The sequence below is a fragment of the Sinohyriopsis cumingii genome, chromosome 8, assembly GCF_028554795.1.
Source record: "Sinohyriopsis cumingii isolate HCF-2022 chromosome 8, ASM2855479v2, whole genome shotgun sequence".
NCBI lineage: Eukaryota > Metazoa > Mollusca > Bivalvia > Unionida > Unionidae > Sinohyriopsis > Sinohyriopsis cumingii.
In genome coordinates, this window is record NC_142968.1 from 72,617,713 (window position 1) to 72,689,801 (window position 72,089).

At 36.7% G+C, this 72,089-nt stretch overlaps 1 protein-coding gene across 3 annotated transcripts; it reads right to left on the bottom strand.

Moving 5' to 3' along the window:
* Positions 1–1,830: 1,830 nt before the first annotated feature.
* Positions 1,831–52,743, bottom strand: LOC149793802 (uncharacterized). Of its 3 annotated transcripts, XM_089967800.1 has the most exons (10): positions 52,495–52,743; positions 36,482–36,858; positions 35,755–35,874; positions 31,146–31,324; positions 21,329–22,255; positions 18,123–19,598; positions 17,457–17,608; positions 15,227–15,339; positions 11,493–11,587; positions 8,759–8,897 (listed from the first exon to the last, which is right to left on the bottom strand). In XM_089967800.1, exons 2-9 carry the CDS (start codon positions 36,732–36,734, stop codon positions 11,523–11,525), a joined length of 3,285 nt encoding a protein of 1,094 aa, XP_089823926.1. In that variant the 5' UTR covers positions 36,735–36,858; positions 52,495–52,743; the 3' UTR covers positions 8,759–8,897; positions 11,493–11,522. The 3 variants fall into 3 exon arrangements, with proteins under 3 accessions (XP_089823925.1, XP_089823924.1, XP_089823926.1); XM_089967799.1 differs by lacking the exon at positions 11,493–11,587 and having other exon boundaries at positions 1,831–8,897; positions 36,482–36,847; positions 52,495–52,742; XM_089967798.1 differs by lacking the exon at positions 11,493–11,587 and having other exon boundaries at positions 1,831–8,897; positions 52,495–52,741.
* Positions 52,744–72,089: the final 19,346 nt, after the last annotated feature.

Consider the following 72,089-nt stretch of genomic DNA (forward strand, 5'->3'; position numbering starts at 1 on the left):
ATGATAATGACAGTGTAAGAACGGTTATTTGTATAATAATAATAATAATAATAATAATAATAGTAATAATAATAATAATGATAATAATGAGAACTTTGTATAGCGCCTAATCTTTAGAAGCTCTAAGCGCTTTACATCATTAGACAATACCTATAAGATAAGAAACATAATAATATTATTACAAAAACAAACAACACGAAATTAGAAAAACATTAAAAAATTATAATAAAAAAAACATGCTAAGAATATTTCAGGTAATATCAGATTTGCGCATCACCAGTGTCATTAGATGGGGTACTTCTATACAGTAGAAGCAAGATAATGCTTCAACATGACATCCTAAAAGTTAGCACTGTAACGGAAAAGTTGAACTGTTCCATTACTATCGTTCATTCTTTGTATCGAAGTCATCGGAGTGCATTGGAAGTTAAAAAAATATTTTTAACCCTAAACATCTGATAATAGATAATGAAAATTTAAATTTCTCATTCCTAAAATTAGATATGTATAATTATCATTCCTCGTGTTTGATTGAATATAATACATTTTGTATATTTTTATGAACATTCAAATTAAGTCATATGCTAATACACATATGTTATGGTTGTAATAATTAAAGTTTGTTTTAAATACAGTATCGTTGTCGATCAATAGGACTTTAAGACTTCCTTAAATTTGAGGATTTGCTATAATCTGCAAATGACAAGATTTTCATCTGTATAATATTTAACCTAAACTATGTGCGTTATGTTTAACATCTTCATGATTCAATAATGAAATAGGAAGTTATGTTCTGGCCTTATGCAAATTCAAATTATCGATGAGAGGATAAATTTCGAGAAATATATTAAACCCTCGATAATTTTATTTAAATTACGTGCTATGTTTTTATGATAATTGATCAGTTATGATACAGTACGAACCATGCCCGAGAAATAATATGAGCAAGAAAATGAATTATATCATAGTATTGTATACTATAAGGTTATTAAAGTATGTCCCTGTGACATTATTGCTTCATGGGTTTGGTTAAGGCAATATTCATGATTTTTATGGTATTGTTTTTGTGTGCTTTCTTCACGTATATTAAATGATATACAAACTGCAAGAATTTTCAAGCATTGTCGACAATCATTCATTAATATATTACTGCTTCAGTTCCTCAGTAGTCCTCTTCTCTTGACAATAACATGGTCAAACCAAACCAACACAATGAAACGAAACACACAGCGTACATATTTTAAATGTATGACGAATTACTCATGACCTTCCTTCTATTCATTGTGTGCGTTTCGAATTACGTTATCTTCCAGTTTATTACAAAGGATGTTTTGGACATTGACTTGGAAGTTATCACGCATGCAAGGCGTTCAATGTCCATAACAAAATAGCTAGTAAATGTAAAGAAAAATTGTAAAAAGTGAAATGATACGTGGAAGGACTCATTTACAATTTACTCTAGTCCTTTTACCATCTAAAGGCGGCCTTTATATATATATATATATATATATATATATATATATATATATATATATATATATATATATATATATATATATGTGTGTGTGTGTGTGTGTGTGATGTGTTCATGCACATGTATAAGAGGGGTGGAAGTTATTGTCAGAACGAAAGTGAATGAGAACGATGGTTTGTATTATTAACTTGTTTGACGAGATTGTAAAATGAAATATACCTGCACCAGCCTACTCTTTCCGACATCGATAGAGCCAAGAGGAAGATAGAGAGTGAAATGACAGAATACCCTAGGTCAGTCGTGCAAATATTACAAAGTCAAAGTATATGGGTACATAATTAAAACAAAGACAAACGTTGTGTTTGATGCTGGCCACTTTCGTGACTTTGTATTGAACATAAATGATCTTAGTGAACCAAATATTTGCTATGTATTTACAGCATAACATAATTATGTGGACAAAGTCTATAGCGTAAACGTGCTAAGAAATTGAACAATGAGATATAGTATATAATACAGACATTTTTTGAGACTGCAACCGCCGTAAACATGATTGTTACGTACTGAGCAGACTCCATCTAAACTATGTATTTACAGCAATGTAACTTTGAACAAAACATATCAAGTAAAGGTGCTAACAAATGGAACACTGAGACGAGCGGTATTATAATACAAAGATACTGTAGAAGCCGTATAACCTTGGAAGAGATAACTACGGATGCAACAGCCTAAAAACCGAATAAATGGAGAAAGTAAAATATAACAACAAATAAAGAAAGAAAAACAAAACAACAACAATAAACAAGCATATCATAGCAATAATATAGCATATAACAATTATATACAGGGAGGTATTATGGGGTGGACGTGGGGTAAAATTTCTACAGAAAAAAGGAAACACGTCCGCACCCAATAAGGAAATTGGCTCAACTGTCGCCGCAGTCCCTATCAGAGAGAATTCCTCCGCGCGTTGCCAGAGCGAGAGTATTGCGATTGGCTGGGCAGAACACGTGATTAAAAGCTTTAAATATATTGGCCCTTGACAGCGCGTTACACGACAAATCTGGCGGGAAATTGTAGACCCAATCACACATCCCATAACTGTCCATACCCGAGCGTAATTCGTTATATATATATATATATATATATAAAGAAAGAGAGAGAGCGAGTCAGACAGACAGACACACAGACAAAGGCAGGCAGGCAGACAGAGAGAGGGAGACAGAGAGACAGAGAGAGCAGATCGGGATACGTTTCCAATAAAGTTTATCCTTTGGCGTAGTTTGATGTCAATTGTGACAAAAAGGTACAATTCAATGTTACCCTACTTTCTAAACCAACTTTCCAGGTCTTTTAAATTACACATTCGGCAAGTCAACGTACCAGGTAGTATTCCGTGCAAAGCTCACTTATAATGACTCTTTAATTAGTAATGTTTGATACATTTATCGTATACAGACGCAATGATCAACGGTTCCTTGACAAGAGTCAATAAGATATTTAAAAACATTATCGCACACGATTATTTTCGATATTTGTACACTATTTATATTGCAAGTTTCACCGAGAAAAGCATATGATCTAATTGTAGTGGATCCTGATGGTCGCCATTTGTGTACATGACATCATATGTTTTTGTAGGAAACTTCTTTGTGAGAGGAACCTTTTCTGCAATATTCCACATAAAGGAAAATGCAAAGAAACATATTTAAGCCATTTTAATTATATTTCTACGCTCAATCAATATGTTTCTTTAGAACGTAAAATTGCATAAATTCATTAAATAATAAAAGTATGGTTAAACTATTGGAACCTTATAAAATCAATGATGTGATATTCCGAGCAAAGGAGAGCATATATATATATAATATCGCCCTCCTCGAAACCTCTTTTCGATCAAGCGTGTCTTACCAGCCTTTCAACTTACCGTTGGTCGAAGGCAATATATTTTTACATAGCGCCTTTTTATATGTACCATAAAATAGCAGACCTTCAGGATCCGCTGAAATCAGTTTCACGTACTTAGTTCGATTCAAAGTATAACAGATGTCGTGTAAATATCAGTAATCTTTTGCGATGATTTAATAATCTTTTCATATGTACTCATATCAAAATTGCTTGATTCAGGAACGGCCTTAGCAGACGCATGGACCCGATTTGGATAATTTTTAGTGGGGGCTCCCTAGTTTTACGCGCTGTGCCCTTTTGTGAGCACGGCATTTGGAAATAAACTTTAAAACAAGTTTTATATGATTATGATCTTAACATTTTCTTTCGTCGCTTTAAACGTATTTTCTCTCTATAGATATTTTTTCATAATTACTAACAAGCGGGACCTCTTTGAGAACGAGTCCCACTAGGCCTAAGGCCGGCCTAGGCTTGATTGTTCATTAAAAATGCAACACATATATTCAATGAAAATGAGTTTGGTTTGCATTACGATATATACAAATAGTAAATATGGAGGAACAGTGTGCCATCACTAGCTTCATATCATGTAGGACAAGACATTACCAGGTGATATGTATAATACAAATTGGTGGTATATTACAGACAGAAATTTAAATTTAAAATAAGATACGGTTTATACATCTAAGAGCACTAATAAGGTAAAAATGGGTGCAATATAAAATGTCTGACTGGATCTTTTAATGATGTTTTGTATAGATTCAAAGTTTTACGCTATTAAAATGAAACTTGCACTACTGTGTGTGTCTTAAACAGGCCGTCCCAGTACTGTTAATATTTGCCACCATTATTTATATTTAAAAATGGATCGCTATTGCAATATTAGGTTTGTCCTGTAGTGGATTCTGTGTTTACTGGCTATTACTAAACCACAGTTTTGTTTGAAAGACAAAGAAAGTCCACCACTATGATTGCAGAAGGATTGATGTTTGGATTGCTTTTAATTTGTGTTTTGTTGAAATAAGCCTTCCTTCTGAATAAGACCTGTCATGTAATGCATGCTCTGTAAATCAAAGTTAGCTAAACATCAACAATCTGTAAATCAAAGTTAGCTAAACATCAACAATCTGTAAATCAAAGTTAGCTAAACATCAACAATCTGTAAATCAAAGTTAGCTAAACATCAACAAAAACAGACATGTACTAGCAGACGCACATCGAAGGCATGCAGTATTTTGCGATTTGCTTGCACGTATTATCGCATTTGTTGCGATTATGAATTATTCATAGAGCTGTAATTATTTGAGTGTGTAAGGAACGATCAATTTAATGATAATTATTTTACTTCTGTCTATCTAATTATGGATGTTATATGAACGTAATTCTTCATTCGGGCTGTCGGAAATCGATGATATTATAAAAGGATTTGTAGTAAATTGCGAGGCAATTCTCCTGATACGAACAATAATTATGAAACAAAGGTGAATATAGACATGAGAACAATACAAATGTTGCGTAAAATTGGTTATTTGTAGTAGCTTTACATACATGAGACCTCGTTGCAAACAGGCGCATTGACATTACATTGAGATATAAATGCGGAATTTGTTACGACTCTCATAGGAAGTTATACGTTTTATCAAGGGCAATGTCATGTACGTATTTTATATGACGTATGCTAGATGTATTGGTTTATATTAGATATGTGCATTATGGTTGTATCTTGCAGTTCACATCAGTAACATCCGTGTGCGAAATATTAATACAAGACAGTGTCCGTTAATGCACAAACTTCTTGTTGTTTAGATAAATTTTATTGGTATTCAATGTTTGCATCTAAAGTGAAATAATATTTTCGAAACCTGTAACTTAATATTACATATAATTTTGCACATTTTCAACATGACAATCCAGTACATGTGTTTTCCATTGCTTAAAAAGATACATATACACAAAATAAATCATAAAACACGTACCAAGTTTTTAAACCGAGTCCTACCCAAAGTAATGTTTTCCACTGTTCTGACCTACGATTGTTCGTGGAAACAAACTTTGACCCCTTTTTCATCCGAGGAAGTCGTGAGTTTCAGATGTTAAACAAAGGTTTATAATATACATATTTAGTTTTGAGTTTAACACAGAAATTTTTTATTAGTATCTCTTCACCAAGTGATCAAGACATGATATGAACAAGATCTCTTAAGTAAGTTGCTCGTTCATCTCTTCATAGTATCGTCAGAGATTAGGAGAGTACCAATCATTAATGCACTTTCTTTTGGATGCGTACAATCTATTATATCGGAAGGGGAAATTATATATATGTTCACCCTGATACCTACGCACTTACCTACCTATCTACCATCCGCCTTCCTGCTAGCTGCCTACCTACCCACATGGAACATGTATACATATATACCAGTGTCTGAAAGGCTGGCACATTTTAAAGACTGTAACATATGGAGAATATGAATCGGCTTTACTTGACCTAACCAGCAAATCTAGCAATCGTTAATATGTCCTGTGCTGATTTGTTTAATGTTTAGTGCCTGTAAAGGGAACAAGTACAAATTAATGATAGTAAAACTAACTTTGACTGGATAGAATTACAAAATCATCCAATAGAAATAAAAGCAGATACATAATTTATTATTATTCTTTTCAAATTCGAGTTAAAAGTTTTACTTGCCTCTCATTTTCTTCCCCTCACCTTCCCCTTCAAACTTTGGATTTTTGTTATCGTTTTCAAACTTTTACAGAGTGACTGTGCATTTGTACATATAGACCAAATATTATGTTATTAAGAAACACAAAACAGATAAAAAACAACACTATGCAAGTTTAGAAATATATTGGCTGTTGTCAAACTCAAACCGAATATTTCGCTTTATATGTAGCAAAATGAGAAGGAAAGGTAATTGTTTAACTTTCAATAAAAGTGCAACAATCTTGAAGATCAAACTGTACACAAGTTTACAAGTCTGTAAACCTTTCTGAGATGCGAAATAGTGTATTTGTTTTGTTTATGATATAATCGATATTATTTCTTGGGGTTGCAATAATATATCATGGTTCTAAATCTATGACTGAAAACCAATAATCATATTGTAAGAAACTTACTGGAGATACAAACCTGCCTATTAACAACATTAGCATTGCATTACAATATATTCCAATATGTGTATCAAGCAAACAAATATAACAGCCATTTTAGTGAATGAAATTAACCTACGAGTGCGATATTAGTTTGTAAACGCGAAGAGAAAATCGTACTTTCTATGTCTGTAAAATGTTCACTTTTGATACAAACAAAAGATTATGTCACATGCGCATCATCTTTTCTGCCGTTTTCAAATTCAGCTTTAAAACAGCAAGATGTTAATTCATATTACAAAATGAAGATCGACCAATGTAGCACTATGGTAAACCGAGGTCAGCGTCACTATTTATATCAAGCGACAATGGAAAGCTGTTTAGTGAAAACACTAAAACCTACAGGCTGTTTTGAAACAAAGGGAAGGGTACATGAATGGGAATTTTACTTTGTTTAAAAGAGAAAATAATAAATAAGTTAGGGGCCAAAGAAATTAATTTCGTTTGTAAGAAATTCAAATTATATTGTAATACGTATTTCTTTTAATACTATTCTTGCCCTATGCTGATCAGTACATGTTACTGCTGGTCAATCAAAACTTCTAAATGTAAAATATGCATGTGAAGATGTGTATCGTAAATAAAAAAATTTTTCATTTGATTTTATATATATATATAATTTGCATAAAATCACACATTGTGCATTCGAATGAGAAAGCATGGGTACCACTTTAAAAATAAAGTTTGTGAACTTCCTTACTGGACATGATATGATGCATTGTGATCATAATATTACTGCCTTACCTCTACCAGCACAACTGAGTATTAGAATCTATGTTTACTAAGTAAGTACAAATATGATTGGAAATTTCAGAATCACCTTGAATACAACTTTTGTGGAAGAGAAAAAGAACCGTTTGTAGTTACCTTTTAATTATGTAAACAGCGACATCCTTAATTTTAATTTCCATAATTGTCAGAACAACCAACATCTTTGTTGATAAGGCTTCCATGTGACTTTTCTTTACATGTCTTTGTTCCAAAGCATGACAAGACTGTATTAAGTGACAAACTATAAATACGGGGCACCGAGTAGCTGAGTGGTCTAACGCGCTCTCCATTAAGGATCACTGCCATCTCACCTCTGTCTGCGTGGGTTTGAGTCAAGGATTCGGCTAATGTGGGTATGTGAGAAAGCTTGCCATTAGCTTCTCGTGGGTCGGTGGTTCTTTCTAGGGTTTTCCCGGGTTCATCCTCCACCATTAATACTGACCGCCATGCATAGCTTATCGTTTGCTGAAAATGGCGGTAAACCCTACAACAACAACATAACAACAAAAACTTATAAATACTGCTGTGGTGGCCTAAGTTGTTAGAGCGTCCGCCTCGGATGCTTGAGGTTGCGGGTTGGAACCCCGGCCAATCAGTAGTCTTTGCGAAAACTGTACTCGACAGAGTTGCCAAGTAGGAATAAGACGAATCATTTTGTCGGACTGTACCAAAAGTTGGATCTGCCTTTATATCAGACAGCCAATAGCATGGTCTCCCATGACTGACTCCCTTTATAAAGTTTCCGGACGGGCACGTACGTCACGGGAATAGAAATTTTAACAAATTCAGATCATTTCATTAGTTTTTCCTCGTTTGTCGAATACCATTGAACAACGCTATGTACAGCCGGTCACACTGTATTTAAACCCTCAGTACTCCTGGTTTTGAATTTAAAACAATTTTTAATACCATTTTACAATATCTCTCTCTCTCTCTCTCTCTCTCTCTCTCTCTCTGGTTTCGCTCCATTGATCCAGTTGTCAGCTTTTACTTTTACCTGACTTTACATCATTTGTAGGTTGTGAAAAGGTCGTCTTTATATTTATTTTAATGATTAATCAGTGATAACACATTCATGTCATAACGGGGGAAACGCAAATGACGTCAATTTTCTTTCTAACTTATTTATACCATTTTGCTATGTTTTTATTTTTATGACATCCATTACTCCAGAGAAAATATACTGCCGTAGAAAGTACCTTCGGACAGGAAAGTCAAAATACAGAGAACATATGTTTTGGGTAAAATGTCACCTTTTTGGGAAACTGCGACAGAATATCTCGCCACTAAATGTAGAGAATGAAAATATATGTAGGTTTATGAATTCAGAGAATACAAAGAATCCATTTCAAGGCGCCAGTCAACAACATACAATTTGTATGATATCATCAACATTGTCCCCCTGTATCCTGCAGTAATAAGAAGCAAAAGCTGTTGTATGGAGGACTATACTTGTTTGGTTATATCTTGGTCTGTGATTGAGCAACTGAACAAGATCCTGGAGGAGTGAAGCGATCATCAGATGGAAACTCGCTTCCTGAAGGGTTATCAGTCCGTTGAGGAGCCTCATAGGTCGCTGTTAAGTATGTGCCATCTGCAAAGTCAAATTAGTTGATAAGTGTAATGTTCTTAAATTACGAGGCATACTAAAATTAGACAAAAATAACACATTTGCTCATGTCCGATATTTTGAAATTGAGATGGAATAATATATCTATTGACATTAGAAATTTTCATAATTATGAGATTTGACGGATGTAAGCACACCATTAGCTATATACTATAGAATAAATGAGAGCTAACCGAGTTTTTCAAGGACATACCGAACCACCCCACTTGCGAACGCCTTAATTGTTATCCAACCACGACTGTTGGATTTCCACTTCAACTCTCTACCAATGAATTGAACGCGGCGCCTACTGAATTGAGAGCTAATGAGGTGCAGTTAAATTCTAAGCCACAATAACCTCATTATCCCCATATCCGGCTAGCTGATTACAAAATAAGCATAAACGCATCATAAAACCATACACATTTTTCGAGATTTAGCTTTTATTGTATGTCTTTGATATTTTGATTGCTTTGAGTTGTTCGGTCATATAAGTATCTTAGTACTTTGATTGGATCCTTGGTATACGAATGGCACCGTACCGGAATACAATCGCATCCTCTGTTAAGTAATATCTGATGCGTTGTGTGTATTATAGATGCAAACATACACCAACTAATGGTCGTGTTTTTTCCATATTAATTATCCGAGATACACGCACTATTTATAACCTGAGTGAATATCAACTTTAAAATCTCCAAAACAACATCGGACTCTTAGCTGTTATGTATTGATAGTTATTTTGTTCCCTTCATTATGCTATAATTATTCTTACGTATTTCAGAACTAGATCTTCTTCCGGCATTTATATTATCCAGTATCGTTCTTTACGTGCGCGTGCTTGTCCACCTAGGTTAGACTCAATCAGTAACATCACGAGCGACTTGACTGAAAGTCCATTCGAGTTGTAGTGGTTGGCGATTTTCGCTGTTGATTTTGTTGATTATTTATTTGCTTTCTAAAACGAATGGTTTCGTCAACATGTATAATAGCACAGATCTTCAATATCAGAAGAGATATTGTATTATTGGCCTGACATCCTAGCTTCTGACTGATCGTAGTTAACTCCGGTTGTCAAACTTCTGAGACATTTGTTCTCGAGCATACCTTTGCAAAATAAACAATATTCGTCTTTACAGTAGTATTTCCGTAAATTTGTGGTCCAGTAGGAAGTTACTCAGTAATGTACTTTTCAGGAGTTTTCCTCTATCGATGAGTCTTGTTATATTAATAGCCCCCTCAATTCAGCACTTTTTGTATCCTCTCCTTTTAAGATACTCACTGAGCTCTTAAAGTGTGGCAGGATTAGCGTATATGCATTTGGTTCGAAAGCAAATACAGAAAGGGAGTTTTTGTATCCATATGTATCTAGCCATCCATATATATATATATATATATATATATATATATATATATATATGTGTGTGTGTGTGTGTGTGTGTGTGTGTGTGTGTGTGTGATATTATTATATAGTCATATTAACATTATTTTGCAATTATTATCGCTATAATCTATTCATATTTTACGTGTAGTCTGCTGTTATTTCTGCGTGCAATCATATTATTCGAAAACGTAGCGTGTTAATTGTTACTTTTTAATTTTCTTGTTTGCGGTTAATTAAAGACAATTATCAAATATAAACTAAGTTCCATTTCTTCAGTGTCATTTTTTGCACGGAATGACATAAATGGTTACTCGATCTCAATAAGTACATATAATAGATTCTGCATTGCATTACCTATAATTAAGCTGAGTTGTAAAATATTCTGAAAATGTCACAATCATTTGGGGAGCATGTCAATCAGAGACATCGACTCTCTCTCTCTCTCTCTCTCTCTCTCTCTCCAACAGCAATCGTTAGATGCGTGCCACAGTTAGAAGCAAAACAAAGCTCGTCTTGGAGAGGATAGTAGAAGAAACAAACCGAGGTAATTACATCTTGTTAATAAAACTGGCACTTTTTGGGGAAGATTTGAACTTGACCGGGACTCTACTCATGATGCCAATTAATTGTTCAATAGACAATCGACTAGTCCCATTGATATTGCTATACAAACTTAATTGTCCCCGTTTCATTCTAGTCCCTGGGATATTGCTATAAAAACTGAATTGTCCCTGTTTCATTGTCTACTCATTTTTGCTATCATTGTTTTGCGATCTGAACAAAGTAGTTTGGCACTGGGAAATTATACGCTTTGGGGGACGATAGTTTCCTGAAACGGTTTTTAAAAAAGCAGTCATTTCTTTACTTTTCATGGTTTCTGAATACTTAGAGAAATAGTATCAAGAAACGTGCAACTATCTGAAACCTCGTGATAGGACTATTACATTAATATTATTTGTCCTAGGACATTGCAAACTTTGGAGGATAAATGTACCCCTAAAGTGTGTATACATCGTATGTTATCTTTATGTTTAATCCGTATTCGTATCGTCGAGAGCATGCAACCAATCCATTCACACATGTATGCTAATTACTCTTACCAGACACTGCTAGAATATAAAAGAGATTGGGAGATAAGGTTAGAGAGAACAAGCGGAGAGAGGGATGCACGTTTAAAGATAAGTAAACATACATACACATATTTTGCATCAGTGTACATTTTGTCGCTAATTGTCTGTGGTCGGAAGCACATCACACGCTCCAGGAGGAGTGGGGCGTTCCCTGTTCATTCCTATGTTGTCGAAAGGAGTGTTTAAGTAATTTTGGTTTCGTTTTATTTGTGAAGAGTTATTTGCAAATGTTATACGTTACGGAATAGATTAATTTTAGCTCCGACGTATTATTAGCTTAGGAAGACAATTTATATGGTCCGTTTTAAACAGATTCAGAAACATCCACTATTTTCTGAAAGATCTCAGTGATAGACTATATTTGTAAAAGAAAAAAAATCATTGTTTATTTTTAAAACTAAGCAATAAAATAAAATTAAGCAAATATTGAAATATACAAAACAAGTTTTTGATAAAGCGAATAGTATCATTTGCAAAGCATATAAATGGGCTGGGGTTATGCAGGACAGTGCAAAATCTCAGCTGGAGTGTACGTTTCTAGAATTAATTGAAACATATTTACCGTCAATTTAATCAGAATGCCATAGCTTAAAACTACTTCGTCAGTTTTACACTGTGTCAGTAATACGAGCGAAGCACTATGTTCGGGAAAATGTGCTTCTTGAAGACTGGTATAGTTATGATAGTCATTATCCTAAAAGAATTATCCCTAACACGACCTTCGATATATGGGGCCCCGAGTGACCGAGTGGTCTAAAGCGGGTTCGAGTCTCGGATTCGGCTAATGTGGGTACGTGAGAAAGCTGGTCAGTAGCTTCTCGTGGGTCGGTGGTTCTTTCTGGGGATTTCCCGGGTTCTTTCTCCACCATTAATACTGGCTGCCATGTATAGCCTATCGTGGGCTGAAAAATGGCGTTAAACCCAACAAAAACAATAACAGCCTTCGATATAAGAAAGCAACTGTTGAGATTATCATAAATTCGAGCCCTTCTTCAAAACATGTACAAGGATCACAACATAAATCATAAGCAAATTTGTTTGTTCTTTCCATAAAGCAAAAGCTATTATTGTCGCATGCCTATATAAATTCTTCTTCGAGTTTTCAAGTCATTCTTTGTAATTTGAATTTAAGTCAAGTTTTCGAACACACACACACACACACACACACACATATATATATATATATATATATATATATATATATATATATATATATATATATATATATATATATATATATATATATATATATATATGTATATATATATATATATATATATATATATATATATATATATATTGTTCTTGTTGTAGGGTTTAACGGTATTTTTCAGCACACAATAGACTATACATGGTGGGGAGTATGAATGATGGAGGAAGAACCCTGGAAGTCCCCGGAAAGAACCACCGACCATCGAGAAGCTACTGGCAAGCTTTCTCACATACCAGGGGGCCCCGAGAGGCCGATTGGTCTAAAGCGCTGTCCGTTACGGATCACTGCCATCTCACCTCTGTCTGCGTAGGTTCGAGTCTCGGATTCAGCCAATGTTGGTATGTGAAAAAGCTTGCCAGTAGCTTCTCGAGGGTCGGTGGTTCTTTCAGGGGATTTTCCGGGTTCTTCCTCCACCATTAATACTGGCCGCCATGTATAGCCTATCGTGTGCTGAAAAATGGCGTTAAACCCTACAACAACAACAACTTCTCACATACCCACATTGACCGAATCCGAGACTCGAACCTACGCAGACAGAGGTGAGATGGCAATGACCCGTAACGGAGAGCGCTTTAGTTAGACCACTCGGCGACTCGGGGCCCCATATATATATATATATATATATATATATATATATATATATATATATATATATATATATATATATATATATATATATGAAACTTTATCTATTTAGCCGATGTTTAAACAATAGATCTAACAAATAATTGTATTGGCGTTTACAGTGATTGATCCATGGGTATAGTATGAGTGCATCGGGAACCATTTGGAAGAAAATGTCATTTAGAATTTATGAAAGTTCTACCTTTGGCGTCCGAAGATGCTGACATGTTCTGTGTACGCAAATGACAATTACGCAAGGTTTAGTTATAATATAATAGTCAAATTGAAAGTAAGCTAGAGTTGTCGTTTCTAACGTTTCATTTTCTTGCAATAACAAAGTGACTGGCAAGAAAAGAAAATGTTTTGTTAGCTTGGGCAATAACTGGAAACTACAATACCTCGCAGGCAAAGAAATTCAATTTTCATGAAGACTTTTAGTCCTCCCCTTTGTTTCTTTACTTAGACATGCCAATTTTACCAGCTTGGCAGCAACACAATAAATACGTTTGTTGCATTGCTCAGTAGAACATGCCTTTGTGGTCAGAAAGGAAAAAAACAGTTTATGAAATGTAAAAAAAAACGTCATTTGTTGAATTCGATTATTAGTTTTCTCGAATCGATGATATTTGTATGATAAGCCAATTAATGCAATTAACAATGAGGTGAATTTAATAGTGGTTGTAGCTTGGTGCGAAGAAGAGTTCACTATTCGAAGTTTCAATTCAGAAGCATTTTTTGTAAATAATGAAAAGAACATTTGATTCTATTACATTTATAACGGATATGGCTCATCTTTTGTTATAAGAAACGATATAGTCTAACTCCAGCATTCGACATCATTTATAATGTCACGTATTGTGCTTGTAATTTTTCGGCTGTGGGGTGGGGGTGTTACTTTATTCATATTTTTCTTTACCAAACAAAACTATCATCAATAGGTTACCACATTGATAAATACGTGTTGTTATATCAAATAACATGACATTTAAGCATCAATATACTAAACATACCTAAGGCATATAAAATAATTTTTTAAAAATAAAATTACTTGTCATGTCGAGTCAACAAAAGATTCACGTGACGCGTATAAAGGAAAATTTCCACCACAATAAGATATGTTTAAGTGATAAAGATGACGGAGCAGTCAAGAAAGAAGAGACTCAAGCAACAACGTATAATCGTAGCAGAGCCTGTGCCGAATTTGTTTTATTTTCATGGAAACCATGCAGCAAACAAGTGCTGGGAGAATCCTTTTTTCCCCGTCGTATTGTATACATTAATGAAAACATCACGAGATTTAAATATGATAGTAAACCCAATGAAACTTTGCACAGCCTAAGGCATGTGTCGACCAAAAGGCATGATATAGTAACATCCAACGCACAGTAATGTGGCAATCCTACCTTTATCATTATTATGTTTTCTTTATTTGTACTACTCTAGAAGGTTGGATACACGCGTGATGTATACAGCTCTTCACTTGGTATATTTCTCTGTTAATAGTGTTAACAAGTCGTGTTAGGTAATTCTCCTTTGCGCACATAAACTTGCAAAATTGGATCTGAAGTGTTTTAAATAAGGTATCTTTGTCCAAAGGATTTACCTTCCGTGACCATTAATAATATTTCCGAACAATCTACAACCTTTATGTTGTTTTGTTCCATTTTTGAACAAGTATATATTTTTTTTATGGAGACGAACACGGATTAGTCACACATTTGGCACACAAGTCTGGATATTAATTTTTGTATGCAATAGCCCTTTTGCTTTAATTTTATTTGTTGGCCTTGGTTTCGATAACTAAATTTACTCCATACTATATAGCCACGATTGTGCTAATGATTATGTTAGGCCTATACATATATATACATACACACATACATACATACATACATACATACATACATACATACATACATACATACATACATACATACATACATATGAATGATGTTAACATAACTGTTTGTATGACTTCTTCTTCTGCAGAAAATTATTCCCAGGATCAAACCGATCACAGCTACTGCAGAAAGCCCTACCAGAGCGCCAAGAACAGGTATAGCAGCATCAGATTGCCTGCGATAAATAAATAGATACAGTTTAGTGTCATATCTGAAGACTCACACGCAATAACAATTTTTTTTCATACGTAAACATTGCACAACTTGCGCTTGTTTCATTTTTAAACATTTAGCATTGCAAACATTGCTACATGTTATCAAGGATTCAGGCTTGTACTTATCATGTGCCTATTACGTGGTTGTATATTTTGTGGATTAGAGCCAGCTCCATCCTCTATGAATATAAAGTAAACAACATAAGACATTTGAATATAGAATATTCCTAAAACTAGTTTGTCATGCGTCGAACGAATTTAGAGAAAACAAACATGTGGTAAAAACCGCCACCTAGGAAGTGTCGAAAGAAACAGTCTACAGAACCTGATTTTCGAGATTTATTTCGGTGTGTAAAAAAACAAATTACGAGGACTGAGACCGACATTATTCAGATTTGATTTGAGCTTATAACGAGTCCGTTTAAAAGGGTCAATAAAAAGAGATTTCTTCATCGAACATTATCATAAACATGTTTTTCGAAATACAAATTCGGAAAATTAACAGGAGAAATCATGTAGCAGGTGTGGAGGCAAGATTCATAGCAACGTCGACATTCGTGTGCTGAAAAATGGCGTTAAACCCCACAACAATAACAATCATTCTCAGGCACTTGGTCTCTAATACTAGCAGCAGAGATAAGGTTTTGCGATGTCGTACAGACTTCAATCTATAAAGGTTTCAAAGCTCAGACGGACTGGCTAGAAATATACTATTTTGTTTAAATTGGTACTCGCTGATATAGCGGAATAGTTGTATCATATTCTTATAATTAATTTGATACGAGTTGAGACAATGTTATTTAATCAAACAATATCCGTTATTAATCGTCCTGTTATATTCCCATAGCCACACCAATATAGAATTCATTTTGAAATCACAAAATAAAAGTTCGTCATGGCTGGCTGATATATAATTGGTTAGTTAATTGATATATTGACAGTGTCTCTTCTTTTCCTATTTGCATTACTCATTTTAGCGCGTTTAAGCTAAAATCTAACTTATCGTATCAACTAAATCATGACTGTTTAAACTACAAACATGAAGAATTAGGAAATAGGTTGTTCTTGTTCAACACTATAAAATCTCCGAAAGAATTATTCCTTTTCAAACACTGCTGCAATACCCCTAAATATTCTCCACCTTAAATGGTATTTTATATGGTAACACTGTAAACTGTCAGCCCGGCTATGACATACAGCTAAAGATGATCGAGCGAAGGTTGTACAATTGACAAGATAACATTGTTCTGACCAATGAATGTTATTAACAAATATGGAACCAACAATAAAAGCATTTATGTGGATAGTATGCATGACTTCTATAATCCACTGTTACTTTTTGAGGTTTTTACAGTCTCACACGAACGGATATGCCTAGATCTTTTGGTGATGTATTCATTCGGCAACAAATATTGCAACGTAAGTATTGTCAACAAATTGTTAATATGCTATGCCCTTTCGCCCCAAAAAATAAAAACTTTTACAGTGTTAAAATATTTATGAGAGATAAGGTATTGGTTTCCCAGATTCAAATAAACTATACATCAAATATGGCAGTATTTAATGTCTAGTGTTGGCGCGAAAATATTCATGCAATGCATGTTGGACCACCACAACCAACAGTTTAGGTTATCAACATCTTGAGCGAATTTACAGCTTTGATATATCGTAGGAATATAAGACCTATAATTATTTACCTGATTGACGGTTAGTAAAGCGAAGACAAGACAGTTTCATTTATCTATTACAATGATTTGTATGCCAGTATGTACAAATGACATTTATCTACAGAAAGAGAAGAACAGACCGGATAACAAATTACAAAATGCAGAAAGATAACATAAAATACAAAACTTCTTAAATTGTCTGAAACAAAGTCGGAGGGAATCGGCAGTATTGTGTAGTGTAGAAATTACAAAGATGGAACTGAACTAGGAACAACTTGCAATGGAGCTTTGTCCCATCTTATGCTTCTATTTTTTCATTGAAATATTGACAATTTACGCCATCTGATGCAAGATGTAAAGAATAAAAAATGATCATAGTAGCAAGGTTGCATTGGTGTAAGATTATATACTTAAGGGATTCTGTTGGATGAGGAGAACCATCAGAAAAGCATGCTTCACACGCCTGCATGTTTGGACATGGTGACTCGACGGGAACACCATTTGGGTATTGAAGATTCTTTTTGACGAGCGTAATACCAGCATCCAACAGATACTGGCCCACCTGCATATATTAAAAGAATATTTTGGTTTTAAATGCAATGCATGTGTGATGAATTTTGGTTTTAAATACAATGCATGTGTGATGAATTTTGTTAACAGATATCAACATTCATTTAGATATACAATAAATAGTCAATAACTCAAACGATGTTCACCCGATTAGTATTCACTACCTGAGTGCCGACCGCGCTTTTTATTTTAAAAATTATCCCTTATACGACCAAGGAAACGTTAGACAATGAAAATCTCGAACGTTAAATATATCACGTTAGCGTTTCGAAGTTTTAGTTGCTTTACTGCATTTAAACCGCTTGAATCAGTTTACCGCATTTGTATAGTGTAAATCAATTCATCATTTGGATAGTGTGAATTAGTTTTACTGCATTTTATCTGTACGAATCTTTAAACGAAAGGACGATGAAAATATTGGTACAGTCGTTTTCCTTGGCAGTATGTGATTTTATTACATAAAACATAAGTTTCATTGTCAGGATATACTAAAATAAAAGACTCACGTTTTCATAATTGATGTTCTCCTCCTTCTGTTGAATGTTATAAATTGTGTACCCAATATTTCCATCCCCATTTGAATCGAAGACTTTAACTGGTATTCCTGTTCCTTGTATATCGAGTCCCACTCTTTTGATTTCCTGAACTAAGCCACTTGGATTAGAAATATAGTCGTCGCACAATTCTCCAGTCCATGTGGAACATTTCGATCTGAACAAATTACCGGCCCCAGTGAGTAAGGATATTGCTGCATTTGCTGCAAACATTACCCAGCCGTCTAGAACTAACTCTTTTATTTTATCTTGTGTGCACAGAGACTGTCTTTCTCTGTTATAGCTCCAGTTAAAGTAACAACCTAGCTTACTTTCAAGGTAATCTTGCATCCACGGTGTGCTTCCATTTCTCTCTGGAAACAAACCTTTCATGGTATTCACGAGGGTGTCTTTACTAGACATTTCCATTGCTACCGTGAACGAGCCAATTAAATTAGCTGGGGTACCTTGCTTGAGGATATCGGCGTTTTTACCCCAAGCTTCTGACCCAATGAAAATGAATTCCCCTTTCTTCATCTGTGTCGAAAGAGTGTTCATTAATGAAACTGCCAAATGAGATCTCATAAAAACAATTACAATTTTCGCATGAGGATTTTGCCGAAGTCTTTCGTAAAATCCAGAAAAGTTTTCATCGGTAGAATCTTTTAAACTTATAGGGGGTTGTACAATACAAACTTTCTTTCCTTTAGTCGCTGCAAGTAACGCGTCTCTGCCACCCATACCGTACGTTTCATTGCTGTAGATGAGCTGTACATACTCTGAGTTCAGTTGTTTTATCAGCTCCACCATGACATCGGCTTGTTTGTTATCGGGTGTAACCACTCGCATGAAATACGGAAAATCATTTCTACTACTCAGTTGTGAGCTCGTAGACCCATAACTTACTTGCACGTATCCGAGTTGAGCTAAGACCTGAGCAGACGCTATACTAACCGAACTTCCAAGGGCCCCTACGTAGCCAAGAACGCGTTTGTTTATATCAATTGTGCTTTGTCCTTTAGTAACACCCTTTGAATGGATTTCAAGAATTTTTCGTTTGACAACAAGACCACTGTTGCAGGAGTTCAAGATAAGTAATCCGATACGTATGTTGCGGCCAAAACTAGATGAGTATTCACCACCAGTATTAAACTTGTCCACAGCATACTTAAATGCCTCTACCAACTGATAACCATTGGTCACTCTTATTCCGTCGCAACCTAAAGCACCATTCTTATCATGTACTGGCAGCAATGCAACGACGTAAAGATCTCCTGGTATGTGTATCATACGGTCTGGTATATCCCGTCTTATACATTCTTTGCAAAGGTAGCCATTTAGACATTCAGCTCTACGTATGCTAGGCCAGAACAGTTCTTGCTGATTCTTGTCGTAATCTCGAATTGTGTCTGTCTTCAGCTCTAGATCTCCATTTCTAAAGGTACCAATCTGCCAAAATGAATGGAAAATACCTTAATCTATGACGACAAAAAACAATTTTGAAGGAAACATATTTAGTTTTGAGCATATAAATATTAATTATGCATTAGAAAGATAATGTTTCATGTCCACCAGTCCCATATACATATTCAAAGTGTGTGTGCAAGACATGTATCTTAACTCTTTTCCAATTTATTTTCAATATAAACCAACTGTTTCACTTTCAAATATATTAGATAGTAAGCCCTACATATTGTCTACTTCCGCAAAGTCTATATCATGTTGGTATTTTTAATTCTACATACTGGACACCCAGGAGATAACAACGATCACTATATGAATTCATACCATTCTATGCTGCAGAGAGACTAGGGCATCATAATGAGTAATTAACTGGAAGACCACACCGATAAGGTATTCTGGTGGACCTGTTTAGACAGCCACGTGTGTGTGCACGGAGAGTGAATACAAACACAATCATATATGAAACGTCTGAAAGTATTGAGCTTTCGAGCTGTTGAATGTCCACAATTTGGGCGTAAAAATTAGGAAAGCCATCAAAATATTGAAACTAAACAGTGCCTAATATCTGATAATGGAGCTTACAAAACTGACCTTCCACATCGCCATCAAATAGTAACCTATTAATGCCATATGTGATGCATAAAAAAGTTCACTGGTTCTGCAGTGTGAATACTTCTGTAGTGTGCAAGAGCCTATACACGTCTATTGTTAAACGTGATTGGTTTGCGTTGATATAGTCATACCATACAGAGTATTAGCAAAGTAAATTAGAATCATGTCTTTCTCGTATCTTGACGCGTCCCACTTTGACTTCGACATATATATTTGAACTTCTTGAGTATGTTCATGCTTACAATGATTTAGCCAGGGGATTTAAGGTAAATAAATTTACACTTCTTTTCAGTACCATCATATAGATATATCAATCAAGACTGGAAACATTAATTGTTAAGTCCCTGCTGGGTAATGATTGGTCCAACGATCAATGCCATTTAAATGTCGATATCTGTCTTTTCTTGATCATTTAGTGTATATTTGATTATGTAGTCCGATCTCAACTGTGCGACACAATAGCCAATTCTGTACGGATATGGGTAGATCACAGGCTAATACAAGTGTCATGTTTAAATTTGTATCCCCTGTAAGATTATATTTGATTCAAAAGTGGGATTTGAAGAGGCAATAAGTAATGATCACGATTTTAATGTTCTGGAGGTCGCAATAGGCCCAAACGCCTTACCCAGGGTTAAATTCTGACATATGTTCATACATTGGCCATTGAAAGCATATGCCCATTCTCAGACATGTGAAACATATAACCCGGGCATCATCTGAAATTCATAAAAATTCACAATTATGGCCATTGAAATAACCTTAATATATAGGCTTTACAAATAATCCAAATTTGTCTCATAATATAAGACCATAGGACAATTATTTACCCAAGCATCAGTTACCAAGCTTTATTGGTTGAGAAATATTTCAAGAACATTGCATACATACGTACATTCTGACGGACGGTATGCACTATCCCCAATCCGTTTTAGAAGCACGTGTAGAACACACTGCAATGACCTTATTAAACAGCAATCACAACCTTTAAATTGTCCGGAAAGTTCAAAGATCTACCCGTACAAGACTGCACCGAAACTTGTAATGTTTTGCGACTGTATAGAGTGGGACCTGGATGAATAGTTTAACCAAGTGATGTATACCTTTTCAAAGTCGACGATACTGCTGGTTAGGGTTCCTTTTTGGAAATTAAACAATTCGAATATAGGAGTGTCACTGCGGAAGAAAATCTCCCCTGAACTGTTGAAAGAAAATTTGTCAGATAACGACGGAACTCCCCATCCAAAATCTTTTTCTGTATCGAACGTTATGGTTTCCAATCGCTCCGACATAATCCTTGGTTTGAATGAATCCAGAAACGTTTGACAGATTTGTTCTTTACCATTGCAACTTGTGTTTAGAACAGAGGCTAAGGTTCGTGATATGGCATGGGCTGCTAACAGAGCATAACGCGTGTAGACAGAATAAATGATGGAGGCATTTGATATCTGAATATCTGTTAATCCAGTGCACAATTTAACGGAAGATGGTCTGCAATTGGATACCTTCTCAAACGCGTCTAATAGCCATGGGTTAGACTGCGACTTCTCAAGAAGCTTGCTTGTATTTTGAAAGAGACTGGTCCAGTACGAATGAAACTCGGTAACCTTCTTGAATGGGCTGCTGACGGCATACGAACCTAGAGCTTTCGATATCAAGATGTTTCTGTCATAAAACACTTTTGTATTAAGTTCAACGCCATCAGACATCAAGAATATAGGAAGTGACGCAATTTGTTTTGAATTAGCTGTGATCATAATCAATTGTGCTGTATCTGCGGTACCGAAGAAAACAACACCATTAATAGGTGGACTAGATCTTATTACTATGTCTTCCACAACATTCAATATTTCATACTGGTTGATGTCTCCGGATGAAGTAACATTTAAAACTTTGAGGAAGGGCACACATATTCCCATCTCGTCGACCACTGCTTTCAAAGCATAAGCACTGTCTTTGGCATACTTGTCTGATTCATGAACTATTGCAAATCTTGTCCATCCAAGCTTTTCAATGGCCTCTGCCATCACCTGCAATAGAAAACTATGCAATAGTAATCAGGATTTTTTAATTCTAGAAGAGAAACTGTTATCTATTTCTCGAAACAACCAGGAATGTAACCCACGATTTTAGTCACTTGTGATGTTCTACATCTGTAAGTCAATGTTGTGGTCTCGACCCAAATTATGGTATAGAACTTTTCACCTGTAGGCATACATACATACATACATACATACATACATACATACATACATACATACATACATATATACATACATGCATGCATGCAGTCAGACATACAGATCGACAGACAGCCCGACTGTCAGATTTACAAATATATAAACTTTACTGACAAAAGAATAAATACAATGCAAGCAGATTCACGTAACGACTATTTCACATAGTTTTCTTCCTTGTTCTACTTTGCCAAGTGTCGAAAGCTAAAACAGTGAACTAAAACTGTTAGACAGTATACGAAAGTGGTCCGATACCAAGAGGCTGGGATGTGGAGCGACAAGTAATGGATATATTCTAGACTTCCATCAAGGCTAGTACATCGGCAGCACGCTCGGTATCACCTCATTTGTGATGTTGTCGGGTTGACATAGTCTAGATGAGGCTATGAAAAATTTCAGGCTGCATACTGGCCTAAACGGTTCCTGAATTTTGATCATCGAGCCTCAGATTGACCCTGGGCAAGGAGCTCATTTTTTCGCAATCGCTGATGGCAATCGTGACATTTGCCGTTCTTAAAAGTAATTTACATCCGGTCCAAAACGAAAGAGATCTCGTCCTCAAAGAGGACGTCATACAGGAGAGTAAGTGACACGGAGTTCGCGATATAATACATCGTGTTCTCAGCGAATACGCGAACCTGGTTGTGCTGTTGCGTCATTCCTCGCAGACCCTACATTACCCAGACAGTGAAAGAACCGCATATAAGTGACACACCTTCCAACTGAATCGCAAGAACACTGCAGCCAAAGTGGCAACCACTCCATCATCAACAATATGACAATATTGCAGCAGTGTCATACACTGCCGCCATACTATCAACAGCGTTAACCGAGTTCTTCAGTCATAAACTGTAGCGGCTCTCTTCGCCAGTCATCTTTTCGCCTGTCAGGCAAGAAAGTGTGGGATACATCGCGATGCGAGATTTTGAAGACACTTTCAAAACGTTAAATAATAGCTTCAATTGAACAGAACCTAACATTGATGTGCATCGGATATTTGTCACGGACTGAGCCCCTCAGATACGACAGTATGATAATTACCTTTGATTTGGTGACCAGGTGATGTAATTAGATATATAGAAAATTAAAGTGATATATACACTCTGACATGGAAAGCATAATATTCCTGGATCGCCCTTCCTATGGAAGGATTACTGTTCTATCTTCTTCCCATAATAAGAGGCATCACAGTCATCATCGTTTCGACAATATGCTGCGACCAAAACAACATATAGTGCAGGTTTGCACCACCTCGTTTCATCCTTGCAAGGTAAATCAAGGTCCAGTGACAATTTCCCTATTGTAATCCCCTCTATAATAAACATAAATCTTTAGCAGCAATGTCTTGTTGGTCCACATGATCCCACACGCCCACGAGTCTCCTTGGCTTTAGTATCCATGGGGTGGGTTTGTTTTTCGAATCTACAGGGCGTTGGCTGCACCCATTAGGTCAATATGCTGTTTGGTGTTCTCATCTTGGGGGCAGCCACGTACCCTTACGGCCATGTATGTATTCATGCTCAAGAGGACTTACATCATTTCGCCAGCATTGACCACCCTAGAAAGAGCCATTTCGTTGGCAAAGGTACGCATATCGCCAACGTTATCTTTTGCTTGTGCGTGTAATTCATTCTCTTGGTGTTCGACATATACCTATCTTGCTGCATCAGAGGATAGGCAAGATCCGCCAATAACCGCCACAACTACTATTTTGTTCTCATTTATATTGCGGATACACCTCCAAGGCGGGGAAACTTTCAATGTCTAGGTAGGATAAATCTACAAAGTCGATGTAGTAGTTTGCTGATCCATTCTCTTGGGGTGAGCGGGAGCCGATGACGTTATTACTCTTAATGTTTTGCTTTCTAGTCATGCCGTTGCCGGTCTTATTGAACATCTTCGCGACACGCATCCGAATATACTAATGGAGAGTAGCCTGTATGAACGGAGATACGGCATCCTCATTAGAATGGTCGTGGAACGCCGCCACATGAATTTACTCCAATGCCTCAGGTTTCCTCTCGGGCACATCAAGTGTGAGCAACTATTCGATCTCCTCGTGGGATGGCTACGGATGAGAATAACCCATTCATGATGGCAACAAGAGAGATCCAACGTATAAATTCCTACATCCACCCATTTTGACCACCCTCTACAGGACTCACCAATGAGTGGCAGATGGTCCCCCGCATCATCTGCCATGGATGCCACAGCAGCCTATTGGTAACTAAACCCAGCCAGTGACATATTCGATAAAGTAGGATATTCCTGTATGTCAAAAACGACATAATAAATCAAGAGTTTTACAGGGTTGCGCTTTGTGTCTAAGGTTGCACCATCGGAGAAATGATTAAGAGACATAACTCGTTATAGTTTTGGTCATTCGAACAGGTTAACAGCGATGTTGATGTCCCCAAAATATATGTATGTCTCTCGATGTTCAGTATCGCAGGCTATTTGAGCCCCACTTAAGTGCCGGGAGTGTAGAATTCTTCAGTGAGTCGAGACAGGACAAATCGTCCTATGCTAAAAGGTCCACTTGGCGTTTGTCACACTGAATGTTTTCTGCCCGACTGAGGGTTAAATGTAATAAGTAGATCTGTAATTGAGTCCTGCAAAATCTTCCTGATCGTGGTCATATTTCAGCTCCAATATGAGATCACAACCGCGGTGATTTCGATGTTGGTGGTCACACGGTCGGAATAATGCGTTTCTCGATGACCGCCGTTACGTTGTAACAGCGAGGCCCGCACCATGTCTGCCCAGGATTTCATCGTTTTACATGGAGCAGTCAAAGCTCTCGCTCTAGCTGTCAGGACAACATTCATAGTTTAAATGGTATCGTCACAGGAGACCGGCTTCAATAGTAACGCGATATGCCTGCCGGGCACCTCATTCTACTACGACTAAGTGGAGAGAACGCACATCGGCAAAGCGCTTGACAACCTCGCCACTTGGTGAGCAACCACGTGCTGCGGTGCCAGTGCTCACTATTAATTCATGGCAGCCATACTGCCTCACAGGACACAGAGCGTTTACCGGTTCCGAGTCCTCGATCAGGCGAGAAAGATCCTTGTGTCCATTAACTATCCGCTATCGAACCTAACCAGGCGGAAGGGACTATCATCATAGAGGCATACGTTCACCTGAGCCACGATATTTACGTAGACATCAACGCCGACTGGCACAGAAAAACGTTACAAAACGATACGCTTCGGCGAGCATTATTTGAAGTGTATTTACTTGCCCACACATGTCAGACTCTACCATACCACGATAACTGAGATATCCAATTACTCAGATGCTAGTAGACCGTTATTCGCTAGGATGACATGGAAGCGACAACAACGTCATCTTCGTCGCGACCAGGTCTCAAGGCTTTACGCACACCGGAGTGGAGCATCTCAAGGACAGCCTTCGGACGTGTACATCCTCAATCATATGGGCTCAGATGCAAACACAATACACGATAAAATGGCCTTCAATGCGATAAATCATTCCTAACAAACGCAGAGGCCAACATTGCTCACGTTGAAAATGTTCCAGAATCGATCAAGAAGTACAAGGCGCTACTGTAGTGTGGAATCGGGTCACCATTAATACTTCCAGTTCAGTACCCACGAATGTAGTTCTTGTCTATTTTTAGAACATTTGTCCTCTCTCATTTTGGTGGTGATAGAAGAGCTTTATTTATGCATGTTTGGTAGGGATTTAAAGGTAACTGTTTATTCTTGATAATATGAGCTCAGGGTGTTGTTGTCTGTGTGTATTTCGGCGAAAGTGCAGAGTGAGTAATAAGGCCTTGGTGATGATCCGGAAGTGAAATCTGTGCTCTGTTTACATGCTGTCATGTTGACAGTCCAGCATCTCAAAAAAGAGCAGGTCAACCTTTGACAAGAACTTCACCGTGAAGTCATATTTGAAGGTATTTTAGATTAACATATGATTTGTATTGATTGTCACATGGTGGAAAGGTCAATACTGAGAAACAAATGTAGAGAACATATAGTAAAATTAATTGTGTTCTATGTCCTGTCAGTAAAGTATTGGAATAAAGTTTAAATTGGTATAAAATCCTTATTATTAATAATAGACACATGAAATTTGAATATGTTATGTATATTGATTTTGAAAATATAAGAATGAAATTAAAAGTAAAATATTATTTTTATTTTAAAAATTTTAATAAGAGTTTTAAAAAATTAAAAAATAAATATTTCCCCCTAAAATGCACACACACACACACATACACACACACACACACACACACACACACACACACACACACATATATATATATATATATATATATATATATATATATATATATATATATATTTGGAATGATATTAAATGTTATCAGCATCTATATATTCCTACACCATATGCAAGCTCCAATATTGGATATTTGTCACATTTTATCAGAGAAAATATCTTTGTAAGTCAAGATGAGACCTTCATTTAAAATACACAAAGACAAAATTATAATTTGTATTGGCCATTCAGACTATTTATTAGGGGTCCAAGCAGTTAATTTGTGTGTTTATAATGGGGTCACTTCCTGAGTAACAAACATCTGCTTGTATAGCCTTCAGTAATTGTTTACAAACATAGTTAGAAGGTATTTAGTGAGAGGACAGCGACGACAACTTTATACTAGAACCTACTCAAGTTCTCTGCTAAATAATTTTAAGCTGTCTGAGAATGAAATACAGGTCAAAGGGATAAAATATGCTTTCCCAATGTATATTTACCCTTGGATGTAAGAAAACAGCAAAATGATGTAAGTTGAACACAAAATGCATTCCATTTTATTGTTCAGTTTGGTTAAGATATTGCTTGGTGTAGTGTGGCATTGTGGCCTATATGATGTTATGGGAATTCTAATGATCCATCTTGCTTTATGCATCATTAATTACTAATAATATTTGTTAACTGACACTCTAAAGATTACATAAGAAATATTCAAACAGATTATTTGAATTTAACTTTGTACAACTGATCTTAACATGGTTACATATCCCACATGAACAAATATCCATCCATTTTAGAATGTTTGAGATCAAAAGTTCACATTCAGTACATCATATAGGCTGACATTGTACCTATAGTGAATCTGTAAGGCACATTTCTGGCTCTGTGCACTGAAAATATCCAAAACTGTTATTATCATAATGAATATGCCTATGTATGGTAACATATTTCAATTTAGTACTTTGACAAAGTGCATTATTGAAGCATCATCTGATATCTGATTCCATTAAATCAATAAGCTTAATAATTGGTAACCAACACTCTTAAAAATACATTATAAATGTTCAAACAGATCATTTTAATTATGTTTTCACATTTGATCTTAACAAGTACATTTTATATGTCACACATATGTAAATTTCCATCCTTGTTTACAAGTTTTGGGGATCAGAATTACACATTTAGTTGATGATATAGGATCTATTGGTACCTATACATTTGGCTGTATTCACTTGCAATATCCAAAATTGTTATTTCCCTCATGAATAAGATTGCTTATAGTAATATATTCTAATTTAATACATTGTCACTTGACTTTCCTGTATACTGGTATGTATTAATGTTTGCATCAATGATCAAACGTCACCGCCCCAACATTGCCTTAAACTTTATGATACATAGTCTACCTGATTAGTTATTTAGCTTGTAAATGGCTAAATATGCTTCTAGAAACCTCATATATTTTTAGGATGAATTTATCACTTTAATACATGGCCATTGCTTCACATTTCTAAGTGTCACTCTATCAAGTTTAATATTTGTCCCCATGCTTGCAACCTTAATGTCAGTTTAAAATCACCATATCTAACACATTTTAACTTCATTTACATAGATCTTACTGTTTTCTAGAATTAAATGAAACATATTGTATCTTTTCAGGTCTATTCTGGTATCTGGAACAAAGTGTTAGGGTTGGTTCAGCTTGGAAGCTCTCCAGTAGTCCGGCAGTGATAGCAAGGTTTTATAAAGGCATGTGCATTGTACTGCCATAAGTGACCAATATTAGTTCATATCACCACGCTGATACATAGCACCTCAAAGACATGGCTTATGTCTTCACGAGAGAGATCAGTACCATTTTTCAGTCAGGTATAGCCTCCCAAGAAACTATTTTCCTATCCCATTGCCACCTTTTGTAGTTATCGACATTGAAATGGAATGCATTTTGGCTATAAAACATGGTAGTGGTCCCATCAGAATTTGAAATCTGAAATGTGCTATTAGTTATGGAAACAACTGCCTAAGTACCTGATACAATAAATGTGAAACATAGCACCTGTCATTGTTTCTTTAGTGTGTACACCTATATTCATCTGGACAGGCATATTGCGGTTTGCTGCCAAAATCACTATGAGCTATGTTGCTTCACTACCCCTGGGGCAAATGTTATCAGTGTACAGACCCAAGCTACCATTTGTTTTAAATACTATTCATTAGCCAATTTTTCTGTCTAAAATTTTTCAAACTGTGCTTTAAAACTTGTATGAACATTTAAGTTTTCAATAAAATTTAGTTTTTAAAATTTAAATGTTTATTTAATTTGCCATTAAAATTTAAATTACCAATATTTGTAACTTGCAAACATATTTTCAGACAGGGCTTAGATTGTGTTACAATTAGGTTTGTACTGCACTGAAAAATTCCTATAATCAAGGAAGATATAGCAAATTTAGTTTTGGTTTCTCAAGAGCACTTGGACCAAAATTTGCACCCTGTGGAACACCAGCACTACATACTTTCTGACAGGTGTCACATGTTTTGCGTGCAAGGAAATTCAAAAAGACTTCATGTATAAAGTTGAAATAGGTGTAGCATGCAAATATACAAGTTTGACTAAAATTGGCATAAACAATGGGGCCTGTCAGGAATCGGGTCACAATTACTACTTCCAGTTCAGTACCCACGAACGTAGTTCTAGTCTAACTTTAGAACATGTTTTCCTCTCTCATTTTGGTGGTGATAGAAGAGTTTTATTTATGCATTTTTGGTAGGGATTTAAAGGTAACTGTTTATTCTTGATAATATGAGCTCAGGGTGTTGTTGTATGTGTGTATTTCGGCGACAGTGCAGAGTGAGTAAATAAGGCCTTGGTGTTGATCTGGAAGTGAAATATGTGTTCTGTTTACATGCTGCTATGTTGACAGTCCAGCATCTCAAAAACGAGCAGGTCAACCTTTGACAAGAACTTCACCTTGAAGTCATCTTTGAAGGTATTTTAGATTAACACATGATTTGCATTGATTGTCAAATGGTGGAAAGATCAGTACTGAAAAACAAATGTAGAAAACATATAGTAAAATTAATTGTGTTATATGTCCTTATGCCAAGTTTAAACTGGACTTTGTCATCGTCGGCGGACTCTTACATGGTGCTCTCAGATATTGACCGCAAGTAGAAATGTGCGAGAAGTATAACATCATTCCCTGCAGACAAGAACCTATCGCCTAACACGAACAAGAACGTCAATACGTTCAGACCTCCTCAGCAATGACTCGTCAGCACCTCCACCCGTCTAGTAACGCACACCATGATAACTCCTGGCCCAATCGTGCCAACCAAGCCATAGCCTTATGCAAACACCGGGGCAAGATTTGAGCCCCCAATCACCCTGCTGGTGCATAACAGGACAAGATGATGGCGCTGATTTGGGGAGGTGTTGCTGAAGTTTGCTGGCTACATGGTTTCTACGCTAAGCTCCACTGGCTCATCTCTCCTTCTTGCTGATCTCTCTGCGAAGGACGGTAAGACAGGCGATAACGATGGCAGTAACTAGTATCATTAAGCTTCAGGAAGGCCAGCTTACGGCAGAACTTGTGATTCTCAACGGGATGGAATGGAAGCAATTGCCTCAATAATGCCGGGATGAGCCTTCGCAGCCTTTGCAGCCAAGGACTTTAACGTGTCTGCCAGAAGCACTATCTTTTTCACTATCTGTTTTCTTTCACCCACTTTTTTAATGGACCAGACCCAGGCGCAGAACTTGGCGGATGGGATTCCACAGTAGCAAGTAACCTTTCACTGCCGCCTGTGACAGACATAACGGCCACATATTTTAAATAATATTGTGGTAATGGTAACAATTTATCGTGGAACAAAAGCCGCTGATTTCAGTCAGCTTTATATATATGGTTGATATTCGGTCAATGGTTTCTCTGGTTATAGTCAAATGAGCTCTCAGACGACTGTTGCTGCAAGGCTCGTTCAGCCTTATTTGGCTTCACACCTCTTCAGTGTGCGTTCAGTCGATACTTACTTTGAGCGCAGTCTCTGAGGCAGGGGAGTTGATTCCATCCTGAGTTTTAGGTTTTGGAAGCATCGTGTTTAACCCCACTACCGAATATCACTTTCATTATCCTCCACGTTGACATTCTGAGCCGATCCCAATACCTCCGATAGTAGACTTTCATTATCCTCCACGTTGACATTTTGAGCCGATCCCAATACCTCCGATAGTCCTCCGATAGTAGACCGTTTACCTCACTATGTTTATCCACCTGAGGGTTGGGGGCTGATTGTTAGGGTAAACTCTAACTAACGAATGATTTGGTGCATTAGATTTAATTTCCTTCCCCATTTGTTATACTGTTTTAGGGACGCTGCCAAGATAAATAGACTCATAATGACTCATTTACAATATTGATATGCCTACCTTAACTTCTATCGTATCATTAGGAATAACTCGATGGAAGTTAGGATAACGATTGTTATCGCCTAAATCCCCTGCTGTAGTAGAGAATCCGATTTGAAGAAGCTGATCGTCAGGATGTAAGGAGCTGATTCCGAAGGATACTACTTCAGCTTCAGAACTCAATTCAGGACCGATAACTCCTGCAATTATATAGTTAGCAATTGACTTATTGACTGTGCAATTTTAATCTGTTGATAAAATAGTGTAACGTATGATATAAAGTAAGTATAAGAGAGAAGACAAAGAGGTTGATCAAGGAAACAAAACTGTAACTAAGATTTCGTTATGAAACTATATAAATCTGCCTATCTCTATCTCTATCTCTCTCTCTCTCTCTCTCTCTCTCTCTGGTGAGCGTCACTAATATTTACCATTGTTTTAAATGAACGTGAATGTCAGTTATTTATGATCTGGAATATGCCTGTACACTTATAGGCATTCATGGTCGTCTTGCATCAGGTCCGATAACTTCAAAGGAATAATTCTTAGAAGAAGATTAGTAGAAGTGAAATAGTTATTGATGATATATTATTGACGAATGCGGTGTACATGTTTATACACATGTCCATGCTGGATGCACGGCGCTCATTCAGTTGTGATACCAATGGTGTTTTCTGTCTGATATTTGCTGTTTTCTTTTCTCAAATTGCTGTTAAGTTCACGGCTGTTTATTCTTTTTGCATTTGTGCTAATTGTACTCTTCATGACACTGAATAAAGAAAGACATCAAGCAAACAATAAATTGATCTCTTCGTCTCTCTCACTTTCCACAGTAAATAATACTATTTCTAGCCAACCGTACATTGTTTCCAATATGATCAATACAAAGAGTTTTGTCTCATTTTTATTTTTTCCGTTGCTAAGTGATAGCGGAGGATGGTACTATTTTCGGGAGGTGGTCAAGAACATTTAGAAGGACACAAGCTGTGTGATAAATTCAGTCAGTCATTTTAGAGTCTTTAAAGGTATTAATATAACTTGCATCAAGCTCTGTATGAACATTGATATTCTGACCCAGTTTATAGACACTCTTTTAATTTATACAAGAGCACTAGTTTTAGCATCATTCTGGTCAGGTTACAGCTATCACTTTTTTTTAACTGCATACATCAATAAGGCATGTCTCTTATTTCTTGATTGGAACAGTTCAGTTCGACAAACGGGAAGATACTGTCACTCAGTAGAGAAATTACATATCACAGACAATTTTTGTATTTTGCAACCACTGATGTCACACACGAACGGTGTTCCAGAATTAAGCGAAATTTCCCGATTCAGCCACGATAAATTATTGTGCCACCTTATTGTATAATTGCTCCATGGCTATATGAATCATACCATATTATTAAATATGAAATAATTAAAGTCGAAGTGGCTCATATTCATAAGCTGTTTTAAACAGATCTTGACCTTTAGCACTGTTTATTAATTAAAAACTCTGCTACGCTCAATAGTACAATGTGAACATGTAATTATACAACCATTAAAGTGATTTTCTACTCTCAAGTTTCTCAATTAAATCCGCACTAAGTTGCATTGTAAATGACTTAACATTACACGATTTTCCTCGAAATCAAATGAATGTACACCATATATATAACGATTACTTCTATGATGCAAGTAGCTCTTGTTCTACCATTTTATAATAATAATAATAATAATAATAATAATAATAATAATAATAATAATAATAATAGTAATAATAATAATAATAATAATGATAATAATAATAACTTAATTAGTAATTTAGGCCACCGGCCAATGTTACAAAATACAAGACAAATAAATATAATATGGGCCATGGTTTAAAGAAGTTAAATATGGTGTTCATCATGAGTATAGATACATAATTTCCAATAATTAGTGCATTATTTTATAAAGATGGTACTACCTCAAAGTATATTAATCACAATTCGTTTGAGTTATCAAAGATTATCTAAGACGAAAAGTCGAATTGATGTAGTAAAAAAGATTTCTTATAATCAATATATTGCTGTGACTCATTATGGATCCACATTTTTCTACAGACGGAAAGAGATAATAAATTTTATTGAAGTATTTCTTTATTATCTGGCAGCAAGCTGGACAAACACAAACAAAATGGAGTTCGTCTTCTACCAAATAAACATTATTTTTCCGACATAGTTTAAAACCTGGCATACCCACCTGAATCTATTTTCAGCGAAAGCGCTTAGCATCTAACTTTAACAAGTAATTTCCTAAAAAAATACGACAATCTACATGAAAGGCATTTTTCTGGTCCTATTTCGGTTTTATACATGCTATAATACCCACATCTATGTGAGTTGTTAATATCACTCTGCGAGTTTTGTAGTGTTGAATCCTTACTTCTTTGCAACAAGAGTGTGAAAAATTGTTTTTTGTCTCCAACGTCTTGATTTAGCCAAACATATCCAAAATCAAAAGGAAATAACATGTCTTTAACTTTGGTCGCCCAGGTGACACAGATGCTTCATCTAATCTTTTCAACGTTAAATAACATTGGTGTGGGTATCGAGTTGAAGGCATTTTATAAACAATAAGAAACATAAAAGCCACATTCGTGCTTGGAAAATTGTTATACTGAGATCAGGATTAGACAATACTGGCAAATTAACACATTACTTTGGGTGGTATAGTACTGTTTAAAAGACACAAACAACAAGACAGACATAAACAAAACATGTTATCGTTTTAATTCACAATGAGTAATCATCTTGAGATGACATAATTTCGTCCGTGCGATACACCACAGTATCAGTAATTATGCACCACACGGATTTAATCGCAATATACAAATGTAATTGTTATCTTTACTCGATATATTTTTAAGTCCCCTTTTTACTCCTCTATTGCTAATATTGTTATCTGCTAAAACTCAGAATGTATACGAAAATCCACAAATCGGATTTTGATTTGACTGGACATGTCCAATCAAACAAATAAATTATCTAATGTACTTTTATAAGTATCATAACACAGATGCCCGCATTGGGAAGGATGTACAAAAAATATTAAATTCATTATTCTTTCTAGCTCGCGCATTTTATTGGAAAACCACTGTTTTGTATTTTTGTTTGGCTTTTTTGGGGTGGGGTGTTTCTTTTTTTCTTTCACACTATCCTCGTGATCACTCCACTCGCTGATGCACCCATGTTAAGAAGGGAACATGGTATAATCCATACAAACAATACAATGTTATCAGTAGCATAGTTTCCGTGATATATTTTGTGCCGTGTATCCATTCACCTAATCCATCTAATCTTTCTTTAGAACGACGCAAACAGAGACAGTCTAATATTACTGGGCACACTGTTCTATTGAAATCCTGCATACCGGCCATGCCGTTGTCCCCTTATTGTTGTTGTTGTGGGGTTTAACGCCATTTTTCAGCACACGATAGGCTATACATGGCGGCCAGTATTAATGGTGGAGGAAGAACCCGGGAAAACCCCGGAAAGAACCACCGACCCTCGAGAAGCTACTGGCAAGCTTTCTCACATACCCACATTGGCTGAATCTTAGACTCGAACCGCCGCAGACAGAGGTGAGATGGCAGTGATCCGTAACGAAGAGCGCTTTAGACCACTCGGCCACTCGGGGCCCCCCGTTGTCCCCTTATATAAAATCTTTCTTACATGAAGCTGAAATAGACATTGTAACACAAATGTACATTTCCACTTCAAGAAGAAAACAAATAGCCCAAACATATGTGCAATTAAAGCAATCATATGCAAACACAGAAACCATTATTCGTGAAACCTTACAATTTGTACCAAGATGCAAATGTGATGTTAGTAAATGTGCAGTTTTTAAATACCATCTCCATGATAAGGTTACAGAGTGTTGCTATGTACTGTTTATTGAGTTTTCTGTAAGATCGTCTACAAGTCTAATTTTAAATTCACTAGAACATCATGCCTGGAGTGGTATGTTTAAAGCCTGTTAATTCATCTCTTGATCGTACTAAAGGAGAAATAAATTTATTTCTTATTTTTTTAGTCAAATCTCAAAGAAATATTGACCACGTAAGCAAACTATATAGATCACACTTGGCGTATTTATACAGCAATTTTGCATTCACTATATATATATATATATATATATATATATATATATATATATATATATATATATATATATATATATATATATATTATTGTTATTATTATTATTATTATTATTATTATTATTATCGACATTACTAAGCCAGATCTAAACATATGATGCATGAATTCTTAACATTGTCTTCGAAAATGCAAGTAATTTTCAATCCAGTATTTTTATTTTCAGTCCTTAGTACTACAAAGCAACAGAACCATAAGAAAGTGCCCGATCGATGAAGTCGATGTAAAACGTTTTAGATAATACTGTCTCAAATGACTGACACTAAATATGGCGGGCATTGTTGATTACTCTAATTCACTATTGATAGTACTGTAGATATGATTCACCATGTTTATGATACTTGATACCCCCACCCCCATTTTTCCATATCTCCCCAAGTAGATATGCCCTAATTAAGATTCTAATGAACGAGCGTTACATATTGACGAGAACCTATACTCACCCACTATGTACGTGTGGTTGACGCCATGTGAATCCCGTGCCGTACGACTCCTGGCGATGATATCAGCCATAATCTCTGTTCCTTTGCCCTGAATTCCACACGTTTTATAGGCAAGTAACCCTTTCACAAATACAAATATAGCAATTATGTTTTGTATTTGTTTATAAGTCTGGGTCGTTCAACGTGTCTAACAAATGAACTATAGACGTCACAAAAAAGTGATCAAATTTAAATTCAAACTGTGTATAATGGTAACTGTAAATTATTAAATCGTCACATTTGTAAAAACAAATATATACTTTTAAACACAACTTTCATTTGTATAAGTCGTGTGTAGCATAAATTCGAATATTAACATGGAATGCCAATATACGTATTTTTGGATTTTAGGAAATAGGGCTTAAAAGATTTCCAAATATGATCTGCGGTTCAGTAATGTCTGATGGGAAATTTCGACAGTCCATTGGAGTTTTTTTTATATCCCTCTCCAGCTGATACAGTAGAAAGGACCAAACTTTCAACTGCTGTACATTGCTTTATACTATGCTGTGTGACTTTGTTGATTAATACGTTAAACCTAAAGTTCTTTTTCTGTATGTTTTCTTTCTGTCTAAAATATGAAGCCATCATGCATGGTACGCAGCAAAAACTGTTGTCATATGTAGATGACTGCAGCTCGAAGCTTTCTATTAATGATAGATCATGTTAAATGCACTTGCATGCTTACCTATTCGAAATGGAAGACTTGCACTGGAATTTAAATTATCAAAGTACCACCTTATTGCTTCAACGTTCATGACAGATCGTAAGTCAACATTGGAACATATCCCATTCTTGGTTTCCTGAATCGAGAAAATTCCAGCCACCATGACATGGCCTGGAATTTCAACTATATTTGGAACCGTGTCTCCTGTGCTGAGTAGGGCGAAGCATGCTACTGTCATTGCAAGAAAAGGGCATATACCCCACACGAAAGCCATTTTATAAATTGTGCTTCACCAATTTAACTGCTGAATATGAGAAAAAGTTTTTCTCTTCTTATTGTTGTTTCATCCACACTATGTTTTCCGTCACCAGCAAAATCCTCGTATGCCTGGAAATAAACTTCGAAGCCTCAAAAATAAATGCGCATTGATGTGGAACGAAGCTGTAGGTAAACGAGGTTTTGTAAAGCTAGATCATAGGTAAATTTGTATAGAAATAATTATATTTGAGTTCATCTTCGACTAAATGTTCTGTGTTCTGCTTTATTCAATTCAACTAAAGCTATATATATATATATATATATATATATATATATATATATATATATATATATATATATATATATAGTTTAAAATGCAATAATGAGTTAATGTGACATGCACTTATGATCAAAATACAACTGGTACCAACCACCCACCAGCGCCACATTCTCGTGGACTGTACCCACAATCTGAAGGATTCACTATCTGCTTATATTGTTAAACATACTATTTAGTATCTGATCACGATCGCTCCTAGCTTGTGTAGCTCTGGTTTTAAATATAATCGATCGACACACGGAGAGACGAACCCAAATGACACAACAACATTCGGACATTTGCATTCACAAGAAATTCGCAAAGGTGTGCATATACAAGACTAGATAGATACAACAAAGCATGAGCTACAAGAAATACATATATTTCAATACAATTATACTAATATTTGTCCAGATAAAGATTGCATAGGTGTATGTTTCAATCGACATCAGCATTACACTATGCATCATAGTGTCGCTATATATATATATATATATATATATATATATATATATATATATATATATATATATATATATATATATATATATATATATATACAAGGGAACACTGACCCAATCCGAATACAATCAATCTTATCAAAATGTTTGAGATAATCATTAGTATACAATTTAGCAAAGGTATTCGTAAATATTGCATTAAGCCTTGTTGACACTGTATGCTGGAAATGAAATAATACAAGTAACAAAACTCACATCTGGTCTTATATTAATGTGAATTACATCCTATTTATGGTCGTGATGACGGGTAGACAGACGTTCAGACACAAGTACTGACAGGAATATAATTTAATATAAGTACATGGCCAATATGAAATAAAGGTTTCATAAAAGGCAGACATAATAAAATCAACCAGCTTTTATTGGAGACAGAGACAAGCAAGAGTCTGAAGAAACAAAAACGTTTCCAATGTTAACATGTATGAATTAAACAAAGTGTTTGCAAATCATCGTAGGAAGTCGTGTAATCATAAATTGCATAGGATGGTAAATGCGTGCGTGTTTTTATGCGCCAAAGTGTTGGCGAAATATTGTTTACGTATACATACCTATCATTGTACGCATACATAACTTTGAATTTTTATATTCCCTAACGATACACAGCCTCTGCGAACAGGAACTACAAGTGTCACAACCAATCAACGCGACATGAATGTAAAAATGTAGGGCGCATATGCTATTGAAAACACAAAATTCTTGGAAAGATATTGACGTTCCAGTAAATCACATCCAATGACCTCAGTGTTAAATATATGTGTACGGCTTGTAGGACAATTTGATTGTAACCTGTGATATCCATATTTTCATCGGCAAATGGTCCAGCTATTTTCAATAGAGGTATTATGCTTACCTTTTTATAAACCTGTTAGTGAAATAATTTAAAGGTGAATCAAGGTGCAAACAACATTTTACAGCCCCTTAATATGCACAAATACTAGGTACGAATATAGTAGGTTGATCTTGAAAACTACATAATCTCGGGTGATAATGAAATATGGCGAAGTGTCCAATCATTTGCTGATGTCGCATCCTCACACGAACAAGAGACGGTAAATCCTCCAAGACTAACGTGTTATACGTATTATGTTTCCACCAATTACCCAAAAAGAAAACATAGACTGAGAATAAATACTGCAGCTTCTCTTTATACTGTAAAACGATTATATATATATATATATATATATATATATATATATATATATATATATATATATATATACACTTGGTTAAGAAGAGACGATGATAATAATGTAATGGAAATTGTGCATTTCAAGCAAAAGCTGTTATATGATGTGCACTTCGAGCAAAAGCTGTTATATGATGTAAGGTTTCTTACGTATGCAACAATCGGATTATAGACGTTGAAATGAGAGAGAGAGAGAGCAGTATAAGCAAAGATGGATATCCTTGGGGGTGAAACGAGAAATTAGCAATTGGAGACGAAAGTGTTGATAGAGAAGAATGGTAACAATGTTACAAGTAGCTAACCTCAATTCGGTGGTGACTTTGTACCAATGTTCCATTTGACCTTAATACTCGCCACTCTAAGTATGGGAAATTTTAAGTTATTTTTTTTCCATAAGCTTAACATGCGGACGCCTGTATAGGGTCAGAAGTATTTATAGGGTGAAAAGTAACACTTGAGGACAAGAGAGACACTTGGGGTCAAACGAGAAGTTAACATGGGCAGACACTTGAGGCTCAAACAGAAAATTTTATGTTAAATTTCTCCATAGGGATAACACACGGGTGATTCAGTACATTTTTTTCTCAAACGGGTTTCGTCTGTCGGGGTACAGTACAGCAAGACTCTTCAGACGGCTTTGCCACTCAGCAGAAATGAATTTCTTCCAAATAGCAGTATCTCCTCAGATGGATAATCAAATAAAAAATAGAGTCTAAATTATTTTTTTTCTCCATGAATCAATTACAGATTTGAATTTATTTGGATACAATAAAAACATATGTTTCCAATATATAATGAAAATTATTTCTTTCCTAGGCAGAATTTATCCATTAGCTTTTTACCTGGTATACGCGATTGTTTGGTTCTTCGTAACACACACACACACACACACACACAACACCATATATACATATATATATATATATATATATATATATATATATATATATATATATATATATATATATATATATATATATATAGTAGGCTATATAGTGCCGTTGTATTGGACGTAAAGTACATTGACCACGGTAGCCTACCCAGACCACTGCGGAGTTAGGATTTCAACCCGGCATGATTTTGGTTTGGCGTCTGGCTTGTTAATTATTTAAACCACCTCGGATCCTGCCTTCATTAGGCGTCTTCACTACTGATAAAGTTAAATTGAATTATTATTAATAATGAGACTATTATCTTCATACTTATCGAAGGTAAGATAGTTAAATATGTTACACTGCCCACTTCGGCGTACTTGCGTGCGCGAGCAATGTATAGCAAGCCTTTCTACTCCCTTTGAAATAGAGACTGCACATTTTGGGATGTGATTTGTAGCGGTCTGTTGATTTCCACAAACAGATGGAACTTTGATCTCCCCGCCCCAATGTGGAACAAGAAGGTTTTGGGCATTTATACATATATGTATGATTAATTGGCAGTTGAAACTAAGACATTCCTACCGAACACTGCAATCTCACCACTGTCGACAGTGGTTCTAGTCTCGGGCTCGGCTAATGTGGGTGTTTGACAAAGCTTGCCAGTAGGTCTGTGGTTCTTCCCGTGGTTTCTCTGGGCTCTTCCTCTACCAGCTATGCTGGCCGCCATGTATAGCCGATGTTGCGTTGAGAAATGGCGTTAAACCCAAAACAAAAACAACATAATTAAGACATGCATATGTATAATTTTAATGCACAGTTAACTATTACTACTACTACTACTGCTGCTGCTACTACGACTTTCTTATTATTATTGATATTATTATTATTATTATTACCAAAAGCATGTGTGTATTAGTATTGGTAATGGCATTTGTACTAACAGTAATAGTAGTAGCTGTTGTAGTATTATCAATGACATATGGATTATATGTGCCTCTGTTGTTACGGTTATCACGTCATTATCCTGTAGTGGTGAGATGTGTGTGTGTGTGTGTGTGTGTGTGTGTGTGTGTGACTTGGATTCTTAATGTAGCTTTAGCAATTTTTCAGTCATATTTCTATTATGTCTGCACTGCGACAGTTTATAGTGATGTCTAGCACTGGGCATCATGCCGTAAACATGTAGCATCATGTCCCACCAAGTCACATTATCCTGACCCCAGGCCTACAAGTCCTTGCACTAATCTCTTAATGCTGTTTGCTAAGCGAGGCAGCTGCTAGTACTATTTTTATACATCTTTCGTATGACTCGAACAGGGTTCGAACCCGCGACCTCCAGTATCCGAAGCCGAAGCTCTAAACACTAGGCCAACGGAGTGGTCTGTAGCGGTTTAATAAATAATCTATAGACTTATTTATTTGGTCGGCAATTTTGAGCAATATGATCCAGCACTGTGCTTACGTAACCATGTACCGCCAAATTATATAGACATCTGGCAATGCATGCAGAAAGATAGGAATATAAATTAGGTACGTTGAAGTATGAAATAATTTTAGCGGAAAAAATAGGCATTACAAACGAAATCGATTAGTTAAATGTATGGAAGACAAGGGCAAACAATGCTGAGAATAATCAAGGTCAACATGTATGCATTAAAGCAAACATTTGCAGGTCATCGTAGAATTTAATGTATGTGCACATTACATTCGTCTGTACGTGCACGCGTACGTTGCTCACGCTTACACAATTATCTTGGTATTATCGAGGAGTCTATTCATATATCCTGTGTTGATATTATGTTGGTTAAACCAGACAGTGGTGTGGGAAATACAAGATTCATAGCAAATAAGCACGACATCGAACTAATAAAAGAACTCATATATACCAGTAAATGTACGCATTCGAACTAAGAAATTGACGCTTCTGTTTTGACAGCGATTTAAAAAATGTTTTACATTAACAGGTGAGGCCGGATACATTAAATTTCGTAGAGTCGTTTATACATAATCTTCAATAGTAATCGGTCTGTTGAATTCCTAAAGAGGCATTGTGCTCAAATGGCAGTGATATAGTAATGATCCTGTACGTCTTTGTGAAACCGTTAGGTCAGTACGATGAAGTTTGCAAATACACACGCGCACATGTACATAATCTACAATTTAAAAGCGAAGTGAAAGGTAAAGTGGAAAAATATATCTCTGCAAACAAATATGGGCAACATTTCCCACTCAAGTTTGATATTTGCATGCACCTTATTAATATACTATGACGTGAAAAATGTTTCTCCTCAAGGTGAATAAGTTACAGTAGATCTGACGACTTGCCTGGCGTTAAATGGGATCCGTCCATGTCGCTTATATATATATTTATCTGTGTCTGTGTGTGTGTGTTTGTGTTATCATACATTCTCTGTGATTAATGTACTGTACTGATTAAGCGTTCCTTATATAGGGATACTGGAACTTTTTTCCAAAGCGTCCTAAAATAAAACAAATATACGTATTATAGTGATACATTTTACGTTCAATTTGATCAATATACATGTTAAGGCGATTTTAGTAATTTAAATCCTCCTTAGTTTTGTAGAATTTTTTGGGTACACACGGTTGACGGTGACGTTGCAGTTCATCAGCTTTGCGGATCGTAAAATAGCATGAGTCATTTAATTTCAAGCTCGATTGAAATTGGATGCGAACCATCTGAAATGCCAAGATCGTGTCCAATCTTCCCGGGATGACTGGATGATAGATTAAAATCCCTTCTAATGTTGATGGAGGTATTTTTGAAATTGAGTTTGGAATTTAAAGCCCAGAAAAATTATATGTTTCATATAATTGTCATTTATATGCTACTCATCTCTGAGAATGAAGAGATTCAAATTTAAAAGAGCACATCATTGCTGCAATGTTAATCCTGTTTCCGCAGATGTTGTAGATCTTGCAGCACCTCTATATCAACTTTCGACTTACGTACTGAGGCTGAGCAAACGTGACAACGTCTATAGCAACTCAGTATTTTGTACCTGATCTTTACACATGTGTTCCATTCAGTAACGCAGAAAACCGAGCATGATCTTTCCATGCTAATATTTTCCTTAGTATTGTCATCATTATTGTTTTTGGATACATAATCTGAGTTATGTTTCCTAGAGTTGCATCATGTCTGTTGGTACATTAAAATACACTGAAGGAAAATTAAGATATATTTATATGTTCTTATCTCCAAAAATGACATCAGTGTAACTGACGAGTGAACCTTCCTTTCTTACAGAAAGCTTTTTGGTTGCATAAATTCTCGGATCGTCCCAAAGATATATGAACCACTCTGGTGGCCTAAGTGGTTAGAGTGTCCGTCTCGGATGAGGGAGGTTGCGGTTTGCAACCACAGCCGAGTCATACCAAAGTCTAATAAAAATGGTACTAAGAGCTGTCTCGCTTGGCGCTCAGCATTAGAAGGTTAGTTTCAGCTGTCTCGCTTGGCGCTCAGCATTAGAAGGTTAGTTTCAGCTGTCTCGCTTAGCGCTCAGCATTAAAAGATTTGTATTAGGACTGGTCGGACTGGTGTCAGGATAATGTATCTGGGTGGGACATGATGCTACATGTCTGCGGAATGTTGCTCCAGTGCTAGACATCATTATAAACTGCTTAACTGCAGACGTCGTAGCGAACTGACTGAAAAATTGTTAAAGCTACATTAAAAATCCTAAACACACACACACACACACACACACACACACTCACACACACACACACACACACACACAAAGGGATATGAATATAGGTGTGACTAGGTAAAGATGTTGTGACGATAGATTCAAACAGTAGAGTATACAACATTTATGTTTAGCAGCAATATGTGTGCCGTCTGACTCCGCAACAGCTTAACAGTAACTCTAATTTTGAAACTTTAGACTTAAAGACTATATCATTGCTTATATCCTATGTACAACAACTACAACTGCATGCAAGACAGATCTCAAAACCAGATTAATATCATCGCGCAAAGAGTGTACTGAAATCAGAGGTGCGCTGATGCCACTAATGCCCCACAGAGGACGCAACAACTGAAATATGTGGGATCTAACACATCTATCTTTTATACATTTTATATATTTTTAGTATTATCTGCTTAATTTATACAATATTTTTTACAATTCTTAAATCCATAAAATTACGATGTACTTTGTCTTATAGTGCAAACAATGCACATACTGATATGATAGTGTATTGACACGCAGGACTAAACCATTTCTGAGTCGTCCTTTCACTTTGATTTGCATGTAGCTAGGTTGCAAAAGCTATTTCGGTGAACTTAATTGATTTTAAATGAAATAAATTGAACCAACGGCAATCATGAAACACAATACAATAGCAGTTTGTCGATGTAATACTAACGTCTTAATAGTAGATTGTGAAATGAGTCACTTATTCTAATTTGAAATATGATAGAACTAGAAATGTGTTTATAAAATCCCACCCAAAGTTCTGCGTATAATGATACACTTTATACATTCTGTATAAAATATAACTGAATAAGATGTTACGTCTATTTTCATGCCAAAGGCTTATCTAAAGCTTACAACTAGCTCTCTTTGTAACAACTTTTAACCTAGAACATGAGCCAAACCCTAAGACCATCCTTAGACAAAAATGAAAGTGCCGTCAGCCGTTAACAGAAGCGGAGTCAGATACAAGTGGTTTGTTATGATTCAAAATGTCATGACAATGTGCCCCTCCAATTCCGTAACACACTGAAGGAAAGAAAATACAATTTGCATAACCGACAGTCTAATTGATTCTTGAATTCTAGAAATTGCAGAAAGGATCATGAACACTTCTTCCATCATCATCAGGCAACGTCAAGCATATGATTCTCAAACGGTTTCGCTTTACACTGATTCGTAATCTGTGCACATGTTGTTCAAAATTATGAAGATCACATACGTGATCAAAAAATAAAGCCTGCAAAAACATCTGTTTTGCCTAACCAAGTCGGGAATGATGTATATATTCAGAGATCGAGACTATCAACTGCGTCGTAAAAATATTCACATTTGAATTTATGCGCTACATTTCATGTAATGGTTGACTGGCAAGATGACCACATCGATAAAATATACATAGATATTAACAAGTGGGCTTAGCCAGTCTTTGGTATATATTTAATATCTATACTGGATTGTTTTGATCAAGTTACTGTAAAAGTCGTTGGCGCGGTAAACACAGCATTCATTTTCTGCTATTACAAACATCAGCATAATATAAACAACCTTTCTGGTGTATATCAACGATGTTCAATCGCATTTATCAGAGATGGGTGAAGAAGAAAAGCCTCTAACAAGCATATGGTTGCGTAATGTAGCATTTGCAAGATATACTGCGATATGACGTAGTTATGATAGACCGACGGTTCAGCATTAAAGATCATGTTGCAATCTACCTTGCCAAGGTAGGTGGCATCAACTGAACAGTGATGAGAAACAGACACACCCAAAAGAAGTAGCCAATGAACAAATTATAGCAAATATTCTCAGTCGAGTTGGAAGATTTATTGGTTCCTTCTCAGAAAATCCAGAAATTTTAAAAGATTCCGTTACAGTTTACAAAGTTTAAATTTGATGAATGCATTCCAGCTATTGCTAAACTTGTGAAAGTGTACTCTTACTTAACACACACAGTCTTAGTTTCCATTTACCACTAGTAACAAGGTTATGAAGTATAGATGGTTGGTGAAGATCATACATCTATCTGCATCATTGTGCAATATAACCAGTTATTATTAGATATTTATAAAAACAATTCTGTGAAAGTAACAAAACGTGAATACATCCTATAATTCTGTTTTGATGAGGTGAATGTTCAAGATTAAAATAACATTGAAAAAAATACCTAGAGTTGGAAAGAGAGAAAAGGGGAGATTGACTGAGATGGAACTGGAGGTAGGAACTATTTTGTTGTCATCATGAACACAATTCGCATTTTTGGTAAGGGCAATGTTGTTGTCGTATGGATTGAAGAATCTGCTGTATGTGCTGCCTCTCCTGTGAAATATTTCAAACAAATCTCTGGCAACACACATTTCGATTGAAACACCTGTGATTTGGAAGAAATACCTACTGACAAGAATATATCAGATCATATTCTTTCAACACGCACAATATTGGTTGACCATAATACAAGATCACAAATGAGCTCTCATTTAGGAATAGTTGCATTTTGCACTTTGTAGTATAAGAATGGGTCTTGTCAATTTCCATGAACCACATTCATTCGGAATCACCTTTTTAAAGACATGGTTGATTTTATCCGTCCACGTCAAGAAGGCACTTGATTTCACTATAACCCTGACCACATTTCGTATAAAGTAGTCCCATTAGGTCTACATTCAGCATGGTCACTTGGGGTGCACAAATAAGATAGCATAGTCACAAATAAACCTCGACGCATTTTGCATTTGTTTCATTTCTAATGCCCCTGTATGTAGAATAGGAAATAAAACTCCGTGTCTTCACCATGCAATTCATCATTAGCAATGAACGAAATGGCTGTTCACTATCAGTTTGACATGTAACATGAACAGTGGATGGTGCTATTCTGCCAAACCTTATGTCTTAATGAAAATGCGGCATCTTGACTGTTGTAACATTTATATCAGAAACAGATCAGTTTGAACCTTGGTCACACTAACATGAATCATCTTACAAAATAACCTAATACATCCTCTTTATCCTTATGCCAATGTAAGATTGAAAAGAGTACAAAAATGTAAAGTAATGTAATTTATAACCTCCTTAGTATTGAACTCACAACAAAGTTTGTATTTTGTCAATGATAAAACAATTGCAATTTGTAGAGATTTGTGTGATGCTCCGTAAAAAGGAACTGTCTTCATGCTTAGTGGGAATAAAATGATTCAGCAGCTTCTTAACGTTTGGTATGGCTGGTGTTCATGGCTCTGGATTTCATATTGATGACTTGATGACGTCAAACCGATATCCTCTGTCATACATTTTTTTTACTTAGCTGCACAGAGAGAGAGAGAGAGAGAGAGAGAGAGAGAGAGAGAGAGAGAGAGAGAGTGAGAGAGAGAGTATAGGCCCATCTCCTTTTTAGTTTAAATCGTTTCGCAAACTTTGTTGCTGTTGAGAAGAATATGTACTAAAATACATCAGTCACTCAAGCATTTCTAGCGATACGAGATGCACTCATTAGCGAGAAGAACACAATTGCCTTAACTTAAACGAGCCTTACACGTGCAGTGTGCGGACTGAAAAATGTCATCTTCCAGAGCAATAATCCCAGGGTTTTTCATGGGCCTCTACGCACATGCATGGAGTGTGTAACCTCATTTCCAATGATACTAATTACCATAATAATGACGTCTATAGATGATGTGCAAGACCTTTAATACAATTATGAATAATGTTCCTAAATATAAGGTACAGTGCTATATCCCAAAAGAGCAAGGCGTATCCCTTGCAGAAAATTTATTTTCAGCAGGACGTCAATATCACCATGCATTTGCATCCTTATTGTCGCTTATACCACAAGGCTTTAACACAATCACAAATGGGTACCCACCCGCTCTTGCAACATATCTAGATGATAGACAATAGTTTCTTAACTGTTGTACACGTTCTCGTGTTGCCCTAATACATAATTCAATGATTGGTATTTTGTACCGCTTTTTTTTCTTGCATATAAAATAATACATATTCTATTTCAGACTATTTGGTAAATGTTGTTTCAAAATCGTTTGCAGAAAATTCATAGAGTTCACAATGTATTACGAAAAGATTGCCAAGGTAACATCACCCATGTGTCCCCGGTTTGTTTTGGAACCAAGATAGCTGAACTATGGTATTGTTGACATCTGCTGATGACATCAATGAACATTTTCGACATATTAGAACGATTATATGTAGAGAACTCTAACGCGCTCAGTGTTACAGATCACTACCATCTCACCTCCGTCTGCGTGGGTTCGAGTCTCGGATTCGGCCAATGTGGGTATGTAAGAAAGCTTGCCAATAGCTTCTCGTGGGTCGTTGGTTCTTTCCGGGGGGTTTTCCGGGTTGTACTGAAAATTGGCGTTAAACCCTACAAGAACAAAAACAAATGAGTAGCGAAATTCAGAGACGCGTACTGTGTTATCTACAGTAGTTTTATTGTTCTACCTCGAGTAACGAAACATTGAGTAATAGTTGCATCTCGTTTTAAATCGTTAGCAGCGAGATACCAATATTTAATGATGTGCGCAGGTACTTTAAACTTGGGTCTGTCACTTGTTTCTGTAGTAGTTATAGGATGCGTATTCAATATGCGGGAGGAATGATTTCAAGATCTAGTCATGTCGTGTCTACTCTGCAGACAGCGTTATACAGCAATATGGTTAAAGACTAATTTACATTATTACTAAATTATATTTGTAATTGTATTCGTACTTCGAAAGTCTCGTGTGGATGTACTATTTCAGTTTTATTTTTGATATTTTGACATCCGATAAACTATATCGTGTTTGAGGTTTGAATAATAGTCAGTTTACTGTTTAACATCGTTATATTGATGTTTACCGTTAAATGAAGTGTGTTTATTTTATATTGTTGGTATGATTTATTGGATGTATATATTTGGTTATTGGTACTGAAACCTATTCAATATAGCATGACGTCTAGTTTGGTATAATTTTAGCTGAAAGCATAGCCTCAAAGCTGGTAATGGGCGACGTAGCTGTCAACATGGCCTCCAGTCTGAACAAAGAAAACATGAATGACATCTATGGCGACAAATAAACATTGATATAAACAGGGCAACATAGATGACAACGGGGCGACATATTCGGCATTTAAGTACCATAGCTGGCAACGAAGATGGGGTCAAAGCGGCGTGATCGAAACGAGGATGAAGGAGCCAGACGACGCGTCCGATCAAAGAATGTATATCTTGAACTGTAAGATTTCAATCTTAAAATGTGACTTTGGAATGTTGACAGTTCTTATAGCTAGTTCCACACCCAACTTTTAAGTGAAATCATATAAGTTATGGCGAATAAACAACTTGATTAGTTGTATGTCAACGTCAGTATGGTATTACCCAGTGAAACTGTGCATTATTTATCGGAGTGTATAGCTTCAGCATTTGTGTTTATATCGTGTAGTGTAAGGCTACGTACATTGTGTCCCGGTTTTATGTTTTGTTAGAGTTTTTTTTTTGTGTAACTTTTCTCATTCATCGTTCCTGAAATATTTAAGTTCTGAGTTTGTAGAGACTCGCATACTTCACTATCGTATTAATGTTTCATTCGCATACATTGTGGTCTGTGTTTGCTCTTAATCTCTACGGAGGCTCCTTCTTACCACACTTAGGAGTGTGCACATTTAAGGTCAAAAAGAGCTACATTGAAGCTAAGTAGCAATCGAATCATGTCATGATGCCGGGTCGAGCGAAGCAATGACTGCCTTTTTAACATGAAATCTCGACTCATAAATTTTAATGCTTTTAGTTTCCTTTCATAATGTTCCTATTTCATTGCACTTTAATTATTTTGTAATTTTAGCTCTCCAATACGTTAATCTGAATGGAGTAGAGAACATTTCGAATCTTTACCTTTTTTTGTTACTCCTTTATTGTTAACGGCATGCATATTAATGCAAATGATCATTATGTCAAAGTACAAATCAAGAGTACAAAATTTGAAAATTATATATGCTAATATTCTAGTAGATATGACATTATAAACGCTTATATAATGAAATTTTCAATCAACATTATGTTATTTAATCATTCCTTTTTTCAAGAAGTAGCAATGCAAGTGTTGGCAGTAGTGTTTGGACGAGTCCACGAAACCATGAATGTTCGGGCTGTTTACGTCATGCTCTAAATATTGTATTCTACTGTATGTACAACAGCGCAAATTATTTAATTTCCGTTTACATAGCTTTTTGAACTTTTATTTTTACAATTTTGAGTGTAAATTGTTTAGCACAAGAGTTCATTAATTCATTATATCTTTATTTCTTCCTTTTTTTACGTAATTTCAGACTATTGCTCAAACCATTGTAGAGATATCTTAACAATCAACATTAATTATATATGGCACTGTATAGGCCTCAGATGTTGAATCCGTCAATACACTAAAGTAAATAATAGCTATCAGTTTCCATATACTCTTTTGCATTAGCGCTACTGAAAGAAGTGCGTTCTCTTATGTTTGCACATTGAGAGCGCCGGCGTCTGTTACATTTAGATGACAAAACCCTTCTTTTTTATTTTGTGTCTGTTTTTTTTTTTCTTCAAAACATTTCGTGTCTGAAGAAGCATCAATGCGAACTAGTTGAACAGAATTGTCGGCGTTCGTGTTGTTATTTTTATCCCAATTCTAAAGCCTAACAAGAAATTCACACTTTGTATCAATGTGCACACGTTCATTCACCCAGACTCGCCTTGATATATTACGTCGCTAAAAATTACTGTCAAGCAGGCTTTGACCTGATAACATAAATGTACACAACAAAGTATCCTCTCTTAAAAGTTACTATTGCGTTTTATATGCAGTGATATTCCGCTTCTGCAACAAATGGATACGGTATAATGCTGGGGTAATACAATGTTCGTCTTAGGGACTATATGAAAAGGGGCTAAGAGGGTGGGTTTACCGTATATATTGGAACGTTTACGTGCATTTATCCACCTTCATTGTGCCAAATAATTTTACTGGTAAAATTAACTCAAAATTAATTTTTCTCAAAAGCTTGTGTACGGTAGCTTTCGCAATGTTTCAGTCATACCGCTAAGATATCTGCAGTCTGGCAGTTTATAGTGATGTCCAGCACTGGGGCATCATGCCAGTCATGTACCACCCAGTCACATTAACCTCTCAACGCTAAGCGAGCGCCAAGCGAATCAGCTGATTCTACCATTATTTGTAAGTATTTTGAAAGCCGTGGCCGCGGTTCGAACCTCCGACCTCCCTCATCCAAGCCAGATGCTCTAATCAATTAGGCCATAGGAGCGGTCTCGGATGCTTGCAGTTTTAAATTTCGAAGAAAATATTGCGTATGGGGTAATTTATTTTATTTCATAGTCGCCTTACTACATTAGTAGGCTCTCAGTAATCCTAAATATTTTATTTGACAAAAGCTTTGAACGGGCGTGTCGGCTGGGAAATATGATCTATTCTAGATGCATTGAAAGACCAACATTTCGAACTTCATGGATGGCTGCCTATAGGTCAAGCATTCCTTTAAACAGCATTTAACGGGATGTAATGTTATGAAGAGCGAAGTCGATAAACGACTGTATATCGTTTACATCTACCGATACATTCAAACGACGATTTTATTTAACGAAACAACACCTGGGTAACATTATCAACAGGCGAGATATTTTGAATTTTAATGTAGGTTTCACACTGTTTCAATCACAACCCTAGTTTTACTTTTATATGTGTAAACATTCATAACTATTATCACCCAAAACCTTTCGGACACAGTTATTAATTCCAGTATGCAACTTAATAGTTATTAAATATTTTGTTTTAAGAGTTATCTCTCCAACTTATGCAATGATCATTTGCATTAACTTATCTCTCTCTCTCTCTCTCTCTCTCTCTCTCTCTCTCTCAAACACACACACACACACACACACACACACACACACACACACACACAGCCTTATGTATTACATGTATTCACTAACATTGATACCTGTGTGACAGCAAGTTTACATCAACATATTCGCATTCGATCTAGTCGGATTCGGTCTACTTGTAGCATGTTGACCCTATTGTGAAAGTGTGTGTGTGTGTGTGTGTGTGTGTGTGTGTGTGTGTGGCCGAAATATTTTAGGTGGAATCCGCTACTAATAAATGGGAGTTATTTGTGTCTTTAAATATTTATGTTTTAAGAGTTCTTCTCTTCAATAATTTGTATATCGGCGTGTTTGTATACAGCATCAGCCTTTCTGCATGAGAATCTCCGTCCTTTTCCCTGCCAGTGTTTATGTCTGTCAGTTTGTGAAATTCAAAGAAGCACTTTTCTATTTTGTTATCTTTTCTAAACATTGAAAGGACAACCTTATGTATTACTTGTAGTCACTAAAAATGATACCCGTGTGACAGACAGCAAGGTATAATTAAAATGTTTGCATCGATCTAGTCGGATTCGGTCTACCTGTAGCATATTGACCCTAGTTTGTAGACAAAATTGTGAGTGGCTGTAGTTTGTCCCCGAAGAACACGAAAATAAAAAAGAGAGTGGCTGTAATTTGTCTCCCAGCATAACACTGAAACACAACCTAAAGACTGACATATAACGAAATGACAGAAAAATTAGATCATACACTGGTACAATAATATCCCTTGAAATGATTGAGATCATACACTGCTACAATAATAGCCCTTGAAATAATTACAGATTTTCACTGTAGATTCAGGATATCAGTCAAAATATATGTATTGTTTTCCATATTGATTTTCCAAGGATAAAGAATGACGAATTTTAAAATGAAGCTAAAAACATTTTTTTTTTAATTGGAAAACTCTGAGTATGTTATATTCTTTTTTTTTAAAGAGTAACATCAGCTAACCACCAACTTTATGTCATATACAACCATAAAATGTATTTGAGACAAGGTTATCTTAATACAAAACATATAAACTGTTGCTTAACTTTACATAATTATATTGTAAACTCGTGTGTGCGTGTCTGTTAAACAGTTAGAAAGAAAAGACCTTACTAGGCCACACTATAGGCTTATAAACTGAGCTTTGGATTACTGTGTACGACAGACAAGTTGAGTGTGTGCGTTAAATAGAGAGAAAGATAGAGCGTATAGGTGTGTTGTTATATATTTAAATTATAAACCAATGTACTTACATTTGTGGAGGTATGTATCCCCTTTAAAAGAAATTACAATGAAATTGTAAAAACATTTCACAAAAGTAGATTGTTCAAAACACATCTTCTAAGCCAGATTAGCTTTCTTCTTTTACTGTCCATGTTTACTTGTATGGGTTCCTCGTGTGTTTCTTCTGCAAAGTTTGCTTTTGATATATGTGCATGAATGGGTTCTTATTCTCTTTCTTCAACTTCTCGTTCTTCTTCTAAGAAATGCGCCCTGGCTCACCTTGACATTTTACGCCGCTTCAAATCGTTGTCGCGCAGGCTTTACCTTGATATCATAAATGAAATTAACAAAGTCACCGCCTTAAAAGTTAGCATTGCGCTTAAGATGCACTATATAACACCCGAACAATCGTGATGATCAAATCGCGCTTCTACAATAAATGGATATGGCGGAATGTAGGGGTGATACAATCCACGTCTACGGGGCAGTAGGAAAAGAGTTCATTGTGATTTTGACCGTATATAAAGCACACTTTAGGTGCATTCATCCAACTTCCTTGGGTCAAATTATTCTATTGGTAAACTCCAGTTGACTGTTTCTAAAATATGTGTGTGTGTGTGTGTGTGTGTGTGATTTCGATTGCCGCAGAGATGTAGCATGTCCCACCCAGTCACATTATCCTCTTAATGCTGATCGCCAAGTGTTCTGCTGCTAGTACCATTTGTATATGTCTCTGGTATGACTCAGCTATTGTTCGAACACGCGATCTCCCACATCCGAGGAAAACTCCCTAACCACTTATGCCATCGAAGCAGTTTCAGATGCTAACAATGTTAAATTTCGAAGACAAATATTATTTATGGGTTAATTTATTTCATTTCGTAGTCAGCGGTAGTACATAAATAGACTCCTAGTAATCATTCACATTTCTTTTCAACTATAGCTTTTAACGGGCGTGTGGACTGGAAATATTATTTATTCGAGATGAGCTGAAGGACGGGCATTTCAAATTACATGGATGGCTGCTTACAGGTCAAGCAATCCTTTAAACATCGTATAATGGGGTATATTATTATGAATAGCTGAGTCGAAAAACAACCAATGGCGTCGCTAGGGGGGTGCGGGGGGGGGGGTGCTGACCGCACCGGGTGACACCATCTCAGAGGGGTGACACCAAAATGAAAAACTGCAAATTGTACAGAGCACACACTGCTCGGTCTAGTCGGATTTCATAAGCTGATAACCGATCATAGTTAAATACATGACTAGCAGGCACAGCAGTGGCGTCGCTAGGGGGATGCGGGGGGTGCGGACTGCACCGGGTGACACCAACCCGAGTGACGCCACTGAAAACAACCATATATATTTAAAACATCGGTTACATGCCGATGACGCTTTTATTAAACGAAACAACAAAGCATATAGTGTGTGTGTGTTTCTGAAATATTTAAGGCGGAATCCACTACTACTGAAAGTTAGTTATTTGTGTCCTTAAATATTGAATTTTTAAGAGTTCGTCTCTCTACCAATATGCATGTTAGCGAGTTTGTTTAAATGATCAGCTTTTGTGCATGATAATGTTTATCCTTTTCCCCGCCTGTATATATGTCTATCTGTATGTGCATTCAGTCTTTACTAACAATTGCAACATAATGGTACCAACGGGTAGTTGTTTTACAAAGACATGTTTAGGGATATATATGAAATGATAAATGGAACGATGGATAACGGGATAGATGAATGAATTAAAATTGGAGTAGCACAGGGACTAAATGCCGATTATAATTTGTCATGATTTATTTTAATAGTTCCCAGTGCCGACCAATCCATGTTAGGTTCCTTTAAAGGTCCATAAACCATCAGCATGAATGGCACAATAGCAATCACTATAAATGTCATCCACTTTTTATATAGTTTCGAACTGCTTTCTTTCCACATTTTCCTATCGTAGAAAACAACCTCTTTGGTAATTAAGGAATTTCAGAACTCCGTGGCACCACTTCCATGGGTTCCTAAACGCGTTCTTATATATGTCTCAAAATATATTTTACAACAGATGTTTTAGGCCCAAATGTAAATTATAATAGATGGCTGATCGTGAGTTTGTGCAGACAGGTTGCATACGGGCATTAATAACTAAGTGTTATAATGGAACTGTTCAATCAATCGCACAAACATATAAAAATCAGATTAATCTATCAAACAACTGATATCAAACTCAAAATGCATATAGGTAGAACATGTTGAACATTTTGACAATTTGTAATATATGCCACCATTTCGTTATTTTATTAATCTTTTTCATTTTATGACTATGCGTAATATTTCAGTATACAGTGACATTTGTTTTAGTATCATTTTGTTCTGGGGGATTTTCGCATTCTGATTAACAGTTTTATCCTCATAAAGTCGTTGAGAGAGAGAGAGAGAGAGAGAGAGAGAGAGAATGAAATGTACCATAAAGATGTACACCCATTTATAATTTTATTATGGTATTTCGTTGCAAACCCTTCAATACCTTTTGCAAAAGATGGTTCCAGAACTCTTTGGGGAGACATGCTGAGCATTTTACAACCACAGTAGATATGGATCTTAATTGTCAGCATCCACAATACGACTTTGAAGCAACACAAATCTTAGACTCACTCGATGTTCTTACCAATACAAACCGCTCAATCACGTATGTGAATTTACATGTAAGAAAGATATGATCGTAAGGGCAACATATTTTGTCATGATTGTTTAGCCTATGCATACATACGAGGAGAAAACATTTACATGGATTTGTTTATTCAAGGATTTCAGAACACATGCCAATAAGTTAACATCGGAACATGGTAAGAAATCTGGCTTCTCTCTCTCTCTCTGTCTGTCTCTCTCTCTGTCTCTGTCTCTCTCTCTCTCTCTCTCTCTCTCTCTCTCTCTCTCTATATATATATATATATATATATATATATATATATATATATATATATATATATATATATATATATATATACAGAGACAGAGAGATAGAGAGAGAACAGACAGACAGACAGACAGACAAAGAGATATTACGTACGTTAAGGATCATTTTAAAGGAACATCTGATTACAATTAATACTTAATGGATATCTGTATTAAAATGTTTTCAGCAGCTAGCATTCCTGTTGATTTATTTCTAATTTAAAAAAAAAAAAAGATTTTGCTCCCTATGCATACAGAATTCTCTGTTCGGTATACATAAACCATTTCTTTTCCACATGTAATGCTGGACATAGAGTGAACAAGTCCTATGGATTGTCAACTATATATTGCCATATATTTTGTATTCGTTCCCGTCGGTTGAACAAAAATGGATGCATTTTGTCACAAGTGTTGATACTGCACAACCCTTTCCAGAATTCATATACCCATGAATTGCCCGTCGGTTGAACAAAAATGGATGCATTGTGTCACAAGTGTGCATACTGCACAATCCTTTCCAGAATTTGTAGACCCATATTCGTCTGTTTTGTTACAGTGTACATTTGGTTTTGTGCTGACTAAGATGTTCTTAACTTTTGATTCGTGGAAAGGGTTAAATCACTTGGGATTAGATATAGCGAAGACACAATACAAAACCTTTGGAATATGCGTTTTATTTTAATGCAAATGCAACATAATTTAATCGTTGATAGCCGAGCTCACACACTTTAGTCCGCTAATTAATAAATTAAAGTGAATCTACTTGACAGCCTATCCTACTTATGTACACAATTATCATCAACGGATGTAATAATGTGGTATCGTTATCCAATAAATACGATGAAAGTATTGTTTGTCAACATATGTGATAAATTGGATGTGATACATGTTTAGATTTTGTCAACACACATGACTGACGAATGGGTTTATCAACAGATATGATCAGTTTAGGGATGAATTAAAATATATGATCAATCTGTGGATTTATCATCAGAAGGGATCAATGTATTGTTCATCGATAAACATAGTGGTGCGTTAGATTGCTATACAACTGATAACATATACTTCTAATATTTGGCTGATAATCCAATATATATATATATATATATATATATATATATATATATATATATATATATATATATATATATATATATATATATATATATAGTTTAGGTGGTTGTTATTTACGTGTATATTTGACAGTCACGGACATGTTTCACTTCTTGTTTGCGCTTCAAGATTTTATTCCTATCAAGCTCAGCAACACTTTTCATTTGCCTCTCTATTAATCTTAAAGGATATCGCAATTTAAAAGCAAATTCGCATTGTTTCAAACCAACGTGAAAAGACTCCGTAGCAGCAGGGAAGTTGTACAGACCTTCCTGCACAGACAAAATAAAGCTTCCTACGCAAACTTTCTCCGTAGAAGCCTCAGATTTCACTTTTACGGCCTTCTACGGAGATCAAATTTCATGCATTTCAGACTAGGTGCATCGGGTGGTCTCGCCGGTGTGTCAATAAATATTAGCATTCGAGACAGGAAAAATAAAATAAGAGAAATTCTCTAGGGAGATTTTTTTGTGTTCATTTTTTTGTTGCAACTCGGGGGTGCTTTGGCCAATTTTACGTCGCATTAAAATAATATACTTGAAAATAATATGAGTCGGAAAACTAGCATAGTTGGAGAGCCTCATTCTGCCAGATTAGCGCGAGAGCAATTAGCGTCACTAAAGAAACTTATCCCGGCAAAACAATTATTTAAGAAAAATGTTCGTGATTACGAAGATACGCAATACGGAATTACCGAGATATCGTCGAAATGGCTAAAGCCAGTCACCGAAACAGTCGAGCGAGTCGCATATGGTGACAAAAAAGATGATAAGGAACTCAGGAAGCGCGGAATTGTTCCCATGGTGAAAGATATTGAGGAACACACTCGAGTAGTGCCGGGTCAGCTTGAGCAAATTCACCAAGGACAAGAACAAGCACGAGCACGGCAAGCACAAGAACAAGTACGAGCACAAACACAAAAGCTACAAGAACAATTGAGGCGAGCACAAACACGAGTACAAGTACGAGCACAAACACAAAAGCTGCAAGAACAATTGCAGCAAGCACAAGAACAAGCACAATTGCCACAAGAACAACCACAGCAAGAAGAAGAAGAAGAAGAAGATGAGAAGAGTGATAGAGAGCCCCGAGATGTAATAAAAGATAAGTTTACTGATGATGGTTGGAAAACGATGGAAAAACAATTTGAATTATTTGGTAATGATATTAATTCACTTGGTGCATTTGCGGAAGATTCTTTTAACGTTAGGGCGAAATTTTTAACGAAAGATGGATTAAAAAAAATTAAATCGCGGGATGTTTGGTATAATAATATATACCGAGCTAGAGTTAATTTACCCCGGGTGAAGAAGTCTGATTCGATTTATAATCGATTTTATAAATCTGCACAGGAAAGGTTTTTGGAAAATATGAGTCAACCTCGGGAAAAAGTAAAACCTAAATCTCCGGTGACGCCACAATCTTTGAAAATAAAGAAAATGCCCCAAATAAAATCCATCGATGAACCTCCTGCATCTTTTTCCGCAGAACCGAAAGCCAGAATTACAGGAACTGCGCCCGAAGATCATTTTACTGAAAAGGGGCACAAGGAATTGGAAGACGAGGAAAAACTAATTGAGATAGCCAAATTTGGTTTCGATGAAAGAGGAAAATATCTATTACCTAGATTTATCGATGAATATACCAAAGATGAATGGATTCCCGCTGTGTATTTTGCTTCAAAGAAAAGATACGTCGATCTTAATTATCCTGGTTACAAAAAATTTCTAGAAAAAATAAAAGAATCGGAAGAGCCAGAAGAGGAAGAAGGCATATTGTCGTGGGAAAGTAATTCATCTCCAGAACCAAAAACAGGAAGCGGATATACCGTTTGCCCTGACAGCGTCGTCAACGATGTATCTCGCCTTGAAATATTAATCGGAGGAAAACGAGCCGGAAATAATTCTCGTGAAATAATCAACGAGGCCTCAGATATTTGCCAGCGATTATTCCGCGGTGGCGTCATCGACTCCTACATTTACAAGGAGCTCATTGATGAACTCATCGATTAAAACAACACAATTGAAATAACATGATTGTTCACAAACATCAGCGCAGACCTAGACAGGTCCGCATAGTTAACTCTCGATTGCCTGTATACAAATATATTCACGGCAATGGATTCGGCGACATCGTTAAAAGCCTCGTCACGCGAGTAGTCCCTAAAATCGGACCCACAGTTAAGCAATTTGCGTCAAAAGCAATAGGAAAGATCGGCGAGACTGTCATCTCTGGTATTGGTAATTTGGCCAGCGAAGGCTTCGATTTTGTCAGAGGTAGAATATCAAATTTAACGCGCAAAAAACAACCCGTCAAATTACCTAGCACCAGCGAAATGCCCCCCCGAAATCAGCAAAGCCATAAACGACGCAGCAAATAAAAAAATAAATGATCTAGCGCAGGAAGTTGCTAACACAAATCTAGCACAGGAAGTTGCAAATACAAGCTTCATTTCAGGTAGCGGTCTTCGTTTTAGATGAAATTCTTATTAATAAATGTTCGCACAAGTGTCAAACGAAGTGTTCGACATGGACGAGCCTGTAGGTAGAGACACATCCGTGCGAGATTTCCAGTATTTTTCGTACGACACAGTGATACCAAATGCGATTGGTCGTATTGAAATTCAAGTTCACGATACAACGAGATATTTTCTTCCATCCGAGGCGTATATCGAAGTTGTTGGGAAAATTGTGAGAACGAACGATACCAACTATGATGCAGATTTTAATGTTGGATTCGTCAACAACGGTATCATGGCATTATTCAAGAGCGCCACTTACATGATCGACGGAAGAGAAATCGAATCAATCACGGACAACGTTGATATAGCAACGACGATTATAGGCCTAGCTAGATACTCGGATGATTTTACCAGGTCGGCCGGCCCTAGTATGATGTTCGCCAAAGATAACTCTGATGCCGCTGAATATTCCCCTTATGATATCGGTAGGCCGAGAAATGCCGCTAACGCCGCTCCCGCCGATGTTCATTCAGTGGTGATCGGCCCCAATACCGATTACAATCTTGGATTTGCCACGCGGAGAGCACTGTTAAGGGGGAATGAACGAAATTTTTCCTGTGCAATTCCGCTATCTCACATTTTTGGATTTTGTAGACATTTCAGGAAAGTTATTTACGGAGCAAAACACACGATTCATTTTATTCGAGACACCGAAGGCAATAACAGAGCCATCTGGCGAGAAATAACCGCGGATGATGTTAATGTTGGTAAGGTTGTCCTAACTAAATTTACCCTGTGGATGCCAGCGATAGTTCCATCGATGCTTGAGGAAGAAAAATTATTGTCATTCATGAATCAAGGCGGTAAGTCCGTTATGTCCTGGCTGACAACCATGACCGACTCCTTCGACGTTAATATTAACGGAATATTTACCTGGCGAATTGCGTCACAGCAAGGTGTTTCGGCACCTAGACATATCTTTGTTGCTCTTCAATCTGCAGATAGAAATGATCAAACTCGCAGTCACATGATATTCGATAATTTCGCAGCAACAAACGTATCACTGAGAATAAACGGCCAACAAGAACCATCAGAGGAAATATCGATTGATTTTGAAAATTATTCTACTGCACGCGCATATCATCGCTTGCTAAGTTTCATGGGTCGTGATCAAAATATCGATACCGGATTGCAAATATCACAGTTAGATTTTAATAAACTTTATCCTATCTACTACTTTTCATTGGAACATCTCGATTTGGTAAAACAATCCGTTGGTGATATCCATTTCAAAGCCAGAATTAACACAGCCGGAGCAGCAAGGGCATTCGCGGTGATTCTCAGCGATAGGACAATGATATTGGAAGGAATCAGTGGCAGAATGAGAGTCATCGACGCTCCTGTCGAGAAAATGTAACAAAAACCTAGATTTTCTAAATTTAGATTAAGCGATTATTAATATGCCATACGAACACGTCAGCGTAACTCTGACCCCGGGTCAGATGAAAAAACTCCAAACAGCAACAGCAAAGCGATGCGGTTTGAAATTAACCTTGAAAAACGATCAAATTCATGGCGGGCCTAACAAACTATCGTTAACTAGGGTCAACACGGACATTTCACCAAAGCCAAATCAGCGAATTCCGGCGTTCATGTGAATCTTAGTATAGGCGCCATCAGGGATATGGTCAAAACAGGCGGAATTTTCCCTTTCCTAGCTGCTATTCCTGGATTATTATCCGGGGCTCTTGCGGCAATTGCAAAAGCGATAGGATTAGGTGCGGCCGGAGCTGTAGGCGACAAACTAGTACACAAAGTAATGGGAGGGCGATACGGTAAAAAAAAGGGAAGCGGCCTCTATCTAAGACGCCCCCCGTACGGATCCGGCCTAAGATTAGCACGGCCTATTCAAATTTAGATTTATTCAACGAAGCAAAAAATAAAAAAATAAAATTTTTCAGAGGCGTATTTATGCGGGATCAACTACCAGAAAAACCAAACCCCACCGAGACAGGAATAATAAATCTCGATTCAAATACCGGTCCTGGCACACACTGGGTCGCCTACGCGATTAATCCTCGCGAAGTTGTTTATTTTGACTCGTACGGATTAGCTCCACCAAAAGAATTCGTCAATTACGTGTCAAAGTTAAATATTCCAATTTGGTATTCGACACTTCCGACGCAGACGTTAATGGATCCACCGATATGCGGCCCAGAATCAATTAACGTCCTCGACGCAATTTCAAAATCATCCGGTCCGTATCATAGAATCGTATTTGAATATGCCATAGATAAATATCATGGTTGATATTTACGGTAGATTTATCTACAGGAAGAAGGAAGCAGAAGTGACTGACGTCGATCTATCAAAGTTCGCCACAAGGGATGATATTAATAATCTTCTGTCGCTGTCAGAAGTAGATCCTGGCGAAGTTGCTGTTTTTCAGAGCCGCGAAGGAAGATTGCAAACAAGCAAAGTCAAAATAACTGATATAATCAAGCGAGACGAATATAACGATCGCATTAATCAATTTACTAGCCTGTCAGATTCGGTATCAAAATCCATCGCTGATATCGCCGATATTATAGCGAAGTTACCCTCGAAGGCTAATATCGCGGATGTGGAAAAAAAGGACAACGAGTTATCAGCAACGTTGCTTCTGAAGGCCAATAAAACAGTACACGATGATCTTCAGGACAGATTGACAAAGAGACTTAACAGGCTAAATAACGATCTTAAAAAACTCGACGATACCTTAGGTAAACTTAGTAAAAAAATTGACGAGGATATAAAAACATCCGTCGATAATATCTCCACCGCCGCAGACGAGCTTGCAAAGAAAAAAGTCGATCAAGCATCGCATGACGATCTTAGCGATAAAGTGAGAAAAATCAACGAGGATATTACTAATATTCTCGCCGATATTACCGAAATAAATATCGTAATGAGTCAGAAAAGCGATAAAACATCGCACGATGATATCAGCGAGAAAACGAAAAAAATCAACGAGGATATTACTAAAATCAACGAGGAAATTTCCATAATACGTGATTTGGCGCGTCAAAAGGTCGATAAAACATCACACGACGATCTCAGCGAGAATGTGAGAAAAATCAACGAGGATATTGCTAAAATCAACGATGAAATTTCCAAGACGCGTGATTTGGCGCCTCAAAAGGTTGATGTATCGTCGTATGACGGAGAAATTCGAGATTTAAGTGCGAAACTTCTTGACGCAACTACAAAAATTAACGATATTAGCACAAAAATATCATCAGTGAAGAATCTTGAAAATTTAGCGCGTATTGTCATACCACCGGATGTAGAAAAAGTAGAAAAACTTCGTTGTCATGTGCCATTTGTGGTAAATATACAAAATAACAAATGGACCCCCGAGAATAACACATTTATCTATACCACGCCAATCACAGGTGCGTATCGGGTATATGTTTTTTCCAAGATAAGATTTAAGATAATACCAACACTTTACAAATGGAGCCATACCTCCGATGAATATCTCGGATTTTTAAATATTTTGATGAATGAACGTACCGTTGAAATGTTCACACTAGAACCGCCAGATAGAACAATAACAACCCCGATCGATTATTTTGTAATTATCGAATATATTTCCAAAACATACTCATTTAGTTGGATAACCTAATCAATAATGACAGCATCGGACTACCGATACAATCAGACGCGTTCATGGCAGGATTCGCTAAAAAAGCTCCTCGACGAGTATCAGGTAAAAATAAAGAAATATCAACGCAGATTAATTGCCATCGATGTTGCTGTGTACGCGGTAAGTGCAGTAATCGCCGGTGCAGGTATAATCTTATCCGCGGTAACAACAATCGCGCCAATCGTAGCAACGATAATAATCTCATCGACAACGACAATCGCCGGTGTTCTCAATATTATCGCAAAAAAAATATCATCATGCACAAATGAAAAATTATCCCTGTACACGAGTAAACTATCCCAGGTCAACGAGGCGTATTCGAAATTATCATCGCTGCTTTCTGAGAGTCTCAACGACGGCGTTATATCCGATCTAGAATTTTCTGTGATGGTAAATATCTACTCCGAGATTGAACAAATGAATATCAATAATGTCCGAACTAACTCAAATCGTGACAAACACGACACCGCCGATAACGACGCTGATATCGGCAAGCTCAACCAGGCCGGAATTTAGTATCGATTTTCCAATACCAATTAGCGTCAAGGAAATTGCGCTGTCACAGTTACGCGTCTATAATAGCTGGCCCAATGTTAGATCGAAATCATTCGGTAGATTATCATCGAATAATTCGCTTGTTTTTGCCAATAAAAACCGTCCCGATGGAACTCCCGATTGGATCGTCGTTGGCATACCAACAGGCAGTTACGAAATTGAGCAACTAGATAAGGAACTTACCAGTAGGATATCAAATATAACCGGCGATGCTACTCCAGGAATAAAAATATCCTCGCACGATCCAACGTTGTCGTCGATAATCGAGGTAAAATCGCCATATATCGTTGATATTTACCAGTCATCGATTAGGACAGTTCTAGGTTGGCCCGAAATCGCACCTCTGGCAAAACCAGAAAAATCTGATTTTATTATTCCAGGTTGGCACGAAGAAGCTCCTCCAGAGCTACCGGAGCCAAAAAAATCAGATTTTACCACCGACGAAGGATGGTACGGAGATATCAAACATAAACCTCTGATCCACAGCGCCATCAACCTCATGAACAACCACAAATTTAACCTGGTGGTGTTCGCTTTTACTTTTAGGGACGAAAGAATTCTCTCGTGGTTGCCTCTTCCTAAAATTCCCCCCGGTGTGAAAATCTTCGACGCTACCAATATTAACAGGATAATATTCCCCATAGACGGTATCTTGGTAAGAAAAACCCTCGACGAATTTATTCAAGAACATAAATTACAATTAAATTTATTGCGGGAATCCTTTCATGAATGCATCTTAAATAAATCAGGTTCATGTAGCGAAATTATCGGACGCGTGAAGATTTTAAATCAACTCGCGAATGATGTTGAATATTATCATGGTATGTTCATTCGGGCGATAGTCGACGATATATCAATTGCCGATTATGTTCTTCCTATTAGCAAATTCGAGTTGATCAGAAATTCAGGAGAAAAACAAAAATTCATGAGAGTATTTGGATTAACCGAGGAAACGCTACCAAATTTCAAATTTCCCGATTATGATGTTGATAAAATGAGAAAATCCGTCACTGATACCATCGATGATTTATTTCCGAAATTACATGCCGCGTGGACTAAAAAAACACAATCAGAATCGATTCTCAAACACAATGATGATCCTGCCGGGCAAGGGCGGCATATCTCGCCAGGTATCGTTAACATAACGGAAGTTATCGCGATTTATCTTCACGCGGATGTCGTCGAAGGTAGCTACAACGTGGATTCGTCTGTGTCAGAGCAGGCACAGCAGGGATTTATCTTATATTCGTTTTCACCTAGCGCATCTCCGGGTTTTTTGATAATAAAAGAGCCAGTAAATCCATTCTACCTACGATGTCACAATCGATTATTATCAAGGATAAATTTCAAACTGACGGACCAAAATGGACATTTACTTGATATACGCGGAGAAACGCTGAGTATCAATTTGCTGGTGAGATCGTGAAAATCGAAGATTTTTGATCTTTCCGCCAAAGAAAAATGGCCAAAAAAATTAATAAAACCCAAGGAAATTTTTCAAAATTAGTAAATTTTTTTAATTTTGATGGGGTAAATACCCTTCAAATTGAGTAATTTATATAATTTCGTAAATCTGTTGGGGTAAATACCCGTCAAATTGAGTAATTTATATAATTTTATGTTTTTGATGGGGTAAATACCCGTCAAAATTAAGAAAATTGCACAATTTCAGTAAATAAATTAATTCAGTAAATAAATAAAAAAAAATAATAAAAATCAGGGAAATTAAGAAATTTGTGTAATTTTATGTTTTTGATGGGGTAAATACCCGTCAAATTGAGCAATTTACATAATTTCGTGAATCTGCTGGGGTAAATACCCGTCAAATTGAGTAATTTATATAATTTAGCAAATCTGCTGTGGTAAATGGTAGTCAGAAATAAGAAAATTGTACAATTTCAGTAAAATGAATAAAAAAAATAATAAAAATTAGAATTAGAATTAGAATCGAAGATTCTTAAGATTCTTAAGATTCTTGAAATTTTGTTTTTTTTTTGTGGCAAGAATGAAAATCAAAGATTTTTAAGAATCTTCAAGAATCTTTGACGCTAATTTTACTTTCATCGACCAGCTTTTTTAGCTGCCTGACGCGCGAGCTTGTAATTTTTCTTGACTCGTATTCGTCGGACAAAATCGATCTAACTTTTTCTACCAGCGTCGATAATTTAACGAAATCCTCGATTTGATCATCGTTGACTGTCGCAAGCGATTGGTACATGGCAATCTGGATTTTCTTTATGAATTTATATTCTGACAGTAGCGTGTATCTGTATTCGAGCTTTCCTTGGACGATCGTCTCAAATTCGGACCGGATTTTACCTGCGTCCAAATCTGAGGATAAATTTATATTTTTTTTTCTCAGATTTTCGATAGCCTCGATGATGTTATTTACGTTTTCCTCGTTCATTATATAATTTTTGTAATATTCAATTAATTTTCAAAAATCTTTGATTTCACTTTCTGAGTCTGAAATTATCTGAATATAAGAAAATTTGATCCAAGCGCCGAATTCATATGAAAATGCTGCGTTTTGAATTTTTTCTGCTACAAGTCGCACGGAATTCGGATGAATACCGAAATGTTTTGCGGCGGCATTCATCGATGTAAATACAAGTTTTTTTGTTTGTTTCTTGATTTATCGATTTGACAGCCTTGGCTGATCGTCCACCGCCGTTACCAAATTTGGAATTTACCTTCTGAGTTACCACTCGAAGATTAAATAATTTATTATTAGCTTTATTTCCGTCGATATGATCGATAACAAGACCGATTTCTATTGGTCCGTGAAAACACTCAAATACAAACCTATGACTGAGATAATTCGTCCATCTTCTTTTACTCACATTGACGGTAAATCTGAGATAGCCAAATTTATTAAAACTACCAACATTTTTCCTCGTTCTGATATGTCTGACAACACCATCCGATGATGCCTCGTATCCCGCGATCGTAGGATGAGATTTAAACTCGTATGTAATCGTTGATTTTGGATTCATATATGATAATCTATTTGTCTAAATCGTTATTGGCTTGAAATCGATTAATATAATCTTCTTCGCATGTTATAACCGACGAGGATCTTTTTTCATAATATCGACGCAATTCCCGATAATTTTTCCCTCCGCAGGCCAGACACAATCGAGTTTTTCCTCGAGTGCCAACTTGACAAACTAAGCAACGTTGTGGTCCTTTGCTACCACGCCGAATTGCGTGTATATGAGCGCCGCAATAATCGCCTCTGCAGGATTTGTCACAGAATTTTGTTGAGCCGATTAATATCCACTTGCATTGATTCATTATATTTAAACATTTGTCTAAAATATAATCATGGACGCATTTGATCTTGATGAGGCAGAATATATTATACCTGAAGTTGATCGGGCGAAGAGAGAATTTTTCGACGATGGAGCCGTTCACACTTGGTCGACTTGGAAAACAAATTCCATTGATGCTACGATGAATCTGGAACGAGCCAAGAAAATAATCGAACACATAAAATCCGAACATTCCGAGGAGCGATTTATCTTTGGAATAAAATTTATCGCACAAATGCCCGACGATATCTGGATTATTCGCGATAAACGAGATCCAGTGCGTGGCGGTAAGAAAAATGTTGTTCTCGATAAAAACTCCAAACCTGGGTTGTTACTTGGAATCGATAGTCCTTATTACGCCAGAGCGTATCCATCTAGTGCAGTTGTTTATGGTATTTATCGGCTAAATAACAACCCGGATGTGAAAAATCTACCTGCGATGAAAGAATCACCGATGATAAACTGCGTGGCCGAGCGCGTTATCGAGCACATGAAAAACGCCCGACGTGGATCTGGTTTGACCCAGTTGAGGCTGAATAAAATTAACGCATGGGCGAAGACCGTCGCTGATGGTGCATCTGTGGACGATGTAGCTGCGTTGAGTAAAAAACTTAAATTTCCTATTACGGTGAAAACGTTATCGGGAGAAATATTATACTCGTCGCCGTATAAATCTCGAGGAGCGCCAATCGAGATTGTCGATCACAACTCACATGCGTGGACGCAATCGGTGATGATATTTCCGCGAGATCGTGTTGTTAAATTTTATCCCGTGGAAAATTCTACGGAATTTTCTGCGAAGGACAATTCCGATGCCATGTTCAGATTTATCAAAAAATTAAGCGCATCTGATCCAATATCGATTTGGTTGTTCTCGAGTGAAGAAAAATACGATCAATTTATCTTGCCATGCGGCGATATTTACCGGGATGAGATATTACACGAGTCGATGAAAAATCTCGCGGTGAAATATTCATCGAATCCCGATCAATTACTGACAAATTGCTTCACAATTCCGTCTGTGGCCGCTCACGCCGCTAGAGAAAAAAACTCGTGGAAACCTACAAGGAACGAATTCCTCGCTGATATTCAACTTAGTTGTATCGAGTACGGCCATGGCGGATTGTGGAATACCAAGTACTATTTCGAAGATATGATCTCCGTTGACATGAGCGCGTGTTATCCTGGAAGTTTCCTTGGATATGGCGATTGTGCAGACTATTTTGTTAAATTCGGCCATCCTACCAACGAAATGACAAGGGTAGCGATTAACGGACCGTTGCCTGATTTTGCCATGACCGGATTCGCTTGTGTTACTTCGTTCGAATTTGCTGAAAATTTACATAAAATTTGTTATATTTGGTTTGGTCGGCATTTCTCTCAGCGCCGTTGGGTTCCTACGGTGTTGTTGAGATATATGCTGGATTCGTCGATGTTAGTATCGTTGACAGTGAGCGAGGCGATTATATCGTATAGGAAACAGACCGATGTGTGGCTACCGACAGATTGTGACAACGCGAAAGATATCGGAAGAAAAATAATTGGTAAATTTACTCAAGGTGGATCCGTTGATCACAAACATCGACACGCTAGGTTGTTTATCAACGACGCCGAGATGGATTTTATAATCGCCGATACGGTATCACGAGGAATATTTTGTAACAGAGAGAATATTATCATTGACGGAGCAAAGTTAGGTACCGTGATTAGTTACCTTGACGGAGAATCAGCACAGTATACGCATTTACGGTCATCGATGCTCGCTTATGTAAGTATAAATTTGCTATCGATGATAAATAAATTTTCTGATATCGCGGTAAGAGTCGCAACGGATTCATTTTATATCGATAAAAAATATCAATACAGGCTGGAAAATTTAATCACCGATGGTAGCTCCTGGGGAACTTGGAGGATAAAAAACGAGGATATTCTGGATTATTGCGAAGACGCCGATGTTGAAGATTGCGATAAATTTCATCGAGATAAATTTGAAGAATCTTCGGTAGCCGCATCTGCATTTGACCCAATTTCACGCAGTAAATTCGTTTACCTAAATGGTCCTGGTGGTAGCGGTAAAACAACACGAGCAATAAATTTATTTGCAAATTCCGATATGATTGTGTTGACTCCGACTCACAGATTAGCGCGAGAAATAAAGCAGCGCGGAGTTAATTCTTGCACGTATCACAGTTATTTCAAGTACAGCGGTGGATCATGGGATTCGGCTCGTATGGGAAACAAATACAGCAACAAGATTATAATATTCGATGAAATTTGCACAGTGAATTTAGATATTTTAAAATCGTTTCTAGCTTGGCTGGAAGGAAAAAATGCCGCCGTGGTAATGTGCGGAGATCACGGTCAACCCGATCCTATCGATGGTAAATCTCCTCACGAATGGCTCAGAAGCTTCGTTGATTATTATGAGGAAATCGACGCCGATTATAGATCGACTGATATTTTACTGACCGAATTCAAAAAATTAATTCGATTACAACCGAATAAGATTCAATGTGACGTAATGAGAAAAATAATCGACGAGACTCCAATGAGCGATTTTCTAAATTTGTGGCGTCCCGATCATTTGATCGTCGCTAGTAGAAAAATTATTCTTGATATTATTCAGGAAATGCTATTCAAGCTGCATTGCGAGTAATTTCCGACGCTGCAGGTACCATTATGCTACAGGCCCGCTAATACTAAGAAACAAAATATCAGCGTTACTTTGCCATGCGGAGAGGAAAAGATTTTGGTTTTGAATGATATTATCTTCGTTGATATTAATCTCGTTAATGACGCGATAAATGCAGAAAAATCACCGTGGAAACTAGGATACGCAACAACGATACACTCATCGCAGGGATTGACCGTACATGGTAAGGTTTGGATCGTCGATGATAGAATTTCCTGGTCAAATTTAGTGTATTTAGCCGTGTCGAGAGTAAGAAAATTATCCCAACTAGGACGAATTCGAGTAAATTATCTTAGTGAAGTTGGCGGTAGTTGAGTATCTTCTGGGACTATTTGTAATTCTTCCTTGGTAAATCCCCGCTGAGGCGCTAACGAATCTAGGATATAAATCGCTGGTCTTCCTGACGATCTTGTTACGGCGGATATTTTGTGTGTTGTGACACTCCAGGTTGGGTCGGTTGCTCTTTTTCTGCCTCCTTCCGCCTCGCCTTCCTTATACAAATATCTGACTGTGACGCTACCTAGTACAGGCTGAATTGTGGAATCTCGCTTTAGGGGTATATTCGATTTTGTAATTGCAATTGCGGGTTTCATTGCTATCGTTCGAGTTACTTCGTTATTTAACGCGTTAATCACATGAGGCAATCTTGATACCCAATCGTGAGATCGATTATTCTGAATAAATTCACGCGCGTATTGGTATCCGAATAATCGTTCTGCGAGCGTTTTATTGAATCTTTCGACGATAGCTTGATTGTGATGAACACCTACAATACCGCGACGGATTTTGACATTATTCTTTTTCATCAATGAAGTAACCGCACCAAGAAATTCTCGACCTGGATCAACCTGGAGAAGATTCGGCCATGTTAACGGGGATCGAGAATAAATTTCATTAAATGCCTTGGCAATTTCTGTTGCTGTTTTATTCGATAACGGCTCGGCTTCTTTATACCTGCTAGCGATATCAACGACCGTTAAAACGTATTTGTATGTGACGCCGTCAACGGTATCGTGAGGAAGAAACATTAAATCGGCCTGATGGACTTCATTAGGTACGCTGACGGTGAAACTCGCATATGGTATTTTCTTAGGCGGAGGAAGATATATTTGCCAAATTGCCTGTTTCGATAGCCACGATTCAGCGACGGATTGTTTTACTTTAGCGGCCTTAGCGAGTTTGGCGATCGCTGATTTTCCTCGCCAAAATCCTCGCGGAGAATAATATATTTGTTCCATATTATTTACCAGCGCCGAGTACTAATTTACCTTTCATTGCGCCTTTTACCAGCCAGGTTGTAATTTCTCTTTGAAACTTTTATTAGAAATCGCGTCTAATGCGTGAATTAGCTTGATATCAGCGAGATGCCTTTGTTGTAAATCTCCGCTGCGATATGCGAGATCGTGGTAGTAACAAGCGTTATCGATTGCGTTTACCGGATCTTCACCTTGCTTTGGTTGGTTATTATCGTCAAGTCTGATATCGAGTCTCGTTCCGGGTCCACAATAATTGTATCCTGGCAGATGCTTTTCTCCGGGATCTTTTGCCCAGGGAGTTCCGGGTAGATTTGACAAGGAGGCGGCAATATCTCCTCCGGTTCTAGTTTTTTTTTTACAAATCTGAACTTGCGTGTCTTGCAAACTTCGCATTCTCCTGAGATCGCATTCCTGTTATTTCGTGTAACGATTTCGGTTGGATTTATCGTAGCTGTGTGAGTGCGACACTTAACACAATATAGATCCATGTATTCTAGTAACATGAATGTAATTGATTTTTCAGCCACGAAGCGACGCGAACAAATAAAACACAACGCGGTATTACCGAATTCGATTAGAATGATAATCATTGGCCCGTCAGGATCTGGTAAGACGCAATTGTTGCTAAATTTGATTATGCGATGGCTAAAATGGGATAAGTTGTATTTGGTTGCACCATCCGTTGACGATCAACGTTGCTATCAAGTGCTAAAAGAATTTAGCGACAATACCGACGAAGGCACAATCGAATTCATCACAGACATCATTGAAGCTCCATCCGTGGAAAATTTAGACGGTGATGTTAATAATCTTGTTGTATTCGACGATGTTATGCTGGACAAGCAAACCAACCCGGCTAGGATATTCTCGCGTGGCAGACACAAGAACACCGATGTTATTTACGTGACGCAGAGATATACGCAGATTCCAAAGGTGATCAGGGACAACTGCAACATTTTATCGGTGTTCAATGGCGTAGACACGCACACGCTGAGAAATATCAATCAGACCTGGTGTAACGGCGACATGGATATAAATAAATTTAAAAATTTGTTTAGCCGCGCTCAGGCGACACCGCACGGGTTTATTACGATCAATCTTCACGATCCACGCAGTCGGTATCGAATTGGTCTCGATCAAATTTATTCATGAAAATGCAGCCCCGCGTTGCAACAAAAAAATGAACACAAAAAAATCTCCCTAGAGAATTTCTCTTATTTTATTTTTCCTGTCTCGAATGCTAATATTTATTGACACACCGGCGAGACCACCTGATGCACCTAGTCTGAAATGCATGAAATTTGATCTCCGTAGAAGGCCGTAAAAGTGAAATCTGAGGCTTCTACGGAGAAAGTTTGCGTAGGAAGCTTTATTTTGTCTGTGCAGGAAGGTCTGTACAACTTCCCTGCTGCTCTCCGTCGTACTCGGATATTACGTTATCATATATGCACATTCCAATACTAACCTTGTTCGCCACAAATTACATTTCATCGACACATGATTTTAATATTATTAAACGAGCAAAGCTTGATGGTGGTTTAATTATCTATATTTCATTGAATATTCGAACCAGTATGCTGTCAATTTAGGCTAAGTGTC

Coding starts and splice junctions, on each gene's coding strand:
- LOC149793802 (XM_089967799.1), bottom strand. CDS start 36,734: ATGGCTTTCGTGTGGGGTATATGCCCTTTTCTTGCAATGACAGTAGCA. Junction 31,325..35,754: donor CAACCACACGTACATAGTGG/GTGAGTATAGGT, acceptor ATATAATTGCAG/GAGTTATCGGTCCTGAATTG. Junction 22,256..31,145: donor ATGATACGATAGAAGTTAAG/GTAGGCATATCA, acceptor TTTCTATTGCAG/GTGATGGCAGAGGCCATTGA.